The 72089-nt window shown below is 32.5% G+C and overlaps 3 protein-coding genes and 1 long non-coding RNA gene across 9 annotated transcripts; 2 read left to right on the top strand and 2 right to left on the bottom strand.

Moving 5' to 3' along the window:
* Positions 1-32633: 32633 nt before the first annotated feature.
* On the bottom strand, positions 32634-39028 carry LOC102619911 (AUGMIN subunit 7). Its single transcript, XM_006484676.4, has 9 exons — positions 38746-39028; positions 38576-38661; positions 38435-38496; positions 37307-37398; positions 36999-37124; positions 35822-35912; positions 34999-35106; positions 33833-33931; positions 32634-33057 (listed from the first exon to the last, which is right to left on the bottom strand). The coding sequence occupies exons 1-9, from the start codon at positions 38877-38879 to the stop codon at positions 32860-32862; spliced, it is 996 nt and encodes a 331-aa protein (XP_006484739.1). The 5' UTR covers positions 38880-39028; the 3' UTR covers positions 32634-32859.
* A 2477-nt stretch (positions 39029-41505) lies between these two features.
* Positions 41506-42530, top strand: LOC127901901 (uncharacterized). Its single transcript, XR_008054190.1, has 2 exons — positions 41506-42005; positions 42116-42530. It is a non-coding gene; the product is annotated as an uncharacterized LOC127901901 (long non-coding RNA).
* A 2649-nt stretch (positions 42531-45179) lies between these two features.
* Positions 45180-51932, top strand: LOC102620741 (B3 domain-containing protein Os04g0386900-like). 6 transcript variants are annotated; one of them, XM_052440018.1, is made up of 4 exons: positions 48405-48560; positions 49619-49804; positions 50122-50365; positions 51483-51932. In XM_052440018.1, the coding sequence occupies exons 1-4, from the start codon at positions 48558-48560 to the stop codon at positions 51485-51487; spliced, it is 438 nt and encodes a 145-aa protein (XP_052295978.1). In that variant the 5' UTR covers positions 48405-48557; the 3' UTR covers positions 51488-51932. The 6 variants fall into 6 exon arrangements, 4 of the variants coding, with proteins under 4 accessions (XP_052295978.1, XP_052295976.1, XP_052295975.1 ...); XM_052440016.1 differs by having other exon boundaries at positions 50122-50401; XM_052440015.1 differs by lacking the exon at positions 51483-51932 and adding an exon at positions 51321-51458 and having other exon boundaries at positions 50122-50401.
* Positions 51070-55132, bottom strand: LOC102620476 (protein NUCLEAR FUSION DEFECTIVE 4-like). Its single transcript, XM_006484678.4, has 3 exons — positions 54584-55132; positions 52142-53034; positions 51070-51749 (listed from the first exon to the last, which is right to left on the bottom strand). Exons 1-3 carry the CDS (start codon positions 54890-54892, stop codon positions 51275-51277), a joined length of 1677 nt encoding a protein of 558 aa, XP_006484741.2. The 5' UTR covers positions 54893-55132; the 3' UTR covers positions 51070-51274.
* Between the last annotated feature and the right edge of the window lie 16957 nt (positions 55133-72089).

The following is a 72089-nucleotide window of genomic DNA, read 5'->3' as shown; positions in this document are numbered from 1 at the left end:
ACTATATAATATTAAAGCGTTTGGTAAACACCAACTATTTTATTTTGAAAGTTAAATTATTTGATTTTTATTTGTTTAATAAAAAATATATTATATCCTTACTGATTTTGTTAAAATTATTATTTAAAAATTATAATTACTATATACTACTAATTTTTATTTCATAATTATAATTTTTTTAACGATATCACTTAAAAGTTACAATATTTTAATACTAAATAAGATTTAAATGCCGTGATTTTAAGCCTGAAAGGTCTGGGAGCTGTAGAACTCTATGGAAACCTTGTCCGAGTTTCATTTGAAAACTAACCTGAGCCTTGCCATAAACCTCTTCGGATTTGCATGAAATTTCTGAAAAAAATACAAAATTAGTACCAAGGAATGAAGGAAACTAATCGTTTACGTTGAGATTTGAGAGATTATAAAAAGAACAGCTCGACCTGCAACCCGATCCATGTGCCCGTAAAGTCAGAATGACAATTTTTAGTAGTTTAGGAATTTTATAATAATTAAGGAAGCCATCATACAATCAATATAAGTTGTCACTTTTCAAAAGCACAGTCATACACGCTCATATTCGGGGGTCACAACTTACAAAATGCCGATAATAAATTATTTATTATTATTCGTTTTGCAAAGCCGATAAGTTTTTTTAATACAAAGAATGGGCTAATAGACTTTACCCAACCAAGTTGTCGAGGAGTAATCTTATCTGACTTCTTTAAATTATCTTATCCACCTATATTTTTTTATTTATTTTCTTAGCTTTTAAAATTAGGGTTATTTTTAACCAGTACCCAAATGTTTCAACATTTTTTATCGTACACCCACTTATTTTGACAACTATCACCACGCACCCAAAACGTTAAAATTCTATGTTAGTTTAACGATCAAAAGGGTAAAACAGGAAATGTAAGTATGTAAGAACTAAAATAATAAAAATTATATTCATTTCCTTCTCCGTTTTCCTTTCCTTTTTAATTTTTTCTTCTCCATTTCAAATGTAAAACAAAAACAATGCAAGGGTAATTTGCTGTTGCTGAAATCCGATGACCGGCAACAAGGGTTGTTCGCCTTTGTTCTCCTCTGCCGTCTTAAGTTTCACAAGCTGCAGCATGGTCGCGGCAAGCGCAAGCAATTTGGCGGCGAAAATAGGTGGCGCACAAGAGTCGTGAGATGCTGGTAGCGGCAAGACGGCGACAATGCTGCTGGTGGTGTCACGATGGTGGGGATGGCGGTTGCAAAAATCATAGCCCTTGATGGTGTCCCGATTGTAGAGATGGTGGTTGGTGGCTGCAATGCAAAACTAATAAAACCTAAAATTTTAGGGCATCTTTATTTTAGGGTATTTTAGTCTTTTCAATATATAATAGCTTATGCCGTTTTACTTAACGGCAAAAAGTAACGAAATGGGTGTGCAGTAATACTTATCAAAACAATTGGGTGCATGGTAAAATATGTTGAAACATTTGGGTACTAGTTAAAAATAACCCTTAAAATTATTCTCTCTTCCCCACCCACCCCCTCTAACATAACATAAACAATAAGTTCATCAACCACCACACTGCTTAATTTCTTCACCATTAATTCATTCTCTCCACATTTTCAATACTGGATTTTATTAAATGTGTATGAATAAGTGGTGGTTTTTATTATTATTAATGTTATTGATTGTGCTTTATATGATAATCTAAGATTTTGTTTAATTTTAATTTAGAATTTGATTCAAAATTAATATTTGATTCAAATTTTGAACCAATTTATAAGAGAGAGAGTGTGTCATGCACCACTTGATTCAAAGCAACAGCCAACTGTTTGCTTCATTATTTCAACTACATGAGTCAGTGGCCATATATATATTTGAAGGAATTGAAAGCAGCTCTTATTTTGTGCAACCATTTTTGAAGTGAGGCAAAGAAGAAAAATGGAATAGAAAAAGAGAAGAGAAAAGAGAAGACACCAAAAATAAATAAATAAAATAAAAGAGGAAAGTCGAGAGTAAGGAAAAAGAGAAAAAGAAAGGAGAAAGAAGAAAAATGGAATAGAAAAAGAGAAGAGAAAAGAGAAGACACCAAAAATAAATAAATAAAATAAAAGAGGAAAGTCGAGAGTAAGGAAAAAGAGAAAAAGAAAGGAGAAAAAGGAAATAAGAAGAAAAAAAAGGAAAACAAGAGTGAAAAGTGGAATTGAGGAAATATAACTGGATAGTTATATTTACATTAAGTGAGTCCGTGGTTAATAGATTTATCGAATTTAAGTGGATATGATTTAACTTACATTATACGTATAAATTTTTATATCAGTTTGAACAATTAATTTTTGGATTCTGTATTTTAGGAGGAACTTGAGAATCCAAGAACCCACAAGAGCCCCAATGATTCCCATAGTGTAACAGAATCTGTAAGTGGATATCATTATTACTATTATGTATTCCGTGAAGCATTTATATTTGATAATATGATTTAATATCATGTTATGATTACATGTACGCATATTATATGTTTGATTGAGTTATGAGATGTGATTTCTAGTCACCATATATGTACCCTTTCCCATAGGCTTTGCGCATGCGTATTGAGAGTTAGGTTAGTCCACTCATGCGAGATAGTTTAATTACACCGAGTATTGAGAGGCTTTGCCACGCTCTACTCGCGTGATGATGATCCCGACGAGTATTGAGAGTTATTTTCCCCTAGGTACTATTTGGTGCAATTTTGTCATGTATGTATGTATGTATGTATAAATTCCATGTTTGCTAGTGTGTGATATTCAGTGTGGAGTTATGTCACGTGATTATATATAAGCACTAGTTCACTACTTTATTATTATTATTATTATATAATTGCATCCACTCACTAAGCCCCAAACTCACTATTTTCCTATTTACCCCTTTTCTCTTAAGATTCCGCAAGATTTCATGCAGATCGGTTCTAAACAATTAAGGTTGGGCCAAGAGACGCATTGCTTAATGTCTTGCATTTTGAGCACGTTTCTGTTGCTTATGCTTTTATATATATATAATTTTAGTGTGAGTATGTATAATGAGACATGAATTGTGCAAGTTTTGAATGTATATTTTCGGATGAGACACATAAGTTTTTATGTGCTTATATCACAGACCATTTTTATATATATTTTCATGAATTAAATTTGTGCCATGAGTTTTAGTTGTTAGTTTGCATGATTCACCTTGGATTTGACATATAAGTCGAGGCGGGTCGTGTCACAGAGAGAGAAAGAGTCATGACCCCACCCAGACTTGACAACATATTGTCTGCTTTGGACCTTAACAAGGCTTACATGATTTTATTTCTAGGGGGTTCATACACCCTAAAACGCGTCTTGCTAATTAAGGTGTGAATCACCCATTATAAACTCATCATCTCTCCCTTACTTTACCAATGTAGGATTTGCCTAAGGTGTTACATACACCCTACTTAAGGATTTAGTGTCCTCGCTGAGATTTTCCCCACCATCGCTCAAGAGGATACATGGAGCCGTTTTGATACCATTTGTAATGACAACCCCGTCCTGGCAATATATTATCCGCTTTAGGCCTTAACAAGGCCAGTATAGTTTTGTTTATAGGGTGTCCATACACCTCAAAAACTCGTCTTGCCAATTAAGGTGTAGACTATTGGGGAAAAATCAGGTTTTTAAATTTTTATAAAACCTTTTAAGATCGCTCTCATATAATATATAAGAATTTGTATTCTAGAAATTATAACTTGAAAATTCGATTTGGCTTTTTCCGTTGAAGTGATTTAGGCTCCTAGATCACGATCCGTCACCACCACTCCTGTTAGATCACGATCTGTCACCACCACGCTTGTTAGATCACGAACTGTCACCAATGATCTTCCAGGTTATGACTCAGGTTCTATCTGCACTTGATGTGTGGGTGCCTTTATCACTACCAAAGCAACTAGCACGAGAAAATTTTTCTCGCAACAATAAAGAGAAAAATCTTTTTCTCTGATCTGTATAAAGTGACTTTTTTTTCTTTAGAGAAAATAAACTTTTTATATCTCCCTTTAGTGAAAATCCTAGGCTCCAAATAATGAAAATAAAAACTTACGTTACTTGATTTTTCTATAAGGGACCCACCATGTAAAATAACATAAGGCCCCTTACACATAAGCTAATTAAATGGAGCCTCCCACTAAATGATATAATTAGGCTTTTGACCCAAATAGCTAGTTATCTTGCTTATTAATCCAGTAGTGGTGCAGTCAATTAAATGAGCTAAGTCGGGGATCATTTGGGAATATACAATAGTAGCTATAACAATTAAGCCTGTAATTAAACTAGCCTAATTATTTAATTCCAAATCTACTCCACTAAAAGATTGGAATTGACCTCCATAATTGTATGCTCGAATAATAATTCGTCCCAAGCCACATTGATTTCTTTACTGCACAATCCTTTGTACCACATCATTAATTAAATCGATATCTCAATTGTCCAATCAATTTAATTAGATCTTGTTCCTTGATACTTACTGGTTTTCTCTAATGATCATTTTCAACATACTAAATATGTTGACACACTCTGGCCAGAGAATTCTATGATCAAGTGCCGAAAACCCATCAAGAGATGTGTTGTACAAATTCTATATTGTTAATCCATAACTCCAATACTCATAACTGCTCCCACCAAAATACCGGGTAATCTTGACCACAAGTATGTGTCGTGCCCATTGGTAACTCAAATGGAATAACAATTACAATCATGAAATCATAATTAACTCAAGATTAAGATTACAGTAAAATCAATGCCTATGAGATTTAATAAGTCTGACAGTTATTACAAAGTTAATTAAATCTCATATGTGATCTTGTTCAATGTAGTCGCACTACATCAATAAATTCATACATGATTAAGACAAATCATTCAATGAATTTATTACAGTCTATACCTAAATAAAGTGCCCAACTTTATTTATCAACTGTGAACTAAATTTATTTAATCATAAGATAACTTGTATTTATGTCTTCTATGAATCCACATGGTGATCACATAAATACATATAATATGATTAAATGGACTTTAATACAAATATTAATGCAATTAAGATATTTGAATAAAATACCTCATTTATTTTATTAATCAGAAAAATTATTTATTACAATTAAATAAATACATATGCTTTTAAAGAGCATATTTTCCCAACATAGACCACCCTTTATAAATCCAGCATCTCTCTCATACATTGCCGATGTAGGATTCACCTAGGGTATTATATAGAGAGAGAGTGATGAAAAGTTAATCTATTGAGAAATTGAAAGAAAACAAAAATATTTATTTTTAATTATTTTTTTTATTTTTCAATAACAACAATTTCAAAATAAATAATACTAATTAAAACGTGGTGGTTGATGAGATAAATTAAGGGGTTAAAACAACACTCAATTCCTAAATATTAGGCATAACACAAATCTGACAGCAAGCACCAAAGCAAAGCATCAGGTGTAATGAAGCTAGTGATTGGAATGAGAAAATCCATAGACATTTTAAGTTCCTAAAATTTTTTTCCGTTATATTTTAAGTTGTATTAAAAATAAAAACTCACCTAATTAAAACAGCTTACGATCTTGCTCCTAGTGTCTTTCTCCATCAAATTTTTTACATCTATAAATTTTACAGTAAAAAAATAGTTAATTAAAAGAGTAAAAATTTGATCTAAAGTAAGTTTTATTCACTTATCTACAACTCATTTTTGTAGAAAGAAATAATTTATTTTGAAGTTTTGATAGATTATTAACTTTATGGGCATGCTAGGGAAAGAGAATCGCCCATTAGGGTTTATTGACAAAGAAAAGCAAAGCACTCGTTTTGTTCTTCCTTAGCCCTTGCTAAGTGCTTCTCCTGTACCAAAACAAAAAAAAAAAAAACAAAGAAAAGCAGGAGATAAATGTTAAATCAAGAAAAAGTTGAAAAGGATTTAAGTGGGAGAGAGAGTCGCTCATGAGATTTATTAAAGATAAACAACAATAAAGGCTATTTTAAGAACTAAACAAGATATAAATGGAAAACTGGTTTGAGAAGGATAATAGAGGGGTGCTAGTGCTACTAGGAATGGCAAGATAAGCCAGACCCGCACGAACTCGGATGAGCCGGACCGGGTTAAACCCACACCGGTTGTATATTTTATCCGGATCCAGTTTTAGTTTTCTTAAGCCCGAATTTATCCAGGTCCGGTTTCGGGTTCACCTGAACTCAGATTTCCTGAACCCGGACTCAGATTTTTTTGTTTTAAATATTATTTAATTAATTTTTAAAATTGTTATTTATAAGTATAAAAGAAAAAAAATGAGAAATAAAACAAACCTTACATTTCCTACAGTCGCCGCTTCCTCATGTTCATTCCCCAAAATTCAGCAAATGAATTCAAAATCAACATCGCCCCGATTCATCATCATCCATCAATCATCATCAACAGAACATCACTGCCCGGCTCATCATCATCCATCAATCATCAGCATCACAACATCGCGACGGTGGCCGCACTTCTCTGCAAGTTTCAATTTCTACCTTATGTGTTAAATTTAGATTTATTCTGAGATGTGGGCTCAAGGAATCACGTGGCTTTCTGTGGAATCATGTGATTTCTATGGAATAGTGTGGCTTTCTTTGTTTATTTAATTTTCCCATCTTCTTCATCCTCCACTATCTTCACAAGATCCCATGAGTTCTATTTGTTTCTACAACTACCAAAGAGTCGAAATTGGCATGCTTGAAATTATTTTTTTTATTTTGGGCATATATACGGGTTTAAAATCCGCAATCTAGAAACCTGAATTTTTCTAGGTTCAACCTGGACCAGACTTAGAGCTAAAAAATCTGGGTTTATATACGGGTCTGGTAATTAAAATTGTCATCCGGGTCCGGAACCGGAAAGACTAAACTCGGACTCGAACCTGGCTTTTGCCATCCCTAGGTGCTACCGTGCTAATTGCATCACTCTCTTAAATATTTGGCTTGAAAGAACCAGCTGTAGAGCTATTATATGGGTCGTAACTTTGTAGCCCATGTAGCTTGCAGCCAAACTGTAATTAATAGTATTTTTAACTCCCTTTCAGTATAATCCAATATACTAATAAATTTTTTCTTCCATTGAAATTATATTAAAAACAAACACAAGTAGAGCCACTCGGCCTTTGGCAGAGCTAGATTATCTTCATCGGCAAAGTACCCACTTATTTAAGCCAATAAGCTAGATTATGTTCATACCCATTTTTCATATATATTTTTACGACTACAATATCTTCTAACAAGTGTGTGTGTGTGTGTGTGTGTATAGGAACGCCAAATGGAGATTACGTTAAAAATTATTTGAGAAATACTATAAGACACATTTCAAAACTCATAAAAATATAATAAGAGATCCATGCCACACAAGAATATAATAAAAGAGCTCAATGTGCATAAAGAAGAATAGGATATATAGAAGAGCACTAAACTTCTTCCGGATATCTAAAAGTGGAAAAAGCTTCAAATGTCTTAAATTCAAAAAAATGGGATGGAGATATTCCTACATAAATCACAAGAGAAAAGTTGTTAGACTAAGTTTATAGGCTTGGGAAACCTTCAACTCATAACGTCACTTTGGTGTATGAGTATCAAAGCCTTAAATTTGCTAAACTTATTGGCATGGAAGGGAGTTTTCCAGTTTTACAAAGTTCTTTGAGAGTTCTTTCTAGACCAAAATATTAAACAGTTGATTTCACAAGTCTGAATCCATCTCCATACATTTGATCTTCACGTACTTCTCTGTTGTGCATTTCAAACTCTTTCAACATATGGGCTATCACTTCACACATGCCTTCTTCGACTTTTCGTTCTTCGACTCTACAGCTTAAACTTGTTGGTGATCCAATGCATTAGAGTGCAATAACTTGAAAAAGTATAAAAAATTAGCGAAATCTGATAAGACACAACATATTTTACATGAGTTATACTATTGGCACCCCTTCATTAATATCATGTAATTACATTTGCAGACGAATACAAATTGAATTATTTTTTTCCTCACTCTCTTCAATGTATATTATTTGCACTGGGATGATTTCTCTCTCTCTCTCTCTTCAATTTATACAACTGATTCGCACAAACTTAAAATATTAATTTTTTTTGCTTTTCTTCCTTTTTTTATATTGATTATTTTTATTTTTGGAAAGTTAGTGTTTTTTTGTTTCATGGAGAGAGGCTGAAGAGAAGAATACACATATAAAAACTACTTTAGTTTTATGGAGGAAAAGTTTTAAGAGAAAAATATGTCAAATGAGGTAGGCTGCTCTTTCTAGAAGAGCAAGAATTTCACACCCCTTTTTGACATTTGCTAAGGGCGGCACCAACCATATTGAAAAAAAATAGTGTCGTCCATAATTGAAAGAAAAAAATCATAAATAATAGCCAATATTTGGCTATAAAAAGGAGCTCCTCATTTCATTTCATCCATCCCAATTTTAGAGTTCTCTAATTCATTTGAAAAAAAGAATTGAGAGTTGAGAGTGTTAAGAGTTTTAAACTCTTATTTTAGTGATTTAAGAGACTAGGTGTATTGGGATTCTAGGTAGTGAGGTAAAATATTATAATATTTGTAATCCTCATTTTACTAGTGAAATATTTTTTTTCTATCTTCGCCTGTGAACTTAGGCTAAAAGCCGAACCAAGTAATTTCCTGGTGTCCTCTTTTATGTTTGTTTTTTATTTTCTTCCAATTTCAATTTAGTTGTAGCCCTGCTTCACCCATCAATTTCCTAACAGTGGTATCAGAGCTATTGGTTGTATTTTTAGAGTTGGATATTGTTCACGTATACGATACTATTCACGTATGCGGTATTATTTACGCATAAAGCATTGTTCATGTATACATTACTGTTCACGAGAAACGGTGGGAGCGATCCAAGAATTTTGTGGTCCAAAATAGGGAATAGTGGTGTGAGTGGAGTAACTGTGTGGTTTTGTACATATCTATGAAAGTTCTGTCACAAAGGTGATAAGAGCCTAAGGAATCTGGGTTTTAAGTGGGACCGTTGTGACCCCCCCCCATTCTTTCCTGGAAACTATCCTGGTGTGCATATTCATACATACTCACAACTATTCGAGGTGATACACTAGTTTGTGCACAGTATTTATCAACAAAATGGCGACAAAGTATGAAATTAAGAAGTTTAACGGAAATAATTTTTCGTTGTGGAAAATGAAGATGAAAGTTGTATTGAGGAAAAATAATTGCTTAATAGATGGAGAAAAGTCCATGGAGATAACAAATGATAAGTGGAACGAGATAGACGGCAACACCATTTCTGATCTACACTTGGCACTTGCGGATGGAGTATTATCTAATATGGCAGAGAAAAAGACAGCAAATGAAATATATGATACTCTCACAAAATTGTACGAGACCAAGTCGTTGCACAATAAGATTTTCTTAAAAATGAAACTTTATACTCTTTGAATGACGGAATTTACATCGATGACCGACAACATCAACACCTTGAAAACTCGATTTTCACAACTCAAAATGTTGGGTCATAATATAGAGGAAAATGAACGTGTAGAACTTCTACTTCAAAGTCTACCAGATTCGCATTATCAACCTGATGAACAACAATCTAGTGGACAGTCTGGTTTTCGACGATGTTGCAGCCTCCTTATTAAATGAGGAGAGCATGCAGAAAAATAAGAAAGATAGATAAGCAAGTTTGCAGCAAGCAGAAGCACTATCGGTGACGAGAGAGAGATAACGAAACGTGATCCCAGTGGGAGTCACAATCATGGTAGGTCAAAATCCAGAGGTAAGAAAAAATATTAAATGCTATAACTGTGGCAAGAAAGTGCACGTCAAGAAAAGAGTATTGGAACAACTAGAAGAGAAGAGAGAGTAAAGATCATGAGTCATCAAATGCTCAATGGTATTGAGCAAATATCTCGGATGATGGCGAAATTCTCTACAGCGAGGCAACAATTATTTCAGAAGGCAGAAAACGGCTATCTGATGTCTGGCTTATAGACTCAGGAGCTACCTGACACATGACCTCTCGGAGAAAATGGTTCCACACATATGAACCTATCTTAGGAGGATCTGTATATATGGGAGATGATCATACCTTGGAGATTGTTGGTATTGGTACTATCAAAATCAAAATGTTTGATGGTACAATTCGTACAATTGAGGAGGTACGACATGTTAAAGGCCTGAAGAAAAATCTATTGTCTTTGGGACAAATGGATAGTCATGGGTACAAAACTCATGTGGAGAATGGAATTATGAAGATTGTTAAAGGCATGCTTGTATTAATGAAGGCAGAAAAGATCGGTGCTAATCTATTTATACTTAAATGAGAAACACTACAGGAGACTGATGCGTGTGTCGCATCAAATGGAGAAAAGTCAACGATGATGTGGCATCTCAAACTTAGCCACATGTCGGAACAAGGTTTGAAAATTCTCTCTGAGAGAAAATTGCTTCCAAGGCTCAAATCGGTAAACTTACCATTTTGCAAGCATTGTGTTACAAGTAAGCAATATAAATTAAAGTTCAATAGATCTATTGCTAGAAGTAAATGCATTCTAAGCTTAGTTCACTCTGATGTTTGGGAATTACTAGACATATCCATGGGAGGTGCAAAGTACATAGTGACTTTCATTGATGATTATTCCAGGAGATGTTGGGTGTATCCAATCAAGAAAAAGTCAGATGTATTTTCAGTGTTTTAACAATACAAAGCGCGGGTTGAACTTGAATTTGGGAAAAAATATCAAGTGCTTGAGGACGGATAATGGTGGAGAGTATACAAACGGCTAGTTTCTTGCTTTCTATAAGCAAGAAGGTATTCAGAGGCAGTTCACGGTAGCATACACTCCTAAAAAAAATAGAGTAGCAGAGCGGATGAACAAGACTCTTACAGAAAACATAAGAGTTATGTTGAGGACTGCTGGTCTACCCAATTCATTCTGGGTAGAAGTAGCCAACAATGTCTGTTATATAGTAAATTGGTCGTCATCCACAGCAATAGGGCTGAAGACAGCGATGGAGATGTGGACTAAAAAGCCAACTGATTACTCTTACCTATATGCATTTACATGTCTTGTGTACGTGATGTACAATGCCCAAGAAAGAACAAAATTAGATCTAAAATATAGGAAATGTATCTTCTTGGGATATGCTGATGGAGTAAAGGGGTATCGTTTGTGGGACTCCACTGCCCATAAGATCGTCATCAGCAGAGATGTTATCTTTATAGAAGATCAATTTCAAAAAAGAGATGAGGATGATATCACTATAAAAGAAAAATCAGAGATTGTACGGGTATATGTGAAAAATAATCTGGAAAAAGAAGATTCAAATTCTTCTGCAACAACACTAGAGCACGAGGAATAAGAACCAGTCGAGTCTGAGGCTCCAGAAGTTCGTCGATCAACTCGTGAGAGACGACCGCCGTCATGGCACTTGGAGTATGTCATAAAGATCAATGTTGTATATTGTCTTCTAACAGAGGATGGAGAGCCATCAACTTTCTATGAAGCTTTAAACATCCCATATGTTGCTTTTGAAAAAATATTATGCTCAAAATATTTTCTTTGTATGTAAAAGAACGAGAGAGTTACAAGCTTATATACAACTATTAAGGTCAGCCAAATCTCTTAGTGTAATGGCTAGACAGGCTGTCCTATTTATGACTACATACATTAAGGAATGAAATCATTTGTACATAAGGAATATTAATATTATCAAGTGATACTTGCTCAAAATAAAGATTGTGTCTAGAATAAGGGATTGCCGATGCCAAATCTTGTCGCTAATAATATTCGGTGAGCTGTAGCTACTGATTATATGGTTTATCATCTCCCCTCAAGCTGGTGTGCGGAAGCGGAAAAATCCCAAGCTTGTGACGAAGATTAAGAAATTGAAATTTTGAGAGAGCCTTCGTGAAGACATCGGCTATCTGCTTAAATGAAGGGACATAATGTGTAGAAAGCTGACCAGCAGTTACTTTCTCCTGAACAAAATGATAGTCCAGTTCTATATGTTTTGATCGAGCATAAAAAATTGGATTTTTTGACATGTGTAAAGCACTTTGATTATCACACAGTATCCTTGGGGGTTGAAGAAGAAATAGGCCAATGTCCATAAACAAATAAGTAAGCCAAGTGATTTCAGCTGCAGTTGACGCCATGGCACGGTATTCAGCTTCTGCACTAGAATGGGAAACAGTTGGTTGTTTCTTAGATGCCCAAGATACACAATTAGCACCAATATACACACAGTAACCGGTAATGCTTCTTCTAGTGTCCTTGCATCCAGCCCAATCTGCATCACAAAAGGCAACAATTTTTAAAGGACTTTGAGATGTATATCGAATGCCAAATTGAATGGTTCCCTTTAGATATCAAAGTATTCTCTTGACAGCTCGCATATTAGCCTCGTTGGGGGCTTGAAAGTTTTGACAAACTTTGTTAACAGCATGTACAATATCAGGCCTAGTAAAGGTCAAATATTGTAATGCTCCCACAATGCTACGATATGTTGTTAGATCGACTGGTGTAAGATCATTTGGATGTTCTTGAGGTTTTACTGCAATTGGAGTGGAGAGATGTGTGATGTCCAGCATTTTAGTCCTGCAAAGTAGATCATAAGTATACTTTGTTTGAGAGATAAATATGCCATCAAAAAGATAATTTATTTCAAGTCCTAAAAAATAATGTAAGGGGCCCAAATCTTTGATGGCAAACTCTTTGTTGAGAAGAGAGATAAGTTTCTCTAAAAGTAGCTCATTGTTTCCTACAAGGACAATATCGTCAACATAAACAAGCATAAGAGTTATAGTGTTGTGTGTGTGTAGGACAAATAACGAAGAATCTGCCTTACTGCATTTGAAGCCATTCTGAAGTAAAAATTGAGACAACCTTTCAAACCAAGCACGAGGTGCTTGCTTTAGTCCATAAAGTGATCGCTTTAATTTACATACATGGTTGGGAAATCTAGCATCTGTAAATCCTGGAGGTTGTTCCATGTATATTGTTTCTTTTAAGAAACCATGAAGAAATGCATTCTTCACATCAAGTTGTCGCATTACCCATTTTTCAGTTACAGCTAAGGATAAAATGACTCGAATGGTGGTGTGTTTAATAACCGGACTAAAGGTTTCTCCAAAGTCCAGTCCCGGTATTTGAGTATATCCTTGTGCCACCAATCGTGCTTTATGTCGATCAAGAGTTCCATTTTTCTTGAATTTATTTTTGAACACCCATTTTGATCCTACAACATTCAAGTCCTCTGGCCGAGGAACTAGAACCCAAGTCTCATTATGTTCAAGAGCTCGAATTTTGGTGAGCTGTAGCTACTGATTATCTGGTTTATCAGCTTTGTGGATGACAGTAATGCAGGAAGAAATTGAAGCTCTACACAAGAACAAAACATGGGAACTTGTATCACTACCACGTGGAAGAAAAGCCATTGGTAACAAATGGGTCTACAAGATCAAACGTGATGGCAATGGCCAAGTGGAGCGATATCATGCAAGATTGGTGGTGAAATGATATGCTCAGAAAGAATGTATTGACTTCAACGAAATATTTTCTCCAGTAGTTCGACTCACAACAGTCAAAGTAGTATTGCCAATGTGTGCTACATTTGACCTACATTTAGAGCAATTAGATGTGAAAACTGTATTTCTTCATGGAGAACTTGAAGAGGAAATTTATATGCTCCAACCAGAAGGTTTTGTAGAAACAGAAAAGGAAAACTTGGTTTGCAAGTTGAACAAATCTCTATACGGTCTCAAATAGGTGCCGAGGTTTTGGTATAAGAGATTTGATTCCTTCATCATGAGCCTTGAATACAACAGACTCAGTTCAGACCATTGTACATATTACAAGAGATTTGAAGATAATGATTTCATTATTTTGTTGTTCTACGTGGATGACATGTTAGTAGCAGGCCCCAACAAAGTTTGAGTCCAAGAATTGAAGGCATAATTGGCTAGGGAGTTTGAAATGAAGGACTTGGGACTAGCAAACAAGATTCTATATATGCAAATTCACCAAGACAGAAATATCAGGAAGATTTGGCTTTCACAGAAGAATTACTTAAAGAAAATTTTGCGGCGCTTCAACCTGCAAGATTGTAAGCCAATTTCTACTCCACTTCCTGTTAATTTCAAGTTATCCTCAAATATGTGTTCTAGCAATGAAGAAGAGTGGAATGAGATGTCTCGAGTATCGTATACATCAACAATGGGAAGTTTGATGTTCACTATGATTTGTACAAGATCAGACTTGCACAAACAATGGGAGCGGTCAGTCAATACATGGCGAATCTTGGTGGTGAACTTTGGAAAACTGTGAAGAGGATTCTGAGATATATCAGAGGAACCTCCAATATTGCATTATGTTATGGAGGATCAGAATTTACTGTCAGAGGGTTGATTGGAGAAGAGTTCAAAGTTTTTTCCTGAGGCCTAGAAATGAGCAGTATTCAAAATTATTACATAAGAAGCTCGAGCTTATTAACAAGAGATAGAATTGCAACTTCTATGTGGCATGATTACACACGCAATGTATGATGTCTATCATGTAATTTTTTATAATTATTTTGTTTAAATTATATGTGTTGTAATATATATCTCTTAATTATAGTGTAAAAATAATGACAATGTAAGACTTTTTTTTTATTAATGCTAATACTAAAGCTTTATCTTCATGTAATTTTTTATTTTATTTTGTTTAAATTATTTATGGTATGTTTGTATATGTATTAGTTAAACAATTATTTTCTAACAATAAATATGGCTTAAACAATTAGTAAAAATTGTTTTTGAAAATAGTATTACCGAATGCATATTCTATGTTTTTATCATTTTTAATTGCATCTATCGAACGCATATTATTGTTTTCAGTTTCAAAATATAGGATATAGAAAATGATACCAAAAGCATACTTAAATTCGAAATACAGCAACTGCAAAACATCATTTTCATTCTCATTTTTGTTTTAGAAAAATACAATTTCAAGAACAATATCGAACGAGCCCTAAGAGTTTTAAACTCTTATTTTAGTGATTTGAGAGATTGGGTTGTCTTGGGGTTCTGAGTAGTGAGCCAAAATATTACAATACTTGTTAATCCTCATTTTACTGTAAAATATTTTCCCTCTGTCTTCGCCTGTGGACGTAGACTAAAAGCCGAACCACGTAATTTCCTGATGTCCTCTTTTGTGTTTGTTTTTTATTTTCTTTCAATTTCATTTTAACAGTGGCCCTACTTCACCCATCAATTTCCTAACAAAATAGAGATATCAAGAGTGAAAAGGAAAAATTTAAGAGTAAGAAATTTTTTTAAAATTAAAAGATTTATAATAAAAAGGGTCGTTATTTTTAAAAAATATATATATATATATATATATATATATTGGTTTTAAGTAGAATATAATTTAAAAAAAAAAGAATTTAAAGAAGATCTTGGAGGATGCCAATAGTCCAACTCATTTGACATCTATTATATAAAAAAAAATTATATTTGACTGCCAACAAAACACAACTAAAATAAAATGACAGCACTATAGTATGACTAATGCTATCTTATGTGCTGTGGTGGTACTATAACATAAGCAATGTCCTAGTGGTGTCGTGATATAACTCAAATATCAGTGCTCATTATATAAATATTCACCTTGAAATCGAAACCATGCATGCATCATCTCATGTGCCAAGAGTGCTCCTGTAGTCAACCTGTTTTTAAATAAGAGGCTCCTCTTAATTATTTTTTTAATTTTTAAATCATATTAATTAACCTACCAAACTTGATGATGGTGAAAATGATCAGGACGACGTCTCTCGTTTAAATAAAGTAATCATTTATTCCCTCAGGTTAAAAATTAAAGGGTAAATGCGGAAAGAAACGCTATCAAAGCTAAATAAAAAAGGAACACGCTTCATAACATTCAACAGTAATACATTTTCATATAAATTATAGTTATGATGTAATACTTTCATTGCCCAAGAGAAAGGGAAAAGGAAACAATAATTACAAAAATGACATCAATGGATTAATTTCCATTTGTATCAGAAGAATGGATGCCTTGGATATCCAAACAAAAGTATGATTGCTGAAACTCTACGCTTAAATAGTCGTTTGGTCTTTTTCATCACCTCAATGCTCTCTCCATTTTGTAAGCACTTTTTAATTACCTATTATCATTGAAGAATAATGAATCAATCTTTGATGCCATTATTGAAAAAAAAAAAAAAAAGAACATAACCCATGAAGTGAAAGTTATGATCCGGATTCTTACTCTGATCTTTGTTCCAAAGGCATGATAATATAGTCAAACCACAAACAATATTTTCTTCTGCTGGCTCTACTGGGGTATTACTCTGCTCATATAAGCAATTAATTATGGTCTAGTAGTACAAATAATGCCCTCATAATTAACTAAAATTAGTTTAATGTCTCAGAACAAGTCTTACTTTAATATTGAAAGCGTTATTCGTCATCTCTTCTTCATCCACCAAAGAAATAGGTATGTGTTTGTCGACCTTAAGCTTCAATTGTTTAAAAAATTTACGTACATCATGAATAACTTGTTTTAAGCGCTTCTTGTCCATGACTGCAGTTGAAAAACAGTCTTCACAAACTTGTTGATTAATAAATCTTGCACCTTGTTCCTGCATATATATAACAAGTGGCCAAGAACTTTCTTTTTACAATGCAAAAATATTTACACACACACATATATACGAGTCCTTTCTAATAAGGATATTTTCATTCTGTTAAAGTGAGGATGTCACTAAAATATAAACATATTAGTATATTGAAATCTGTGTTTTTTCATCTGTTAGTGTATGCATTCTCACTTTGTTAAGGTGAGGATGTTTCCGCTAGAAAAAAAAAATTATATATATATAGGATCGAAGGATGGATGTGCTTTCAGAAGGAAATAGGATCGAAGGATGGATGTGCTTTCAAATTAATTCTTTATGGATTGCTTTGATTAAAAAGAAATTGAATTGCGGTTGATTCGTTTTATACAGAGGGCTTTACTGAATAATGTTTAGATTCTTTAAATGGAATTGCTTTGCTTTGGATGGAACACGGCTAGTCAAAATTTTGAACTTGATATGGTACGTAGCGTTGTTATCTGAGAGATGGTTCCGGCTTAGTTATTTTAAAGCCGATTTTTAATAACCCTTTGGACCAGTAGCCCGCACTCTCAAGTATTCCAGCTGATATACCAAATCATTTTTACTTTACCGGATAATAATTAAGTTCTTTAAACGCGGTTGTCAGATTTTAAACAATTTACCAATTCTTTATTAAATTCTTTAGCAAGCCTAGCAACACATACATCTAAAGGCTTGGGTACAAACACAGTACCAGATCTGGTTTCCGGAAATGGTGCTCTGAAGGAATGGAGGGAGAAGAGAAGATTTTACAACTGAGGATCGAGATCTGGTCTCTTTGCCTCAGAGGAACGTACAATTTATATGGCAGATCTGATATAGATCAGTCTGCAGAGCATGCATAAAAAGCTTTAAAAAACTGAAATTTAAATGCTTTAAATGTAAATTGCGGAAATTTAAATGTTACATAAAATTAAATTGCAGAAATTTAAATTGCGGAAAGTAAATTGCTTTAAATAAAATTACAAATGCTTTAATGAAATGCTTACATCGGTTGGTTTTCTTTGTAGAGAAGAAAGGGAAATAATGGGAAATTAATCTGAAGACAGGAGAAATTCCTTTTTGTCTTCGGATTCCAGATTCCTATTCCCGGAGAGAGAGAGAGAGAGAGAAAATTTTAGAGAGAAGGGAGAGAAGAAGAGAGAGAAGTTTTAAACTTAGAAATGAAAAACCTCAGGAGTCTGAGTCTTCCTCTCGGTTTTTATACAAAGATCTTTAAACTGTTCACTGTAGCGGGATTTTAAGTGCACAATAAACTCTGGAAATCTGCACTGTTCACTGTAGCGGAGCTTTAAGTGCACAGTAACAATTGGATCGTATCTTTGAATAGTCGATTCTTTGTACAAAAATTGAAATACGATACGGGTGAAGAGACATGTGCGCTCTCACTTGTGTCCAGAGGACCACCCGAATATACAGAAATTTTTTTTTTAAGTAAATAACTAAATAGTTATTTACAATGCTTTAAAGGAGAAAAAATTCCAAAACAATCATCTTCATTTTCGTCTCCAAGAGAAATGAATGGCTCTTCATCTTCATCTTCATCTTTGTCTTCAGAGGTGTCAGCCACTGATGACTTTGACCGGGAGGCGAGGAGCTGTTCCATGGCTTTGAAGTATTCTTCTTCTGTTTTGGCACCTGCCAATAGTGATTGGGCTTTGGACTTTTGGGTCAAAAAGGTTTGTTGGGCTTTGGAATGTGTTATGGTGGGTTGAAGAAGGCCTTTGGCAGAGAGCCAATCTCGGACCAAATTTTCAGTCAATTTTGATTGTTCGTCAAATTTGGACCACCATTTTACTTTAAAAGTTCTTTGGAGGATAAGTTGGGAATCTTGGGTATGAAGTCTAAGGTTCCACATCCATACCCATGGAAGGAAGAAATTTGTACAGAAACAGAGAAAGGGGGGAAACCTTTTCTCGGAATCAGAAGGAGTATAGTGGGCTTTGAAGAAGTTTAAACAATGGGTGGCATTCGGGGTTAAAATTTGTGGTATTGGGCCAAAAGTATTCCACCAATGATGGAACCAGTTTGGAAGGCTTTGGACGGTTATTTTTGGGTTAAAGAAAAATAACCAAGAATGGGATTTTTTGGGATTTTGGATAAAAAAGGTGTTATACCAGGCTTGTTGGTAATCCCAGTAGGAATAAGTCCGACAATGAGGTAAACGAGTTTGAAAATTTAAAGGGAAAGTTTTAAAATTATGGAGTAGGTCAACCCATTAGTTTGGGCTCAAAACTTTTAAAATAGTAGCCGTGGAATAGGCTGGTTCTGAATGAGATTCACTGAGAAAGAAATGTTTGAACTTAACTGAATCAGTGATTTCTAAAATGCTTTGATAGTAGGACTTGGGTTTTGTTAAATCCCATAGTTTAAAAAACCAGCCCTTAGGGAAAAACTTTGAAATTGCTTGGAAAGGATCAGCATAGTAAAATCCATCTTCTAAAGAAAGAATATTTTAAAAATGGGTTTTATCAAACCAATCGGAGGTTTTCTTTGAAGGTGATGGTTGGGAAAGCATAATTTGGGAAGAAGAGCTTTCACCAGAGACAATCACATTTTGAAAAGAGGGTTTTGAGATTTCTTTGGAGATAGGGTTTTCTTTTTCTTCTTTTGAGAAAATCTGGATTTGGGAAAGGTTTTGTAAGGCGAGCATAAGCTCAGGGGACTTTGTAATGGAACTCATCCATTGTTTTACTTGGTCATCAGATGAAGTGGTTTTGTAATGGGCACCATGTTCTTCAACCATTTCTATCAAAGATTTAATAGGCATGGCTGAGGAAAGTAATTTATCTTTAGAAGGGGTAGCTTGGGGTTCTTTAGAGGTTGCTCTAGATTCAGAATCTTTAAGAACGGCTTTACTTTTGTCTTTCTTCTTTGGCGGCATTATCTGTTTTGAAGAAATTCCCGAGTTAGAAAATCAGGAATAAAATTTGTATCACCTTTAATATATTCAATATCAAAATCAAAAACACTTAAAATAGCTTGCCATCGTACAAAAATCTGTTTTGATGCAATATTTTGAACATCTTTTTCCAAAACATGTTTTGCAGCTTTGCAATCAATTCTAAGTAGAAATTTTTGATTTAATAAATCACTTTGAAATTTTGTAATGCATAAAACAATGGAAAGGATTTCTTTTTTGATAGTAGAATAATTTTTCTAGCAATCATTCCAATGTGCAGAAATATATTGTACTATCTGTTCTTTATCATTTTCTTTTTGCTTTAATATGCCTCCATAACCTAAATCAGATGCATCAGTTTCAACAATTTTAGGTAATGTAGGATTAGCAAGATATAAACATAGGATGCTTTTCACAGAATTCTTTATAAGCTTTACAACCTTGGTATGTTCATCTGTCCAAGGAACAGGTTTTTTCTTTAATCTATCATGCAAGGGTTTAGACATCCTATTAATGTTAGGACAGAAATCAAGAACATAATTTAAACTTCCAAGAAATCTTTGTAATTGGGTTTTGTCAAGAATTTTATCAGGAAATTTATCAGCAAACAAAAGAGATCTCTCGATTGGAGTGATTGTTCCTTTAGAAATATGATGACCAAGGAATCTGACTTTTGTTTGAAATAAAGAAACTTTAGAACTGGAAATTGCCAATCCAGCCTTTCTGGTGGCAAGATAAAAAGTCTTTAAATGTTTGAAATGTTGATTGATAGAATTTGAAAATATCAATACATCGTCAATGTAAACAATGCAAAAATCAGAATAAGGATTATAAATATCATTCATAATTCTTTGAAATTCTGAGGGTGCATTCTTTAAACCAAAGGGCATAACAGTCCACTCATACTGTCCAAATCGAACAGTAAAAGCAGTTTTGTAACGGTCATTAGGATGAATTTGAATTTGCCAAAAACCAGATTTCATGTCGAATTTTGAAAAAATAAGAGCAGAACATAGTTTTTGGAGTAAATCCTTTTTATTAGGTATTGGATACCTAATCCATTTTAGAGCGTTATTAAGAGGTTTGTAGTTTATAACTAATCTAGGAGTGCCTCTTTCAATTTCAGAATTTTTATTAACATAAAAAGCGGCACAAGACCATGGGGACCTTGACTTAACAATGAGTCCTTTTGACTCTAAATCTTTGATTTCATTTTTGCAATGTTGTTCCAATTCCATGTTCATCTGGATTGGACGTGCTTTAGTGGGGATTTGTCTTTCATTAAAAGAAGTTTCATAAGGTAGATCTACCATGTGTTGTTTTCTGTCCCAAAAAGCAGAAGGTAGATTAGCACAAATTTCTTTTTCAATGAGAGTTTTGAAATCAGAAATCTTTCTTTTAATGAAATCACTTTGTAATTGGCTTTCAATTCTTTGTAAGTTTAAATCCTTTTGTAAAAACATTAGATCACACTGTTTTGATTTAAGTAGGTTATTTATTCTATTTTGATAAACAGAACAGGCTTTAACAATATTCAAATTCCTTGTTTTAGGTTTTTCAATAAAAGGGAAAACAAGTTTCTTGTTTTTTGCTTTGAAGGATATACTATCATAATTGACAGTATATGGAGTTATAAGATTTATAAAAGGAGTTCCCAAAATGATGGCATGATGAATATCATTTGTGAGGACAAAAGAAGTTTTAAAATCAAAACCATTATTATGGATTGAGGCTTCAACCTTGGAACTGACATTCAGTTTTGAATTATTAGTGGCAGAAAGTCTTTCTTTTATTTTTTCATGAAATCTTTTGGGGACGATGTCTTCTCTAATGCAATTTAAATCGGCGCCAGTATCAAAAAGGGCAATGGCGTCCATTGCAAAATCATCAGAAAAGATTAAAGTGACTTTAACCAAATACTTTCTTGTGGTGATTTGCTTTAAAACAAATAGAAAATCATTGGGTACTGACTCAATGTTTTCTACTTTAATATCATCACCATCATCAAGATTAGATTCATTGTCTGAATTATCCTGCAATTGTTTTTGTAAAAGAAGTTGGATAGTATCAGAATCACTTTTTTGTTTTTCTTTTAAATCTCTGATTTCACATTTGATTTCTTTTATCTCTTTCTGAAGATCTTGGATATTAGGAACCGTCTTCTTTGTTTTCTTTTTATCCAAAATTTGAGTAAGATCATAAGAATTCTTTTTAACAATTGGGACTTTAGAAGTCTCGGCTTTATTAAAATCCAAAGTTTTCAAAAGTTTATCAAGATATTCTTTTTGAAGATTTGGATCAGAAATATGCTTTACAAGTTCAAGAAAAGTTTCTTGGTCTTTAGTCAAAACATTGATTTTCTTTAAATATGAATCAGATTCAGATTCACTACTGCTAGATACAGAGTCATCTGAGTCAAAAAGCTCATCAACTTGATATGGATCACTGTCTTCCGACATGGAAGATTCGGAATCAGAAGATTCGACAAGAAGGGGGGCTAATTTGGAAAGGATCTCTTCATCGAGGTCAAGTTCATGAAGCTTTTTGTTCATCCTGCAATAATTTACAGTATGACCTTTCATGCCACATTTATGACATATAGCTTCTTTGTAATTGAAAGGGGTCTTTGGTTTGGCTCTAAACTCTTTTCTTTTAGAGAATTTGAGTTTCTTATAAGGCCTCGAAGGTTTCTTATAAGGAAGTTCTCTAAAATTACGGAAGGGTTTCCTAAAATTTTTTGATTTGTAATGTCTTCTGCGGGGTTTAGTAGAACACTCGCCATTACAATCTTTGGAGATAGAAGTTTTAAAGGAGTCATAATTGAATTGTTTACAGAAACCGCCTAATTCTTGTTTAGACTTCTTAAGCTCCCACTTAAGTCGTTTCTGTAATTTCAAATCTTGACAAATCTTTAATCCTTCTTTATTGACAAAACTGACGAGTTCACCATAGGTGAGCTCATCATAAGGAATACGGTTATCATAAAGGGCTTTAATGGAATTTCTTACCTTTTCACCTAGAAGAGTAGGTAATCCAGCGAGAAATTTTTCTTTCCAAGTTATATGATTTGCATCATCCCTTAGAAATAGTCTGGTAAAAAATAAGGTTTTGTAACTTTGAAATTCACTAAGTTTCCTACATCTTAAATTATGTAGTAACTCAGCGTTTTTATCACGAAGGTGTGAAGGGTCACCAATGAAATAGAGGGAAATGGTTAAAATTATAGTAGCAACAGCATCCTGAATTGGATTGTTGAACTCATCAAAAATAGGGACTTCATTTTCATCGACTTGAATGGAATTTAGAATGTCTAATTGTTGCTGATTAGTGAGAAGATGATCCCACCAACCTTTTAATTGACTAGTAAAACCGGCAATGAGGATTTCTGATATAGCACGATCAGAAGTTCCTGCTTGGGTTTTATAGGCATTGGCTGCCATTGTCATTTGTTGCAACAATCCGAGGATATTGTATTCGGACATGCCGTCAATATTCCACTCATAGACTGAAGATGCATTATATCGGGATTGATTTAATGCACTTGGTCTATTATCTATTGCTAGATCCGGTGGAGTCTTGACAGTGGGAAGGGCTAATTCCCAATGAATTTTGTTGGCTTTAGAAGTAGAAGGTTCTTCTTTGAAGGCTTCTATATCAGAAGAGGTTATAGACATTTGGTCTTGTTCTAATACTCCAATCTTGCTAGATTGAGGAGTATCAGGGGCTATCTGAACTTTGCTAGATGAGGAAGAAGCAGCTTCTATCCTATCTAATTGTTCTCTAATGGCTTTAGCAAAATCTGATTTTGACTCTTGAACAAGCTTTTGGCTAGTTTTCGAAACCTGGAAGGGTTTGAAAATAGGTTCCTTAAGCTTTTTGTCAGAATCTGATTTTGTTGGAATAGGAGAAATTGATGGAACAGTAATAGTTGACTTCTGGATTTGATTTTCTATCCTAGTCAACTGCTTTCCGATTGTATTTAAGTTAGTATTACAGAAATTATTCTGTTGGATAATACTACTTAAATTTGCCTCTGAATCATTTGGTTTTGGAATTTTGTAAGGTGAAGCTCGAATTTGGACAGGAGGTTCACCGTGATCAACGGTTACACTCCGAAGAGGTGGGTGTTCAGACTCTATAGTTCTATCGCTATCAAGAAGTTTCCATTCAGGAACTTTCTTCCTAATAGTAATAGGGTTTGACTCTTTAAAATGATAAGAGATGTTGTTATCAGAAGAATACATCTCAAACCAATCAAAAAATAATATATGAATTTTATGAAAATTCACAAATTCATAGTAAGTTTGTTGGATTTCTTTTCTTTGGTTTAAAAAGTGTTTGAAAAACCAAAGTCTTTTTTCTTTGTTTAAATCAGAATAAAAATCATTATGCAGAGAAGTTTTATCTAATTCAAATTCTTTTTCAATGACATTAATGACATTTTCTGTAACAGCAGAAAACGTAGGGGAAGTTGGAGGAGAAGGTTCCTTCTCTTCCTGACTTTGTACATGTTGATTACTAGTGTAGATCGGATGAGGAACACTAGTGGTGTAATCAACTGATCGAATGGAGGTACTAGGTATATCTGAAGTAGAAAACCTAGGTTGACTTTTTATGGACTGAAAAGGGAGATTTATAACAGAGGGTATTTTTGTAAATTTCCTTTCTAATGAAGGAATGCTTGAGCACGACGCTTTATCAGAAAATCTGGATGAGATAGATCTCCTTAATGATAGTTTGACTTTACCATCGGAATACTGAGTCACATTTTGCAACTCTGTATTGGGCTCAAGTTGTTTCGGAATCGCTGGTGGAGCGGCTCCTTCAAGGATCCATTCCCCTGGAAGATTGACATCCTTCCATTGGATTGGTTTAGAAATGACCGTGTTTGCTTTGGACAAATCAGTCTGCAAGAGAAGGGTCTCATCTCTTTTCGACTGGTATTTATGCTGTGTGCTAAATGCAGAAATCATGGCTTTGTAAGAAATTTTAAAAATTAATGCAACTGGGATGGATCCCTTAATCATATGATAATTATGGGTTTTGATTTGTAAAATCATGCTCTTTAAAATATTTTTGTCTTTAAGAGAAATTGTTATATTTGGATAACAATCAAAAGATATGGGACCTTTACATAGACTAGATTCGATACTACTTAGTAAAGAATCATCAAAAGAGATGAATCGCCCATCTCTAAGGACAGCAAGGATAAAAGTATCCAAGCCTTCTTTGGTCAAAGGTTTTATTCCTACTTGGATTAAACCAATGTGAATATATTTGAAATTCTTTTCTTTTAATTTCTTTAAAGATTTTTCTGAAAACAAATAAATTGTTTCAAAAGGCTCTGAAAGAGTTATATCACGTTCTTCAGTCTTTATAATATAATCATGCTTTAAAAGATTAAGCATTTTTGTTTTGTAAATCTTTTCTTTGGAAATTTTTGGAAGTTCCCAACAATCAATTGCTTTATCAAAGTTCTCAATAATGAATTCTTCTGAACTCACAACATGCTTTGACTCACTAGTCTTCCCGGAAGAAGAGCTAGAAAAGGACGATGTTCTACAGATCGGAGGATCCATGGTCAAGACCTTATGGTCTATTTTTGGTTTGGTCAATATGGCTACAGGTATGGATTATCCTTCTGGTATCAGAGCCTAGGGGAGGAAAGTATTTTATTGTTTAGAGTTTCGTGTTTAAAATCTTGTGTTTTATTTTGAAGTTTTGTTTTGTGGTGAATTTTTACTGGTTGTAAGTCCCGTTTTAGGATAAGGATTCCGCTGAGGGCTGTAAATTCATACCTGTAGCCATATTGACCAAACCAAAAATAGACCATAAGGTCTTGACCATGGATCCTCCGATCTGTAGAACATCGTCCTATTCTTGCCTTTAATATTTCATTATGAGTAATGATACAGCCACAAACTCTTGTACAAACTTATTTTGTACAAACTGACGTGGCATTAATTCATTGGTTGAATGAAAATATAAATTAATAAAAACAAATCATGTGGGCCAAGTGATATTTAATTTAACCAATCTTATCATGCCACATCAGTTTGTACAAAATAAGTTTGTACAAGAGTTTGTAGCTGTATCATTACTCTTTCATTATAGATATCAAAATTTGCAGGTGCTGACATTTTAAAACATTTAAGATTTCTTTAGTTACACTGTTGTAAAGGCGTTTATTTTACCACGTGTAAAAGTCTAGAGAAGAACTATATACATACATACATATATATATATATATATATATATATATATATATATATATATATATATACTTTTTCTTTCTCTTTTTTCGAAGGATTTGCTTCTTGTATACTAGGATACATATACAGAAGCTATTGTAACTAGTCAAGGGAAGAGCAAAACCGTGCTAAGGAAGAAAATATGAATCTGCAGCAATCAAAGAAACAATTAGGGTTTGGTGACTTATCTTCTTCTTAATTAATAGAATTAGAAAAAAAAATAATGTTTCATTGAATGATCATTAATTTTGTTTAGTGTCAGACTAAAAAAAAAAAATTCCTTACTCTAGAAAAAAGAAACATATAGTTCTAATTTAAGGATTAATTTCTAAAGACAAAAACTAAGAGGATGTACTAATTAAAAGAGTTATATATAAATATATATAATATTTAGTTAATTTATAGATAAATCAAACATTAAGCAACCTCTACTCCGTCTATTTCAACACAAAAGTTTTGAGCAAGAGGAGAAAAATAAAAAAGAAGCAAACCTTAAACCTCCAACAAGTAGTACAATAAGGAGTGCCATTGTCATAATGTGAGGGACAAGCTGGTTGATTCCAACACTCTACGAAGCAAACGTCATTCTGCAAGAAAAGATTCCATTTAATTGATTTCGATAAAATTATAACAAACTATTTTACTAATCAATAAAATTTATTCCATAAAAATATGAATAACAGTTTATATTAATAGTTAGAAAACATATTTTGATTAATGTACTTTTGGTTGTAGAGCCAAAATGTGTTTATATTCATAAAACCTGAGGAATTAATCGAAGACGTGCAAAATAAATAAATAAGAATAATATAAAAAAATAAAGTTATAATAAAAAGTACTCACCGCTCCACCGCAAACAGCACAATTCAAGTCACATCCACGAGCTCTAATCATTCTGATGATGGTAATTAGTAATTATATATCTCGTGCTTAAAGCTAGAGAGTGGGCCTTACGATTTCTTCACAATTGTGAAATATCTAAGAAATTGTACGAATGCAAAAATAATTTTTTTTAAATATTAGTGTATAATTAAGATTTAACTACTCTTATTTTTTTATTTATTAAGTACCAATTATTTAAGTGAAGTTTGTCTAAGAGAAGTCATAAGAGAGAGTCTTGGTCCATTAATCTATTATCCCCTCGCAAGGGCAAACTTAGAAATACAATATTGTTCATATTAATTTCATGTGACACATTTAACATCAGTTTATAACAATTTTAATTATTTAACACGTTATTAATGAGTTAATAAGTTAATTATTAATCAATACATCGGTCATTGATTTAAAATGGTATGCTAAGTACTAAATTGGCAGCATGAGCTTCATCACAAGCATCGTAAGCAGTAAGTTCAAGACCACATTCGGAACTTTGGAAGTTATAAGCATATTATCAAACGAAGCTAAAGGGCTTCCTAGTTTCAAATTCTTTTAGTAGCTTTGCTGTAAGTTTGTCATTCGACTCTACTTTATTCTTATTTCTTTGTTTCAGTTGCATGTCTCTTATAATTAGGAGTAAGTCTCATTACAACCCTCCTTGATTTGGTGCTTTTACCGCGTCTTGCTTCGGTGAAGGTTTACCCTAGAAAAAAGTTCAAGACTATTACTTCTCGTGATTTACAAATGTATTCACTGGACGATTTGTATTGAATAATATGCGGGGTATTTATAAATGTACATGGTGTATCGTGCAAGGCAAGTAAATTGTGTCCCTTAATTATAGAAATGCTTGCATATGGAAGGACTCAATCGCTTTGATGTCGAATCGACGAGTTGTGTCTATACTTTGTTTAGGTTGTTTGTCAGAGTTTTAAAAAAGAGGCTAGGGTTTTGAGGGAGAAAATGTAGTGAGAATATATGGAAGAAACCACAAGATTTAATTAAACTTTAAATCTCCAAAATAAATATTAAAACAGCACAACAGCTTATGCATATGTAGAAACATGTAAGAAGAATATTTAAACTATATCTTTGAGTAATTATTTCTTTGGATAGCAATGATGTTTCCGAGCATCAAGGCCTTAAATTAGCTAAACTAGAGGATATTGAAGGGAGTTTTCCAGTTTTTTAAAAGTTCTTCGAGAGTAGATACTGGGCCAAAATTTTCAACAGTTGATTTGACAACTCTGACCCATCTCCAACAATATCCTTTTCCCCTGTTTCTTTCTTGTACATATGAAAGTTGAAACTCTTTTAATTTCTTTTTGAACATGTCTCGCGTGTGTTTACTTATTAGAATATAAGTGAAATGTATAGAATCCTCCGACTCTAGTATTTATATACTTATTTAAGGGTCAGAGTAGAAATCTCAGCTAGTTCATGTGTCTCACCCATTTTTAAAATGAGGAATAAGATTTATATTCCTATGAGAGAAAGTAGAATGAGAATCCACTCATATCTCTTCTTTTTTTTATCTTTCTCTTTAAATATAACATAATTATATTTTTTAAAATAAAATAATGCTACATTTATTTAAAAATAATAATATCATAATTTTTAAATAATATTATATTTATTAAAAATAATAATTTATATTGATTTTAAGTTAAAATTACTTAAAAATAATATTATTATATTCCCAAAGAATTAATAATATTATCATATAATATCTTATTTAATTTTAATAGTATTATATTTATTTAACATTAATAATTAATAATAATAAATAGGTTATTATAAGAGAATATTAATTTTGTACTATATTATTAATAATAATGTATCATTTATGTTGCTCTTATCAATAATTTTTAATTTACATAATTAAATTAATAAAAAATTGTGATTTACATAACAAAGAATATTGATAATAATAATAATTAATTTATATGATTAAAATTAATAATACAATAAATAGTTTATTGTATAAATATATTTTTATTCACTTTATAATTAAATCTACAATTCTTTAAATAAGAGTAAAACTATAATTTAAAATAATTTACTCTGATTTCAAGACAAAATAAATACATAAATGAAATTCTGATTCTTATTCCACACTATCATTCTAGTGCAAGTAAACAACTTACTTCTACTCCCAATCCACATTTCTGATCTCAAGATTTCTATTTCTCAGGATCCTCAATCCATTTTTAAAAGTAAAGTCTACCTAAAATCAATCTCTTTTAACCACATATGGGCTATCACTTCACGCATGCCTTCTTCAAACTATATGTTCTACTCTTACACCTGTCAGTGATTCAATGTAGTAGAATGTAATAACTTGAACAAGTTTTTTTTTTTAAAAAAAAGTATAAATTTCATATTACTCCTTCGTGAATTGAATATTTTAAAATTACCATCCTTATTTTTAGAAATCTCAAATTACTATTATTTTTATTTAAAAATAAAAAAATAATTGGATTGACTCATTCTTTTTATTTTCTTAACAAAAATAGATCGTATTTGAAGTTTTTAAAAATAAGGAAAGTTATTTAACAATAGTTAATTCACTAGGACAATCCAAGATTACCCTTAAAAGAATTAGTGAAGTATGATAAACACAAGATATGTTACATCTAATGTATAAACCTTGTAAGCGGATCATGCATGCATCATCTCCTGTGCCAAGTATGCTCCTGTAGCCTACCGTTTTTAAATTAGACAGCTCTCTTAATTTTTTTTTTCTTTCTAAACCATATTAATTAACCTAATCAGCTGATAGGAAAATGATTAAAAAATTAAAGGGTAAATGCGAAAAGAATAGGTATAAGATTCAACAGCACTCAATTTTTTGTGTTGCTTTTTTAACACTAGGAATAAAATGAGTACTGAAAAATTGATTAGTGATTTTTAGGAAGGACTCAGGGGAGAAGAACTTGATCTTATAAAAGAGGAAGATGGTCATTGGAGGCATTGTTGGCATTTGTCGATGGCACTCCAACATTCAAGTCAATGTATAGTAGAGAAGAGACTGGGTGTTTGTTAAACCTAAAAGAATATTCATAAAAAAGCGTTGAAAGAGTGAATAGAGGCCTCCTTTCGGACACGTAGCAAGTCGTGGAAGTAGGGGTTTTAGTAATTTTGAGGTGAAATCTAAATATCTCAGGTTCCTCCTGATCACGTTCGATATGTTGTATTCCCATAGTGGGAGATTTTACTTGGATCATATGAAAACCCTCTTACGTGCACATGGCCTTGTTGTTGGGGGGGAGGTGGGGAGGGGGGTGGTCGTCCCCCGTACAACCTTTCCAATGGCTATTTGTGGGGTTCTTTTAGTGGAGTCAAGCTGACTCAATAGAGAGATCTTCCCACTGACATTCCTAAATTTGTGGAGGTCATGTCACTGTACGGTGCTTCAGCACCAAGTATGAATCATCCTCTAATTTTTTTTAGATATAGGGTGGATCATACTCTCTCACCTTATTTTTTCCATTATGCCCCCGACCTTTCATTTTCCAGTTTAGGCTTATCATTTTAACCAAAACTCTTCAATGTACACATGTCACCCCTTTCTTTGTCGGTTCAAATTTTACCACAAACTCTTAAGTACTAACGCAGCATCACAAGCACTGTAAGCTGTAAGTTCGAGACCACATGCAGAACTTCCGAAGTCGAAGCATATTACAAAAGAAGCTATGTATTTGCTAATTAAAAATTTTGTGATCAGCTTTGCTGTAAGTTTGTTGTTCGACTTGATTTAGCTGTTCTTTGTCTTTGTTTCAGTTGTGTGTCACTTCTACGATGTAAAACTCACTATGACCCCTATTGATTTGATGCTTTTACCTGTTATTTTTTATTTTAAATAAATGGTGTTGCTTTGTCGAGGTATAGTAGAGAAGAGACTGGGTTTTTGTTAAACCTAAAAAAATATCATAAAAAAGAGTTGAAAGAGTGAATAGAGGCCTCCTTTCGGACACATAGCAAGTCGTGGAAGGAGTTTTAGTAATTTTGTGGTGAAATCTAAATATCTCAGGTTCCTCCTGATCACGTTTGATATGTTGTATTCCCATAGTGGGAGATTTTACTTGGATCATATGAAAATCCTCTTAAGTGCACATGGAATCCTCTTAGGTGCACATGGGCTTGTTGGGGGGGAGGGGGGGAGGGGGGCAGGGGGTGTGGTCGCCCCTCGTACAACCTTTCCAATGGCTATTTGTGGGGTTTGCCTACCTTACGTTTAACGTAAGGTACAACCCTCTCACACAGCTAAGAAGTAGGTCCTAATGAAACCCATTGTTTTAGAGAGGGCCGTACAGCACGTTTAACGTAAGGTAGCAGCTCCCCTATTTGTGAGGTTCTTTTAGTGGAGTCAAGCTGACTCAATAGAGAGATCTTCCCACTGGCATTCCTAAATTTGTGGAGGTCATGTCACTGTACGGTGCTTGAGCACCAAGTATGAATCATCCTCTAATTTTTTTTAGACATAGGGTGGATCATACTCTCTCACCTTATTTTTTCCATTATTAATTAACCTAATCAGCTCGTGATAGGAAATGATTTAAAAATGAAAGGGTAAATGCGAAAAGAATTGATATAAGATTCAACAGCACTCAATTTTTTGTGTTGCTTTTTTAACACTAGGAATAAAATGAGTACTGAAAAATTGATTAGTGATTTTTAGGAAGGACTCAGGGGAGAAGAACTTGATCTTATAAAAGAGGAAGATGGTCATTGGAGGCATTGTTGGCGTTTGTCGATGACACTCTGACATTCAAGTCAATGTATAGTAGAGAAGAGACTGGGTTTTTGTTAAACCTAAAAAAATATCATAAAAAAGAGTTGAAAGAGTGAATAGAGGCCTCCTTTCGGACACATAGCAAGTCGTGGAAGGAGTTTTAGTAATTTTGTGGTGAAATCTAAATATCTCAGGTTCCTCCTGATCACGTTTGATATGTTGTATTCCCATAGTGGGAGATTTTACTTGGATCATATGAAAATCCTCTTAGGTGCACATGGAATCCTCTTAGGTGCACATGGGCTTGTTGGGGGGGAGGGGGGCAGGGGGTGTGGTCGCCCCTCGTACAACCTTTCCAATGGCTATTTGTGGGGTTTGCCTACCTTACGTTTAACGTAAGGTACAACCCTCTCACACAGCTAAGAAGTAGGTCCTAATGAGACCCATTGTTTTAGAGAGGGCCGTACCGTACGTTTAACGTAAGGTAGCAGCTCCCCTATTTGTGAGGTTCTTTTAGTGGAGTCAAGCTGACTCAATAGAGAGATCTTCCCACTGGCATTCCTAAATTTGTGGAGGTCATGTCACTGTACGGTGCTTGAGCACCAAGTATGAATCATCCTCTAATTTTTTTTAGACATATGGTGGATCATACTCTCTCACCTTATTTTTTCCATTATGCCCCCGACCTTTCATTTTCCAGTTTAGGCTTATCATTTTAACCAAAACTCTTCAATGTACACATGTCACCCCTTTCTTTGTCGGTTCAAATTTTACCACAAACTCTTAAGTACTAACGCAGCATCACAAGCACTGTAAGCTGTAAGTTCGAGACCACATGCAGAACTTCCGAAGTCGAAGCATATTACAAAAGAAGCTATGTATTTGCTAATTAAAAATTTTGTGATCAGCTTTGCTGTAAGTTTGTTGTTCGACTTGATTTAGCTGTTCTTTGTCTTTGTTTCAGTTGTGTGTCACTTCTACGATGTAAAACTCACTATGACCCCTATTGATTTGATGCTTTTACCTGTTATTTTTTATTTTAAATAAATGGTGTTGCTTTGTCGAGGTTTGCCCTAAAAAGAAAAAGGTTCAAGACCGTATTAATGCATTTTTTTTATAAAAAAAAAAAGATTGCATATGAATATATTATATGATAACGAATGCCAAATACAGCGCCACTGAAAATAAAAACACTGAGATTCAAATATGAGAAAATCAACTCTAAAAACCAACATACTTTACACATAAAATTTCATACAGTAACTTAACATGCACCCCCAATCGAACAATTCCTCGGAGCAGTCAACGTTTTCAGGAATTGACAAAGATCTCTTTAAACATATATCAAGAAAAGAAAAAAATAGAAGGAATAAGTGACGGTTTTCCGCTACTTTTAGAAACTTCATCATGAAGTCACTTTTTCACCACGTTCACGAGCAATGGAAGCCGAGAGAATAGAAAGATCGCGGTTTAAAAATGTTAATGCAGATTCGCACTCAGAGATGATTCTCGTGACAGAAGACGGCTCACCGGCTACTGTTTCGGATGATCCGATAGCAAGAGCTGCATGTGAGTCCCTAAGATTTCTCAAGTTACCTAAAAACTGCATCAAAATGAATTTTCTGTTACAATTTTTACAGAATACCAGACAGTGGATTTGCTGCGACAAAAATTTTCTTTTCTTGAAAAACTAGAAGAGTAGTAAACACAAGAGGAACAACAAATCTTCAAGATGCAATATCCAACATATTATCATGAGGTATAATATTCTGGAGATTACCATAAGCTCATCTATTTTGCACAAATTAGATGATGCAGAAAGGCACGATTTCTTTCTGATGTTCTTGGATAACTCTCAATTTCTTCCAGTGTTTTTATATTTCCTCTTCTCTTTCTCCTTTTTACTTGGGGGTACAGAGGGGTTGGTTGGGAAATAGCATTGTTGTGAGAGACAAAAATCAAAACCAAAGTGCAACCCCAAGAAGTTAAAATATCTATGAAAAACCATGTAGTTCTCTGGAGAAAGTAATAACTATTCCCAGGCACAACTTCCTGTGAAACTAAGTTTTCCGTCCTAAAGAGGATAGGTACTGCACATCTGTAGTCTCGGTTATTGCTGTATCTAAACATCATATATGATAATATGAACTACTACCAAATCTCAAAGACAGATAGCCAATTACAGTGAAGAAGGGAGAAATGCCATCAGTCATATCATAAATGATAAAGCTTGCTCGAGCAGAGGTATAATAAATTGCTATCATCTGCATAGCTAGTATTTTTAATGGATCAAGTGGCTGTACTTTTAGTAAAGAACCTCCTGAATCCAGCTAAATGAGACAGTTCGAGAAAAACAAAAAGTGTAATCACTAGGATACCTTCAAAAGCATTTTATACGCCTCTAACAAGCGATTGGCAGCTGGCCCAAATCCATGAAGCTGCGGCACCTCCATCATGTGTGTCCAGGGGCGAATTTCCTGTTAAAAGAAAAAAGATTGATAAAATGCACCAAGAAACAAGTACTCAATAAAGGGTGCAAAAACTAACAGAATACAAGAAAATAGTTATTCAATATCAGTGTAACTATGAACACTCCCATCGAAGCTGCAGAAAGTTTTAAATGAGATTGGGAAAACTGTTATGATAAAAATTCTAAAATATGCACCTATATGTCAAAGTCAAATACATCATTGAAATTGTGGAGATTATCAACAATGAAATAATACAAAGGCCAACTGCATTTTACAAACTAAAAATGCATTCAGCAAATAACTCATTTTCAATATTAGATTAAGAAATTTTTGTCTGGTTAATCTTTAAAAATGCAATTTTGGAGCACGAATTCTTCAGTTTGTATTAAATCTGAAAATCAATGATTTTTTTCTTTTTCAATTTTTTTCCGCAAATGATAAAATGAATTAGAAGAGTATACGCATGTATAACAAAGAACCGGGGAAAAATCCAGGCCAACATCAGAACACTCAATTTACCACCCCGTTAGTCAGTCATTGTTGAAGATTATCTCAGTTCCCACCTGAATAATTATATGTAGTTGGTGCTAGTCCCATATGACGGCAACGGGTTTGATTTTGGTAGCAATAGAATACCTCTATTCTACTTTGGTTTCTAATTGAACAGCTGCTGAAAATAAGTCTCCAATAACTAGACACTGTTTTTCTCTATAGAATACTTGTTAACAGAACATAGATTTCGTCAAACCCAAACGATAGCACAAATCATTCCAATATCTTCTCATTCTATTTGATCAGATGCATAAGGATATTTGATTTTCTAATGTAAATTGACGAAGGATTAACAAATCTAACAGCTTCTCAAGTCTCAACTGAAAATTAAGCTTCTTCAGCAAAAGGTATTAAAGATAATAGGCACTGGAAGAGAACAAATCCATTTTCACGGCAATAAAAGCATAGTTTAAAGGTATTGGTGAGAATTCCTTCAAATTGTCATGTTCAAGTTTGAAACGAGATGCGAGGTAACAGAGTATCTCAATGGAGATCATGTAAAGCTGAGAGCAGGGCACAACCTTCGTGTAAATTGTATTGAATGTTCTTGCAGTTTCTAGAAACGATTCCAGATGCGCCCGCAGTTGAGATTCCACCTCTGCATAGTCCTCATCTGGGTTGTAAGCATGCTGACAAAACAGAAAAAAGGGGGAAAAATAAGGCAAATTGGAAAATTCATAGAGTCAGTAACAATATCGAAATTCTGGAAAGACTCACTGGCACAAGAAAGAAGAATTTAGAAATGAACTAGTGTGATTAAATGGTGAAAGTTAAAAAACAAATCTATAGGAAAACTTTCCGTAAAGGAGCTAATTATGTTGTCATTCTATAATAAGAATATATCCTCTACAGCATCCAGACACTGCATGGAAATCAGTTATAATGAGAAAAAACAGAAAAAAAAAATCAGTACATAAACCGAGAACATAAGCTAAATGTAAAAAGCATGGGATATTTGAATAATTACTCAAAATTGTACCAGGAAATATTAGAACATCTTAACCATCACTTTACAGAACTAGGAACACAATCTAGTAAAAGCCTAACCCCTCAGAACTAAGTGTCTATACAACCAACAAAGTGGAAGAAGAAGAAGAAGAAGAAAAGGCAAACTTAAGCATCGCCTAATAGCAAGGCTGAATTTCAGCAAGAAAATCCAATGATGGAAATTTCATCATGTCAATAAAGTATTTCTATTCTTATCATGCTTTAAAGCAACCACAGAAAAAGATTGTGTCAGAGACATAAAATATGAGAAGCTTATCACACTACAGTGTAGTAACAGGAAAATGAAAATGAACAGGTAAAAATTGCAGAAAATAGGTCTAAGGAAGACAGATTAACCTTAGATGCCAAATCAGTGACCTTTTGCTGAAGATTTAGGAGTATCTTTGATTGTTCAGACAGCTTTGTCTCCAGCTCAGAAACATCTGGTCTACAAATGAACTTTGAATCATGGAACAGAATGTTACTACATCTAGTGATAGAGGAAACTAAGAATTGGCAAATAATACCATATCTTGCTGTCTTTATTGAAGGAATTACCGATATTTTCCCTTTTTAAAACTAATTACTCATTTAATGAAGGTTTGAATCTTAATTGACGAGGAGCCCAAAATGAGGAAGAAGGATTTCTGTAGCCCAAATGTTGCAAATAGCTAATATTATAAGCAGCTTTGTCAATATTAAATGCTACAGCAATAACAGCAACTTTAGTAGTCGGTGAAACAGTAAAATATGATAAGAATTTCATTTCACTGCAAATATGATGTTCCTGCATATTGAGCTATCCTGTAAAAGATATCATGCCAATCCGGCAAAGGTAGGATCCCAAGAGAAAATCTGGGAACAATCCTAACCTTCAGTAGGTTTTTCATAAAGCAACGAACCTCGGTCTTCAAATCACCACTATTTTACAATGCATTTACCAGTTAAATAAAAAATAAATGTTGCCAAAAAATATCATACTCCAGACTCAAGTTAAAGTCTCTACTTTTCTTCTAAGCTTTCCATTTCTCCCACAGACTACAACTTCTAGATGGCAAAAAATTCCATACCGGCAACATTAACATGGATGTACAGATTTAATGAATTAATTTTTAAGTACACACAAATTATATCAGAATTAAGATGATCGGTCAGTTCACTGATAATTCAAAAACACCTGAATCTAATAGAAGTAGACAAAAATAAATAAATAAAAATAAAAGTAGACAAAAAAAACTCAAGATTGATATGAAATAATAACTAGATTGAAGTAATCAAATTAGTTTGCAAAGGCATGATATTTATGAAAAGGAAGTTGTATCTTTCCAAGATCAATAATTTGTATGAGAATACACAAACTTATAATGATCAGTTTTGCAATCACAAGTACAATTGGAAAATTAAAGGCAGAAATCTATCAATCATATCTGATATAGGCTTCATAAGTTCATTCAAAAAACCTTGACACGAGAAAACGCTAAAAAAATGATATCGCCAGCCAGAGATATGAACAAGGAGGTTAAAAAGTTCTTACAATGGATAAATGGACTGAATCTGAACATCAGCAGGAAACAATTTGCACTCTTCTGAAAAAATTAAAGCTTGTTTCTCTGCAATAGAATCTATTAGTTGTATATCTTTCGCAACCTGCTCATCAATGCTGGAGAAGAATGAAAACCAAATATCAGGTATGCTATTAAAAGTAAAAAGAGAAAATAAACAGAGAAAAAACTAGCAGCAACATTTTACTCACAATTGGGATCGGTGAATATGGTACGAAAACATGACTACAGCTAAAATAAGTATCAATTATGAAGCAATTAATATCAAAATGGTCCCAACCTCCATTCAGGATTATCAGCATAGATGCTCGCCTCCACAAGATCAACGATAAGACGAAGCATCTCAGTTCGATCTTCATAGCTTCCATGCCCCTGAAATGTAAAAGCAGACATAAACTAAAATTTAAGTTTTCCCCTTGAACGATATAGAAGTACAATTGCACATAATCGATGCATGTATTCAAACTTTTAATCGGCATTTCTTGGGCTCCTTGTGCAGTGAATCCTAGACTACAAAAAGTTTCACACAGAACAGATAGGATCAATAAGAAAACAACTGTTGTAACATTCCCGCAGACATAACTATTCACAAAAACTTTCATGATACAGCACCAATCAAATCAGAGCTTGGAATATGACAGAGATTCACTATCTAGATATTCAAGATCAATACATAATATACAAAGCACCGGGTTGAAGGCATGATTCTTAGTATCCTCCTCCCTTCAAATTCACTAGGTAGATGACAGTGAGATTCAAGTGGGGAATCACAAAAGGTCAATAAATAACCAATAATTACGATTCAAAAAAAAAATCAACCCGTTTCCATATTTTTCTTTTTGTAGAGGAAGACACAAACAGAAATGCAAATCATCTTTCACTTACCACCCTTTTCTCAATCAACAAATTCCAGCTTCTACATAAGCATAGTTTTCATTGTTCATGTTACACCACCTAGGAAAACTGGAAGAAGTCAAAAACAAACAGCACAAATCATCTTTCAGATTATCACTCTTTGTCTCACTCAATAAAATCCAGCTAATTGTTTATGTACACCATCTTCAAGAAATGGAAGCTCTAATCTTCAAGAAATGGAAGCTCTACCTTAACTCTCCAAACAAAAAAAGGAAAATTGTTGAAACTTTCGACAATGTGGAGAGCTAAAAAATAACTGTACTTTTCTAGTTTGCTGCTTATATTCCACTGTCATCCGCAAGAGACCACAAATTCCTTACTTTGATTAATGTTTAGAGCCCATATTGTAGAAAACAAATCAATTTAAAAAAAATAAAGACAACAATTCACAAACTAAACATGTACAAGCATTTTTTATTATCCCTAAGCAACTGTAATTCAACCACATTTATACATACAATACAAAAACAAAAAATAAACTTCAGCCACTTACTTGAATAGCTTCCGTGTCTATAGTAGTTGTAATGCCAAGGAATTTCGCAATCTCTGCTAAATCTGCCAAACAAATGCCATAATTTCGAAATTCTATCATAAATTTAATTAAAAAATAAATTAAATACGAAATTAAACTTACATTGTATACGAGCAGTCTCTTCATCACGATCCATAGCGTCACCTTGTAAATTCTGTTGAGAGAAGGGAGATTTATCTCCCAATAACCTAAAATATCAAATTCATATCATAAATAGAAGTGTGAGTAATTAGCGGAGGTCAAACAAGTAGAAGAAGTAAGTCAATTTTTACTTGAAGAAGAGCCATTCGAGGAGAGAGTAACGCTCCATGCCGGCGAAGAGCAGAGACTGAGCTGGCGCATTGGCCCTAGGGTAATTTAGCATCGCTAACTTTTTCTGTATCTCTTCCATCTGTTTGGCTGCCATTTTCGACTTGATGATCTCTGAATCTTTGAATTTTTTGAAAGTGGAAAATTGTTTGAAAAATTTCAGAGCCCAGTGAATTTGTGTTTGGCAGTCGAGATTAATGTAATCCGATTGGAGAAAGATTTATTCTTGTTTCACTGTAGACTGAACTAACTCCATATGAGATATCCTTCTGTGTAATTTTTTAAATACCACTTATTCAATTATAGTTTTTATTAATAGACATTTTATAAGTAGTTTAATTGATTAATTATTAATGTGAGTTTTTATTAAAAATTATAAAATTATTTTAATAAACAATTTTTTTTAAATTATGTTATAAAATGAATGAAACAAAATTATCTAATAATTAAAGGATATTTTAAAGACTGTAATTTTTAAATAAATTTTTTAATCTCTACTCTTAAAATTTGAGTTTTGATTAGTAGAGACAAAATAATTTATTTATTTTTAAAAGCTCTACTAAAAAAAGTTAAATAACAATAAAATATTTGAAAAGAGCTTATGAAATTAAATAAATACTTATGATTATTAGATAAACCATATCAAAAGAGATACCAAATTGTAAAAGTTATTTGTTTCATTGATTACCCTTCAATTATCACAACTTATAAAAGTATCCCGTTTTTGTTTGAAAACTACACTATAAATCCTTTTTCAAGCACTTCTTCTAATTTTTATTTTACTTTTAAAAAACTCTCATTAATTAAACTTTTAGTTTTTAAGGCAACCATTATTTGTATTTGGAATCTATAACACTACTCATGAAAATCTTAAAATTTTATCCTAAATAATATAACATGTAATATATCATTCATTAAGTGGTTACTGATTTTTCATAAATTTTAAGTAAATTAATTATATCATTTTACCAATCAATAAATAAATGTCAGATCATTTACGATAAAATCTTTGGATAAAATTTGCTCTAACACTTGTTTATTTGAAACACTCATTTAATATCTAATATCTGTACAAATGATCGAGCATTGCTAGGAGCAATAATTATAGTTTGGTTACGTAAAGAAATTTTTCCATCGAACAGCTTTGTCCATTCATGTCTTTGAGTGTGTTTGGGATTAAGGTGCTGTAACTTTTAAATTACAATTGTTATGGAAAAAAAGCTATAATTATGAAATAAAAGTTAATAATATATAGTAAATATAAATTTTAAATAATAATTTTGACAAAATTATTAAAGATATAAAAGATTTTCTATGATACAAGTGAAAAATCACATTAACATAACTTTCAAGTTATAACAGTTGATGTTTACCAAACACTTTAATACTGTAGCTTGGAAACTAAATATGTCAAACCTCAATTCCAAACGCACCCTTTATCTACTAGAAATTTTTGTGACTTCATGTCACGATGAGTCAATTAGTCAATGAGTGACACCATTTTTGCAAACAATAATGGAGAACAAAGACTCTTTGGGTGTGTTTGTCACACTATATTGTATTATGTTGTATTGCATTATTTTTATGTTGGTGTATTGTATTATGTTGTATTGCATTAGCACTGTATTATAACAATGTTGTACAATTTTTGGTGCTGCACTGTACTATATTAATTTTTAATTAGACTATATTTGGTGTTGCATTATATTGTATTAATTTTTTGTGATTAATTAAATTAAATAATTAGAAAATAATATTTATTAATACTTAAAAAATAATAAATATAGAAATCTTAAATTGTAGAAATTTAACAATTTTTTTAGTAAATGTCAAAAATTAATGATTAAATTTCTAAAATTTGTATTATAATTATAATAAAATAAAATTTATAAAATTTAATCTTATATGTAAATAATAAATTTAGATTATAATTAATATTATATTTGTTAATATAAATTAATAAATTATTATTCAATAATATTAAATTATATTTTAATTTATAATATATTTTTATTTTTATATTTTAATATATTAATAAATTTAATATAAATAATTATAAATATTTAAATTTGTATAAATTTAAATAATATTAATTTTAAAATTAATATTAATGTAAATAATATTATAATATTAATATATTTTTTATATGAATCATTAATAAATAAAATAATATTATCATATAATTTATTTTTATATTTTATTCATTATATTAGTATTTAATAATAAAATAATTTATTTTTATAATATGGTGCATTATAATGCACCATAATGAGATCTCAAATTTTGCCAAACATGTTATTTGTAATAAACTAATGTGAATAGTAATATAATACCACACAATCCCATGCACCAAACATACCATTTGGGTGCGTTTGGTACACTGTATTGTATTATATTATATTGTATTATTTTAATACAGATGTATTGTATTATGTTGTAGTGTATTAGTAATATATTATAATAATGTTGTACAATATTTGGTGCTCTACTGTACTGTATTAATTTTTTGTGATTAATTTATATTATATATTTATAAAATAATATTTATTAATACTTAGAAATATATTAAATATAGAATTTTAAAATTTTAAAACTTTTACATTAATTTCTTGTATTATAAATGTAAAAAAGAATTATAATTCTTCATAAAACATATGTAAACTAATAAATTATAAAATTTTCGATGACATAATATTTTCTTTTTCAGCATCTCCCAAATTAAATAAACTTTGAAATAACGATCGGATCAAATAATTTAATCAAATAACTTTTAAAAAATTATCACAATATACATAAATAATAAAACATACATTTAATAGGAATGAATGACAAAACAACTAATATATATTTTGCTTGTTTAATAAAATAAACGGTAAAATAAATTCTATAAAAAAATTGGTAAAATAAAATTATAAAATAATAAACACAAGTTGTGTCTATGCATTGACATGTCATCCTTATCTCTTTATCTCCCTCTTTTACAGGACAAAATCTTCAATCTTCAACCTTCAACCCTCTTTAATTTCTTCTCTGTTCTTTTCTTCCTATGTTTCTTTTTTCTCCCCTTGTTATCATTCCACAATTTTCTTTTTTTCGGTTCTTTGCATCCTTCATTTATTTATTTTGTCAATAAATCCTTTTTCCTCCCTTTAAATCCTTTTCTTTAGAAGAAGAAAAGAATAAAGAAAATAAGCAAAAAAGAATAAGTAACACTGTCACAGGGGTCTGATTTTTCTTTTTATCTTTTTTAAAAAATGGCTTTTATAATTTAAAACACTCAAGTTATGGATAAAGGCAAAAATGCTAATATGAATTTGTTGTGATATCGTACAGTGGCTGCGGACCCGCGGCATAGAGATGGTGGAGTATGGGTGCCGCGCGGGAGAACTTGACGGCATTGACAGCATCGAGTACTCAAAGTGGCTGTTGCCGTGCTAGTGTCGGTGATAAATGTTATGGCTGAGCCGGTGTTGGCGATAGATTGGGTTTTGAGAAGAGAATGGAAGCAAAGAGAAGACGTGTTCTGTGGCTTAATCGTGTTTTGAAGAAGAAAAACTATTACTCTTTTTTTTGCCCTTTCTTTAAAAGCAATCACGCGTAAACCCGATACCCCCCACGGGTTTAGTTAATGCGGCTTTAACTGTATAACAACAGTAATGTTATGCGGTATAATACGAAGTCAGTTTTTAGCCAAACATAGGGTTGTATTTTTGTTTTAATTGCTACTACTTCGTAGATTTTGAGAACATTTGAGTGATTTTATAACCGTGGCATGGCGGAAACTTCCTTAATGAATTTTTCTCCCAGTGTGTCATCTAAAGATTTTTTTATTATTTTCAACGATTTTAATAGCAACAATTGAACTATTAATGACATATTTCACCTAATGGATTTCAATAAAATTCCTGTCTCCTTTTTCCTCAATTCATCTTTTGATGATCGTGCTTAGCATTCTTGATGTTCTTAAAGCCATCCTGATCTTTAATATAGCTCTAATTGTAACTAGGAATACTTCATATCCTTTTACAATTTACTAATCACAACGAAAAGCGAGTACAATCAATAATTAAACATTACTCTTATCAATTCATGTATTGAAATAATAAATCCGAGTTCAAGGACAAGTATATCCATAGAACATAAAACAATGATCGTAGACAATGAAATTTATTATATTTAATTTCTTCCAATATTTCAGCATTATTTTTTATTTTTAACCGATGTGAAGAAGCCATTAGAAAAAAAAAAAGGTAACTTATTCATAAAAAGAATATGAATAGAATTATTTAGAAAGGAAAAAGCTTATTACATTCATTCATGCATTGTTTTATTATACAAACAACAATAAAATATTTGCGTATCATCAATTTGTGATTCACAATGTTAAAATTCATTAAATGAATATTTTATAATAATTCTCTAATGAGGACACACTTATTTTAACAAAGTAAAAATACCACCAACAAACAAAAAAATAGATTTCAATGTATTGGTGGACTAAAAAGTACAAATTTTAATACACCAACAAATGAAAAAAAATATAATTTTTAATATATTGAAATCTATACATTTTTATATCTTAGGCATTCACACTTTAACTACTATATTAAAATAGTGGACTAGAATGCTAATAATGTAATAGACCAATGAGTCTTTCACCTAGTGAAAGAATCTTTTACACTCACAATGTGTGAGAGTAAGAGATCGAGCTTCCATAAAAATATTTTGAAGGTTAGTTCTCTCAGGTAGAGACAATCGTCTCCCTCACAAGATGTGAGTGGAGTAGACAACTTTTGAATATTAGAGAAGGTAGAGACAATCTTCTCCCTCGCAAAATATAAGCAGAGTAGATAGTTCTTGAACATTAACGAGGGTTTAAAAATCTAAACAGTGCTTCAGAAGATCAATGTACGCAACGAAGGGTGAGGGGTTTTAGTTGTTCTAATTGTAAATACTAATTCTACCAATTGTAATCTCTGATGTGGAGACAATATTCTCCCTTACGAAAGGGAGTGGAGTAGACAGCCCTCAAATATTATAGAAAAATTAATGGGCAGTGTTTACAGCACTCGACACAAGGTGCTAAGGGTCCCAGCTGTATAATCCCAAATGTGATCTTTGATGTAGAGACAGTTTTATCCTTTACGAAATGTGAGTAGAATAGACAACTTTTGAATATTAGAGAAAAAGCCCTCAAATATTATAGAAAAATATGGGCAATACTTACAATCCTTAAAATGAGGGGCTAGGGGACTTATTTGTATAATATGAAATGTGAGTGAAGTAAACAGCTCTCGTATATTAGGAAAAAAAATATATGAGCAGTGCTTACAACCCTCAATAAGAGGGAATAGAGGTCCCAATTGTATAATTTAATTGTAAATATCAAATGTAATCTCTAATATGGAGATAGTCTTCTCCCTTACGAAATGTGATGTGGAGATAATTTTCTTCCTTACGACATATGAGGAAATATCTGAGCAATACTTACAACCCTTGGCACGAGGGGTTAAGGATCCCAGTTGTATAATTTAAAATGTGACTGAAGTAGACAGTCCTCGAATATTAGAGAAAAATTCGGGCAGTGCATACATCCCTTAACATGAGGGACTCAAGGTCCCATTTGTACAATCTGATTGTAAATACCAAGTATAATATCTGATGTGGATATAATATTCTACCTTACAAAATGTGAGTGGAATAGACAACCCTTAAATGATAGAAAAAAATTTGGATAGTACTTCAGAAGATCAATGTACATGACACAAGGGGTAAGGGGTTCTAATTGTATAATCTGATTGTAAATACCACTTGTAATCACTTATGTGGAGACAATCTTCTTTTTAAAAAAAATGTGAGTGCAGAAGATGATCTCTAAATATCAAAAGGAATTTAAAAATCTAGAAAATATTTTAGAAGATCAAGGTAATATTAATAATAGTCCTATACATCAGTATTAAAAAAAAAAGATAATGGTGTAATAACGCCCCTATTCCGCACTTTAATAAGGTTTGAGAACTTAAAATATATATTTATTTATTTTATAATAATGATATCTCTACTCTGTTAAAGTGAAGATGCAGTTAAAATATCAAAAAAATGTAAATTTTAGTAATGACCGCAAGATTTTAAGTTAAATTCTCGGCCCTTGAATCTCTTGTCGTTTTTATTTTTCAACACAACAGAAATGCTACCCAAAGTACTTACAGGGAAATTGCTCTACACGAAACTAAAAGCACAACAGATACTCCATGTACTTTGGAGAAGGAACTTCAGCCGGAAGATGCAATGCTACAAGCGTGGATTGATGCCACGTGTCAACTGTTAGCGACAGTATCAAAGCCAAAGTGCCAAACCAATGCTTAGAAAACTGATCGTTTGGCATATAAACTATAATTTGCCCGACAAACGCATCAGATCTAAACAAAGGTTTCCAAAATTTCAAGAAAACCAAACGTGCCTTAATAAAAAGTGTACAAAACTTCACCAACCGAAACCGAAAAGCACTGAAATCATCTCTCTGCGTCGAACTTCATATTTCATTCAAAATCAAAGCTTCTTGCTTTTTCACCTGCAGAATCTCCCTTTATTTCTCTCTTTCTCGTAAGCAAAAAGCAGTAACAAATGCTTACTTTGAATCTTATTCCATCACCCTCTCCTGTCGCTTTCTCCAAATCCAACCCCATTAATGCTAGCAATCCAAATCTACTCTCAAGAGCTCAAAACCAAAGAAACTTGAACTGCGCTTTTGCTTTTCTCAATAAACCCACTTCTCATTTTAGCAAAGTTCCAAATTTTAGCAGAATCCATGGATACCCTCTTGGATTTTATTCAAGTATCACTTCTCAGATCCAAGATTCTGGGGTTTCTTCTTCAAAGTCAAGATCTTTTCTTGCAAAAGCAGCTGCTGAATCAAACCCGGAACCTGAGGGAGAAACGACTGAAGTTTCGAAGCCCAACAAGACCCTGAAGCTTGCACTTGTGTTTGGTTTCTGGTACTTTCAAAATATTGTCTTTAATATCTATAACAAGAAGGCATTGAATGTGTTCCCATTCCCTTGGCTTTTGGCCTCATTTCAATTATTTGCTGGATCAGTTTGGATGTTGGTTTTATGGTCTTTGAAGCTGCAACCTTGTCCAAAGATTTCAAAACCTTTCATTATTGCACTTCTTGGGCCAGCGTTGTTTCACACAATAGGTCACATATCAGCTTGTGTATCATTCTCTAAGGTTGCTGTGTCTTTTACTCATGTTATCAAATCAGCTGAACCTGTTTTCGCTGTTGTTTTTTCATCGTTTCTTGGAGATATATATCCGTTGAAGGTCTGGCTGTCGATTCTTCCCATTGTTCTTGGTTGTTCTCTAGCCGCTGTCACTGAAGTTTCCTTCAATTTTGGAGGCTTATGGGGTGCTATGATTAGTAATATTGGTTTTGTTTTAAGGAACATTTATTCAAAGAAAAGTTTGGGGGATTTCAAGGAAGTTAATGGATTGAATTTGTATGGTTGGATCACTATAATCTCGTTGTTTTATCTGTTTCCTGTTGCAATTTTCGTTGAAGGGTCTCAATGGATTCAAGGTTATCACAATGCAATTGCAGCTGTTGGCAAACCCTCCACATTTTATTTCTGGGTGTTGCTATCTGGAATATTTTATCACCTATACAATCAATCATCATATCAGGCACTTGATGATATCAGTCCATTGACATTTTCAGTTGGAAATACAATGAAGAGAGTAGTGGTTATTGTGGCTTCTATTTTGGTGTTTAGGAATCCAGTTAGGCCTTTGAATGCACTTGGGTCTGCCATTGCGATATTTGGCACTTTCTTGTATTCACAGGCTACAGCTAAGAAGAAAGTTGAAGGTGAAAAGAAGAATTAAAGATCAGTTGGGCTCCATACTTTTTAGTCTTGTTTTAGTTTTTGTTTCTTTTTCCTTTTTAATTTGCTGACTTTACATCTCTGTTCAAGTTCCTCAATTCAAATTTATAAAATCTCATTTCCTTGATAACTGTTCTCTGTTTCTGCCTTAACATGTTACACTGCCACTGTCACTTGCTCTTTTTGTTTACTTCAAATGGAAGATTTTACCATATGTCCTTAATATTATACTGAAATAAATCATTATTGATTTGCTACTTTTTTTTTTAAATATGAATTTAGTATGTGTGTGTGTGTGTGTTCTACAATTTTGAGTTTTAGAACCTGGAGTTGATTGATACTTGATGTAATCTCATTTATATCTTTTATATCCATCTTCTCAGTGACTTGCCTAGACTATATGATGCAGTTGGGAATTAGGATGGCTTAATACATGTCTTGGGAATTGCATTTTTAGCTTTACAGGTGGGAAAGAGTAAAAAAGATTGAAGTGGCCTTAGATTAAGCCAAATTTGTGTTTTCCGTTGCAAATATAGTGTTGTTTGGGGACTCCTTGTCTGCGTTTTAAATACTGGATTGCTATTCTTTGTGGCTACCTAATCATCTCTACTAGAGATGTTGGGACATAGTTACTTGAAGAAGTGGAGATGCTAGAACACAGTTCATGAGTATGTTTGTGCTAATACCACACATGTTCTAAACCATGGCTTCTTATTGGTTTGTTTGTAGAAGAGCATAGAAAGTCATGCAATCATCAAGTACCGCAATTGTCTGCATGAGTGTCTGACCTGGGTGGACATAATTGTGCACAAAGAATTAATTTTTTTTGGTAGAACTGTAGAAGTGACATACTGCAAATCAAATATGGGATTATCAGTTTTTAGTTGTCATATGTGCCTTGGAGAAGGCTAAAGATAATTTGAACAGACATGATCTCAAATCCTGGAACTAAGATCTGGGTCATGTATTGTCTACACAGTCTTCAATAGAAAGTTGACACTTTCTCAACTTCACGTAAGAGCAAAAGGTTTCTGGTGTGTTTCAGTTTGATATTTTTACTCATTTAATTGTGATACTCAAACTAATCAAAGTTAGCTTCGGTCTTTTGGACAATTTAATTCTGAATTTCTGAGATTACTTCAAATTTAAAGCATGTGTGGCAGAATAGATCTGCTGCTTTCAGTTTCATGTATTATATATATCTTTCATGCATCTACTTGCTAAGTTCTCTACTTCTGTTGAAGCAAACTGTCACAAAATCTAGCATATGCTTGGCATAATTTTCAGTTTCCGTATGCTCATCTTCCCTCAGTAAATTGCTGGGTTCAAATTGATGAGAATTTGATGATGATATTGCAGTTTGTTGATCTCAAGAATGCTGACTAACCCAAGCATATATATTGTAAATATTGTTATGGTCTTTGTGTCTTGTTATCATTTGTTTATTGTTCAAAGCCAATTATTTTTTTCAAATACATCGCATGATTCTTATTATACAAAATTCGCAGTGCATATGCTTCAATGCTCTGAGGCTTACACGGTGATCCTATGATATAAATTGTGTAACCGAAAAAAAAAAGGATCAAATTAGTCAGAGACAAATATTGGTAATGCAAGTTCACAACCATCATCCATATATTTATCATAAAAAAGAAGAAGAAAAAAAACTGAATTTGGAATTTAATATTTCATTAATATTCATACCTCTTTATCAAGGCATAATAAGAAAAAAATTGTGGATTATGGGAATGGATTTTCAATTTTGGGCCAAGCAGCCCATAAACCCATTCAAATTTACGGCTCTCTTATCCATTAAATAAAAAACCCGCCAATAGCCTCTGCTTGTTCTCTCACGGGGACTGACAGGCTCACGGTTGCGTACAGAGAAAGCCATGGTATCATTTCTTTTTGCTTCTTTTAGTAATGTTATTATTGTGCTGCATGATATATTTTTGCTTAATATTTATATAAAAATATTTGGAAGCAGTGTGACTTCGGATCAAAATGCCGTGATTTTGCAACCAAAAGAGCTTAAATTTTTAAAATGAAAAATGCGAGTATTTTTGAAGTTATCACCATGTTTGGTTGAGATCTAGATTCTAATGTGAGTGGTGGGGTTCATAGCAGAACTGGGATTTATTTTTTTTTTTTTGTATTTGTTTAAATGCAATTTCAATTAGCTAGAAATGTTTTTGTATCTAGTTTTCACTTTTAGTGGCTGGCTGAAATAGGCAAAAGTGATTTTTGGGGGTGCCTTTGATAGAAGTAGTTGATACCTCATTTATCTATTCAAAAAAAAGAAAAAAAAAAGGGAGGTGTTTTCTGGATCACAAAGTGTTCAATTTATTTTTCAGTGTAGCATTTCATAAGTGTTTTGGCATAAGCGCTTTAATTGTTTTACCCTAAAAGAAAATACATTTTTTATAAGTTCTGTAATCTTACCATTAAATTTTGTTTTAGGATTTTCGATAACCATACTTAACCAGACCAATATGTATCCTGGTCACTAACAGATCAGTTGTATTATACATAATTATGTATTGTGTTGGCCACTTGTGGAATCAAAAACTAAAACTCTTGGTGCATGAAATAAGCATTAAGTGTTCTGCCAACTCTTAATTTAGTGGATCATTCTTTTTAAGTTGAGAATCAAAGGTTAATTGCTGTATAACGTTTGAGCTTTAGACTACCAGTACATAGAGCATTAAGTTGTTGTTTTCCCAGCTGGTAAGGAATGTGTAATGACTACATATATAGTTGATGCTGCCTTCATTATGATTTCTATTGCTGGTGATACAAGTATCTCATCAGGACATCTTCATGTGTGTTAATTTGTAAGTTTGTTTAATTTTTTATCAACATTTGAAATTTTATGGCCAGTTGTACATGGAACTATTCTTGCGCAACAAACTGGTTCTGGTTTACATAATGATTCAATACTGAGATCTTGCAGATTGGGGCTGTGGGAAGTTGTTCAGGCAAAGGAGTTGAAGATGCCCAGTTGAAGGATCCACAATTTCAAACTGCATCAAAGCCTACAGTAATTGAAGTGCAAGGGGATGAGTTTTGGCCATTGTCTGGGAAACCATACTTCAATGCGATTATTTCAAAATCACAATTGAAACCCATGAATCTAATGGTAAATTTAACTCTTTTGTGGTAATTCAGGACTCCAAAAATATTTTTTTAATAGCACATCATTTTACCTAATAAAACTGTTGGGCAGCAGTATTCTATTCAGAGAACTTTAGAGTGAGTAATAGGTTTGTGGCATTCATTTTTGTTTTTGATTAGCACATATTACTTTGATTTCTGTCAAATTTCTTCTTTCTGTGTGGTTCAAAGTTAGTACACTTTTCAATGCCCAATTATGTTCCATTTTTCAGAAAATGAGATCAGCTGTTTGTTATAATGCTTACGCTTATTCAACAAAATGTTTCTCTTGCTGTTTATTAGATACTTCCAGCTGAAATGCGCAGAATACTTCCTTCAAAGACGATCCCTGCTTTTCTCGTCTACAAGGGCAAGGAATGGGAGATGGTTTATCTCGGAGAAGATTTTCAAAAACGAAATAAAAGGTTTGGTTCGGAGTGGAAAACATTTGCGATTGACAATAAGCTGAAGGTTGGGGATGCATGTGTATTTGAACTCATGGAGTGCCGCAATGATTGTCTCAAGTTCAGAGTTCAAATTCTCAGAGGTGATATTCCATCTAAATTTGAGGACAACACAAATGGTGAGAATGAAGACACGACTATTATTGTTGGATGAGATCTCCTACGTAATGACTATTTACTTAGTGCATAATTAATCACTTAAAACTATTATGAGTTGAGCATGCTGAACTTCAGTGAGCTTGTTAAAAATATGAAATGTAATAACTTTATTTCAGACTTGCTTGTGGATCTGTGATATCTTATCTAATATGATTGTGCATCTGATGTGTTGAAAACAGATTTATCTATCAATTACTCAAACCAGGAAAGACTTGCATAAGTTAAGCCGATCAATTTCATAAAATTTCACTTGTCCTATGTGAAATGTGATTTGGTATCGATCATAAAGTTTATGCGATGGATTATTTCTTCATTTGTTTTTGTTTCTGTTTATGTTGTTTTCTATTATTTATAATTGAATCCGAGATTAATTTTTGAGATGTGTGCTGTTTATATGAATTGTATAGAAGTCCCTTAATATTAGGTTAAAATCATGTTGAATCTCTGGAGTTTTCGTAAAACCAATTTTTGAAGTTAATTCATCCGAATTGTTATATAACTAACAACTTCCTTGCAGTGTCCAAAATATTAATGCCATGTTATTTTGCTAAGATTCAAATTGGGACTAGGTGTTCATGAGAAAACTTAAAGGTAATCCAAGGAAAATATGTTAACATTTCTTCTACAATAGGGGATGATTTACAAATTCCTTGCTTTATTCTGTTGTCTGAGTCTATTTCCAGCCTCTCTTTTCCTAGTTATTGTCAAAATCTTTAAATTTCTATGGTCAGAGAGGAACGAGCTTCTCTATTACTTCTGGCTCATTCTATGAACTGAGAATACATCAAATTCCAATGAAAAACTGGAATTGCTTGTTTGGTTTTGTATATGACCTAAGAGCATTCTATTTGACATCGGTTCTTTTCAAAACGGTTGTAGGCAAGCCTGGTCCTCAGGAAAAGTATAAAACATGAAATTAGGCCTGATGAGGAAATGAATAACCACCACATAAATGTCTGCATATGGCACTGCCTACCGATGCATACGGTTGCTTCACTTAACAAATTTCCATGTCTTAATTTTCCTGCATGCTCATCATAGACTAGAGCGGCAAGAAGGCCATAGAGGAGAGATCCAATGGGAATGTTGGTGATGAGGATGTTGTGGTTGATGCTGGCACTCTCTGGTCCAAAGAGCTCTGATGTCACCGACACGGCAGTTGAAAAGATAAACCCAGAGCTTAATGCTATCAGAACTGTTGAAGCACTCAGTGCGATCTCGCTACCTGATGTAGTAAGTAAACAGAAAGCCATTGGTGTTGGCAAAACTGCGATTGCTAGCCACCCTGTCCTTGGAAAGTACACCTTGCTGCATTGGTAAGATTTTCAAGCCTCATTTTGTTGTCTTGGAGTTTAAAATATTTGTTTTAAAGCCGGTTGAACATTGAAATCCTTGTAGAAATCTAAAAGAATAAGGAATAAGGACTATTTTCCTCTGGAATTGCCTACGACTTTTGTGGAATATGCCTTTTTACTCTGGTAAATTCAAGTAGCATCAGATTAGAGTTCATTGTTCAAATATGAAAAAATAAAAAAATTGTTTAAGAGCTGCTTCAGATGTCTTTACTCATTGAATTCTAGTGAGGATTAAGGACCTTCATGATTGATGAACAACTATGAGAGTAAAGCCTCTGTTAACGTAAAATGCCTGTAATTATGCACCAAAATTATGTATACAATTTTCTGTAGATAGATACATACTTACGCAGGTAATCTGGAGCTGCTGAGAGCAAACGACCAAAGAACGAGCATGTGGAATAAAGTGTGACAAGAGACTTAAGCTTGGAGCGGTGTCCTAGTGATTGTGCTATCTGTCCTAAGTTATTAGTGTAAACCAGTCCCATTGTTCCTGCACAAAAATACGCTGCATAATAAAGCCAGAAATCCAGTTTTTTCACTAGCAATCCTGCTGAGTGTTCTTCACCTAGCATTGTTAGCCTATCTTTCTCCAGCGCCTTCCCAAAACATTCGAAATACCTTTCTTTGTCAATTACATGATGTGGACTGCCATTTAAGGCTTTACTTTGCTCTTTTAATTCATTATCTGTATCAGCATCATCAGTGTCAACCAAATTGAAGCTTAAGAAATCATAAAAAATGCTCATTTGGATGGCTCGATAAGCCCAGTTCTTAGCGTAGACAACTCCAGGCAAACATAGGGGTAGGAATAAGAGAATTACAGCACCCATGACGAGAATTCGTGCTGTTAATAGTGTAGAAGATACTGAGTGTAGGAGGATAAGATATAGACCAGTTAAAACAGCTAAAATATTGAGAACAAGAAAAATGAAGGAGTCATGACGAATATCATCAGCAGAGAGTTGCTGCTGAGGAGGTTGACGAAGTATTGGGATGAGTGCCAAACAGGACGTGATAAGAGGCACAACGGCATTCAAGAATAGATAGACTGTATCGTCTTCTGGGTCTATTGCTTTGGCAATGAAAGTGTAGAGAGCAGCACTTACACCATTATAACTGATGGTGAGGGACAATGCAAAAGCCCGATTAGTTGGAAAATTCCGGATGCATAAAACATAGCATACTGTGTTGAACCAGCAGATGCTACAACCTGCCATTAGGCAGAGTAGAAATACCTGCCAAGGAATTCAAGTTAGCACCATCATCAAGGTACGTTGAGTTGAAAAAAGTGAGCTAAGCAAGTAGAAGTACTAACAAAACCAAGGTTTTACCCCCTTTTCCTCTTACTTTGATATTAGTCTACGTATTGTAGATTTGTTAGTTTTAGTTATTTCTCTTGAGTCATAAGAATAGAATAAAATGAAAGATGTACAATGGATATACCAGACTGGGCATATTTTTACTATCATAGTTGATGGAGGTATACAATATGTTATGGCCACAAATGACAGATGCCTTAGTTAGTGGGTATTATAGGCTATACATAAGAAGAGAAAGAAAGGGGGGGTAAAAAAGGAAAAAACTAATCTCATTTCGATAGGATTCGAGATAATCTCTAGCTATGTGTAATGCATGTTCTTATCTGAGTGCAAATAAAACCTAGAACCTCTAAATCTACAGTTCTTTTCACAGTCATCTTTTGCTAGAAGAGCAATTATCTCCTTTTGAATGTTGTTTTTACCAGTTGCCAAGGAAACCAATTGATATCAAGTTATAGGTGAAGAGAAGGAAGTGCTTTTGCTTTAAGAATGGTTGATTCGGAGTTAGCTTGGAACTTGTAAAGTTTCAAATAAAATTTTTAAATGGGGGCTTTGGCTTTCAATCCTCATCTGTACGCCAAACTGCAGTTAGTTTGTATGATCTTATTATTGAAAAGATAATTGTGATTGGTGCTAACAGGGATCAGAAAATCAGGTCAAAGAAAATTGATAGTTGCTATCATGTCACATTCCAATCAAAATCAGCTAGTTCATGCCAAAATCATTAAAGTATCAAATATAATTTTGAATTAGTAGTTGTTAAATTAGGAGCCTAACCCATTTTTAATTTTCAATGATGACAAGCAAATCGACAAATTTGATTCTACAATTGTTCCAACTTTACCTACCAGTAGGTCCCCTACTAACTGACTGGGAGATGTATTTGTTTTACTTACCAATAACTAATTGACAATTACACTTTGCTTAGATCAATTAATCAAGATTTAGACATCTAAAAATAAAACAAAAAACAAAGCACGATTATGTTTATACATGAAAGGAGAAGGTGTTGTTTGTTTTTGAGTAAGAAACAAGTTCACTAGCTAATTTCCCAAGCAACCCCCCATCATTTTTCTCCCCTAGAAAGTAGATAACCAAATTCTTAAAAAAATAATATAACAAAATAACAAATGGAAGCAAAAACAAACTTTTTGTTTTCGTTTTGTGTTTGAAGAGAATCACCACTACCAACCTCAAAGAGAAAATGGAAAACAAAAATAAAATAAATTGTACTGCATAGAAAAGAATCACAAGATGTTCATAATTTTTTAGAAAAGAAACATAACGTGCTCATAATTTTGCTTGTTTCATGCATGCCAAAAGTACAGTAAACGCTTTCATGATTATTCTTTCATTAAACAAAAGAAAAAAGAAAAAATGGAAACAAACAAACCCATTTCACAATAATACGCGAAAAAACTAAAGAAGCAGAGAAAAAGAAAGAGAGATTGAAGGGAAGACTAACCATAAAATAAGGCAAAACGATGAGTTTTTGAATGACAAGCCATTGAAGGCCATAACCAAACAGTCCCATGAAAGTAGCAATAAACATGACAATCCACGAAGGAAAATGCATTAGGCAAACTCCACAACACCATCCAAGAGCTTTGCCCATATCTGAAGCAACTGACAAATAATTTAGCTGAACCTGAGATATCCCAAGAACAGATTTTAGTGTCGACGAATACGTAGAGAAGTCGAAATTTGTCCCTGTAAATGCTTGTATCCATGTTGTTGCTATTATTATCATCCATTTTCTTGACTGCCCTACCATTGCCAAATGCCAAATGCCAGAGCCTATAGATATTATGATATTTAATTCTCCCCAGAATAGAAAAAAACGAAGACGAAAAGATCAAAGAAAGAATGAGAAAAGAATATGAGATAGAGAGTGATCCAGGGAATTAGGAGCAATATGCTTAGATTGTTGCCTAGATTTCAGTTGTGTTTGGTGTAAGTTTTTGTTTATTTCGAGAGAGTGGAAGCGTTTATATTTGTGGGGTTTACTTTAAATGTTTTCTTTGGTTATGATAAAATATAACTACACAATTGATTGGGGAATGGAAGCTGAGATGGCACTATGCTTGCTTATTTGAACGTTAGGTAAGTAGTTCTTCTAGTTCATATATTTTTAGTAAGGGATTAGTTTTCTTAGTTTCCAAGAGGATTAGAGGAGCAATTGATAAGGTTAAGAGACTTAATTTCAATTTTATCATAAGTAATTGATAAGGTTAAGAGACTCAATTTTAATTGTCATATAAAATTTATAGGAAAATAATAGTCTCGTCAAATGAAAATCTCAATATAGTTTCGAATGATGTAAACAAGTATTTTAAGACTTTTTCTCGTTAGGGTTTGACTCGGTGAGAGCATCATTACTCAACCTAATGTAATATTTGTTGTTTATTTGAACGTTAGGTAAGTAGTTCTTCTAGTTCATATATTTTTAGTAAGAGATTAGTTTTCTTAGTTCCCAAGAGGATTAGATGAGCAATTGATAAGGTTAAGAGACTTAATTTCAATTTTATCATAAGTAATTGATAAGGTTAAGAGACTCAATTTTAATTTTATCATATAAATTTTACAGGAAAATGATAGTCTCATCAAATGAAAATCTCAATATAGCTTTGAATGATGTAAACAAGTATTTTAAGACTTTTTCTTGTTAGGGTTTGACTTGGTGAGAGCATCATTACTCAACCTAATGTAATATTTGCGACAAGAGATTTTAAATTACGTACATTTTTTGAGAAGAAAATTCAGTTGCATATTTTATTAAAATTTGAGATTATCTTGCCCTAATATTATGTAGACTGTGGTAATCTAGCAGAGTGGACTTCTTGATGTTAAAAATAAAACATTTTTTTTCAATTATTATAAAAGATAAATTTTGACATAACCAAATACGATAATTTTTAAAAACCTCCCCTAAAGTTTGAGGTTGTTGCAAGTAGATGGTCAAAATCGTTTTATTTGTAAAAAGTCCCTACCATCAAATAAATTTTTTATTAACTATTAGTTTACTTTGAAATGATAGTATTTGGTGACAATTTATAGACTGATAAAGCTATAAAAAAGTGAGATTCTTGGTGTAAAAGGTACCGCTCCATTTTTTAACATTTTTGCCCCTACCAATTCTAAAAATTTACAGTGTCATAAGTACATAAAATGACTAATTTACCCTCTCTAAATTACTAATATTTCCTTAAAATCTTAAAAAAAAGATAAAATTACAAACTTAATATATATAGTTATTTTCCATTATGACCATTGCAATCGAACAGTCATATAGCAAGCTTGGTACCTCTTTAGAAGCTTGTATAGCAATTAAAGCTCACATATAGGACTGGCGAATAGTTTGCATTTCTCATCTTAATGAATTCTGGAAGCTCAAATGGAGCAAGTACTAGCAGGAACAACAAAAGTATTACAAGGTAGAGATTTGAGGCAAATGAAAATCTAATAAAGTTCACAAACAAGAGGAGTGGATGCAAAGTTTGTGCTGCTGTGAGCATATCAAACTTTGAAGATAATCCTAACAAGTTATTCTACTGTTGCATTTTCAGTAAGTGTGCCTATTTCAGGTAGTGGTATCCATCACTAACTGATCTTAATAATATTGCATTACCTGAAGGTCTTTAAGTGGATAGAGGCCATAGAGGCAATGTAGATAGTTAACAACAAATGCATGTAATGCTTGAAGACATTTTAAAAGAGGTTGCTGAGGTTAAGAGAATGGTGAACAAGTTTGAAACTGGTAGACTAAAATCTAATGTAATGAAGTAATAATGTATGGCAATTTCATTTTTCTATTTTTATGTGCTGCTATGTTCTTCTGTGGCCTTAAGTGAATAAGTTGTGTATGTAGAGAAGGTGCAATGTAGGTCATGACTATAGCTAGAGCTTAAATATAGAACACATGCAAAGCTTTTGTGTAACTAGTGCTTAACTGTTTAACCTATACAAAACTTTTGCATATCTAAAACTTAAATGAAAACAATGCTTAATTTACTGCAAAATGCAAGTATAAATGCTTATTATATGAAATATAGCACATATCTAAGAGAAAAGCCAATGCACATGAACTAAATACGTATGTAACTAATTAACACAAGCAAATTCATTTTTGTTAAACATATTTAAAAATAAGTCAAGCTTATTATATAATATATATATTGATTGTAGATTAATGGCAACAACATTATAACTAGTATTTATCAATATGATTATCATTAAAGATAATATACATGTAAAAGCTAAATCTAGTCATATTCATTTTTTCAAATGAAACCATCAATGCCATCCCAGCATTAATATAATAGTAGCAGTATCAGTTTTGGCCACTCTGAGTAGTTTTCAGACAGGAGGCAAGAACTACATTCAGTATTTGCAAACTTCTATTAAGTTTGCAATAGTTAACCATGAAAGCTTAAGGTACTATTTGTCCACATAAAGATAATGGATTAAAATTTTACAAAAAACACAAGCCTCAAACATAGAGTCAGTCTGAGCAAAAGATGATACATCATCTCAAAAGTCAGGCCCTTCCAAAAAGTGTTGTATTATCTAATCCCTCAAAAGAATTAGTTAGTAGGATTAGGTAGCTCTGTGTATCTTTATCATTACGCCATTAATTAATCTGACATATGCTAGATTTGGTGTGGACAAATAATCTTATCTCAACTCGATCTGAATCCAAAAACATTAGGCCCAGATCAGATTATTTATCCAATACGATCGGATGACATTTTAGCCAACCTAATCAGATCGTCTAAAAAACATAAAAATAAATAAAATATAAAATGAATTAATGAAATTGAAACACACACAGTCACACACACATCATGTCTTTCTCATTTTTGTTGTCTCTCATCTTTTTCAGTGAATCACAGCCTCACCCTCACAGTCACATCTTTACGGTTTCACACACACACACACACATCGCAAAAGCAGAGCGGCAACCAGCAACACATCACTAGCCACCAACGCAGATGCAGTGCAACTTATAGATGCAAACACAACCACTGACATAGCCCACAATCACCATCGACTGCATCTGTTGGTCCACGATCATATCTGCTGCTTCACACCTCTACCATTACCAAGTTCCTCCAAGTTGTACTTTAACTCGGCAACCCAAATTTCGTCTTTTAAAGGTTTGATGGTTGTTGTGCAAATTTTAATGTACTCGCAAGCGCACGAATCTATTACAGTATAGACTAATGGTGACGAGTGTCGATCCCACGAGGAGGTGGATTTTAATTATGTGTAGAATTAATTTTGTAAATGGGTGGTTTAGATTTGTGCTGAAAGTGAATTAAATTATCCTAAAATTGAAATTAAAATGGCGAGAAGAAATTGAAGAGAAAATTACTATGATTGAAGTGCTTGGGTATCTGGATCCGTATCAACATGCACCATGAGCTAAATATTCCTTATTAATACCAATTAAATCATGAGGGGGGAATCCACTCCTCATAAACCACGTTCTAATCAATATGGTGCTAAGGGCTTATCGTGCCAAATAATAATAACCTTGTACTAGGGAGCCGGTGAAACCAGGGCGGTACTAGACAAGACTATTATTATTTGTCGACGAGAAGTCAAAACATCCACAAAAACTAGAGGGAAAAAAGAAAATAAATTTACCAAATAAAGCTCATGACACATGTTGAGACTTCACCTTCAACCCAAGCTTGAAAGAAAACTAGTCACTCATAATTGAACTAGGGGCAAAATGAGAATTTATTAAAATACGTAGAAAATACAAGATGGAGAGGAAATTACAGAAAATGGATCCCAAAAATAGATTCAGAGGTGCCAAATTAGGGGGGAGAGGTTTCCTTTTTATAGATATATCGAGTAAATCATGGCCATCGGATTAAAAACAGTTTGGACGCTCAGGATTGCGCCACGTCATCAGTCAACAGTACGCGGTTTGACTATGCGGCTTGAACAGTGACACGGTTTGCACACGGTTTGAACAGTAACACGGTTTGAACAGTAACACGGTTTGCACAGTAACGCGGTTTGGTTGAAAATAATCACATGTGTTGCATGTACCGTACGCGCGTTTTTTGGTCTACTAATATGCTGCCACGTCACCATTAACAGTGCATAAGAATTTTAGTCCAACAGGATCATGACACCTCATGAGTCAATGCCATGTCATCGGTCAATGCCACATCATCAATCCGTCTATGTGAACAGTGCCGTGAACGGTAACGTAGACAGTACCCGTACATGTGAATAGTACCGTACATGTGAATAGTACCGTACATGTGAATAGTACCGTACATGTGAATAGTACCGTACATGTGAACAGTACCATTTTTCTTTTTATGTTCCTCCTAAGGTTTTCGACCGTCCTGAGTTCAAAAGTGATGTTCGTTTTACCGTCTGATCTCTCGTTTATTGTGAAATGACTATGATACCCCTAAAATACACAAAATACTTAATTAAAATCAAACACACATAATTAAATTACAAGAAGCTTAAATACATACAAGTAAAGGTTGTTAGTAAGACTTGAAATGTAAAATGATGATTTTCTCCTTTATAAATATACATTTTCTAATACTCAATAATGGTATATAGTAATAATATATTATATAAATGTTAATAATGAAATCGTGAAAATTCATAGATGGGGGCGATGAAGAAAATGCAAGTAATATGGTTTTTGTTGAAGAAAGAGTCAAGATGCTTGTAGAAGGACAATTACTAAAATGATTATTATGGTTGAGTTGTTGCTTAGTTTTGTGGATAACAAAATATTTAGGCATTTTTACATTGTAGTTGTTTCACAATTCGTTATATCATCTCGAAGAATTATTAGTAGGAAGTTACGATTTGTTTTTAGAATAAAAGACAATATTGAAGAGTTTGATTTATAAGAATAAGCAGCGAGTGTCTCTTACAACTGATATATAAACTTCCATTGAAAACATGAGTTGCATGATGATCACAACTCATTTTATTGACAATGACTGGTGTTGAATAAGAAGATTATTAGTTTTAGTGCAATTGAAGATCATAAGGGAAAATGATTGATAAAAAGATTGAGGCCTATTTCCAGGACTAGGGAATAAAGAAGTTGTTTGCAATAACTATTGATAATGCCTCTCTAAATGATGTTGTTGTTAGTATGTGAATACACAATTGCTTGCTTGAAACATGAAAAGTATATGCACGTGCATTATTGTGCACATATTTTGAATTTGATTGTTATTTCAGGGTTAAGTTGAGTTGCATGCTAGTGTTGCCGTTATTCGAAATGCTGTGAAATATATAAGATCCTCCACCACAAGGTTGCGGACATTTAAACAATGTATTGAGCAAGTGAAATGTTTAAAGGAAACTGTCATTTTGAATTGTTCTCTAGGTGGAATTCCACCCAGCTGTTGTTGATGATTGCCTTGAAATTTCAAGCTGCATTTGATAAAATGGTATATTTATGAGGTATACTTTCTTAAGAAAAAATAATAAAATAAAGGTGGGCTCGTCTGGACTTGAGGATTGGGAAAGTGCTGAACAAATTGTGAAGTTTTTAAAGGTTTTTTAAATGATGTCACATTGTTGTTTTTTGCTTCTTTGAGTGTGACTTTTAATCTTTATTATGATATAATTGCTTGATTGAGAGTATCCTTGGGGGATTTTTATGGCTTCGAGTATGAGAACCAAGTTTGATAATTATTGAGAATTCACAAAAAAGATAAATAAAGTATTAATTGTTGCCTCCGTTCTTAATCCACGAGCTAAAATAGACTTTGCGAAATATATTTTTGAGATTATTTTTTACAACGATAGTTCAAAAATTGAAGAAATGACCAAAGTAGTAAAAAACTTATTAAATGAGCTTATAATACAAATCATAAATGTGCTCCATGTCATCGATGTGTAGTGAGAGTGTTCTTAGTAGCAGTTATAGTAGTACACATTCTTGTCCACCTATTACAACTAAGGTTAGTCTGGTGGAGGTTGCTAATGGTAAAGATGATGACACTCTCCGAATTGCTCGCCCTTGTTTTGGATATACTAAGAATGTTTGTATTCAGAATGAAGGCAAAAAAGTAGCATCTAAGGTGGAAAAATACTTATTTAACGCAGTTGAAGTTCTTAGCAATCTTAAACTCAATGTTTTACTTTTGTGAAAAGTGAATAGATCGAAATATCCAATATTAGAGAATATTGCAAGAGATGTCCTCATTGTTCTAATATTCATGGTGGTGTTTGAGCATACTTTTAGCACTGTGTGTCGTGTTATTAATGAGTGTAAGAGTTCTTTGACTCATTCTATTATTAAGGCATTGATATGTCCCAAAAATTAGTTGTAATCTAAATTTTTTGCCAATTTTGTCTGGAACCTTCAAAAAGAGATTAAGAAGTAGATATTTCATATGAAGCTGCAAGAACGTATCATTTTTCTCGTAAATTAAGTACATAATATATTTAAAATGTATTATAACTTCATAAGTAATATTGACATGTACTTAAGTTACTCAGTAATTTCAAATTTTGTTTTTTTGGCGTTGTAAAGAGTTTGTAAAATCACAAACTTCAATGACGAGTGCTAACATTAGCGTTATTGATATTTGAAAGGTTATTCTTAATAGATATTATTTTTCATGTTATACTTTTAGGTTGTAATTTAAACTATAACTACAGTTGTTATAGTTTTAAGTCTAATTCTAATACTGAAATTATTTTAGTTATGAAAGTCGGAGTTAATGGAATGGTATTGCCTAGGATTATTATTAATTTGGTGATGAATGCCATAAAATAAGTTATGATTGCCTTTTTTTATATTTAATCAAATATATATGTTTTTCTTTTGAAGAATTTGCTAAACATGTTATATGTTAATAATTTAATAGAAATTAGAAAGATTGTAAAAGCCCTTTTGCCTTTTTTTTTGTTATAAGTGATTTTTTTTGCTCAAATATGTAAGCTTTACTACTAGTCATCGAATTAGAATTCAAATAGTAGTTATGGTTTGTTTTAGATATGAAGTGGGTATATTTATTCATGTTTGTGTTTTATGTACAACTTAAAGAAAGTAAATATTATATATTATTTCTTCAATTATTCTCTAGGGGATCGATGTTCCAACCATCTAGGTTGAAGTACAAGAAGTTGAAGTTAGAATTTGTCCAAGTGCATGGATAGAGCAAAGAAGGAAGTTTATTTAGTTTATGTTTAAACTTTGTTATGTTTTGGACTTTATGTTATTTTAGGTCCATTTGCTACAGCTTCTTGAGTAGAGCTTTTATAAGTAGCTTTTGTATGTTTGGTTGTCAATTGAAAAAGCTCTTTTGAGTCACTAAACTGTTTGGTTCCACAATACTAAAAGTACTTTTGTGGAGTCAAATTACTAAAAATGATAATTAAGAAAACTTACATTTAAATCATAAATTTAGATAAACCATGATATTTCTTGTCTAATATTCTCACTTTACACAAAAATTTAAAGAAAACTTCAATTGAAATTTAAATAAACCTCATAATTCAAATATGCAATAATAAACTTTATCAATATGCACCAAAACTATCAACTAAAAAGTTTAAAATGAACTTTAAAAAAAAAAAATCCTTGCAAACAATGAAAATATTAATGATCCATGAGAAGAGTGGCAATTTGATCATGTTCTTGATCGATCTCATGTACATTAAATGGACTTGTACTATGCTCTTCAACGGTCTTTTCCATTAAGCTCTCACTTTCAATTGTAGGCATCAATTCAACATCATCATCAAATGATTGGAATTCTTTATCCTAACAAACATGTTTTCTTATAAAATTACAAAGTGTCATTGAAGCAATCACAATTGTCACTTGCTTACTAAAAAGGAAAGTTTATAAAATTATGTTCATCTTATTTACTGAAGCATATTTATAAAATTAAAATGGAAGTTTACAAAATTACTAATAAGGAAAGTTTATAAAATTACTAAAAGCATGTTTTCACTTTCTTATAAAATTATGTTCATCTTATTTATTGAAGTAATCACAATAAATAAGATGAACATCTAGGTTATGAACATATTAAATAAGTACAAATATAATAGAATGAACATCCAGCAAATAAATAAATGAAATAAAATGAATAATTCACATAATACATATACTAATTTGTGTGGACCACATGACCATGTGAATATATTTAACAATAGTAAAATAAATTAATAAAGTGAAAAAGTAGTTGAAAAATGATTGTAAAGTAAAGAGAATAAACAATTCATTTGATGAAATAAAGTATGAGAGACAAAAATAGTTGTAAAGAAAGCGTGAGAAAAACTATACTTGCTGCTGCTTGGCAAAAAAATGACGGCAAGTGGAGAAATCTTTGTTGTGTAGGGTTTTGTATGTACACTAAGGCTTTTTAGAATTAGTAAAACATTGTTAGGGTATTTTTGATATTTTATATGTTATAAAAATGCTCAAAAAGCTCTATTTGGAGAAGCCCAAATTTTGAGCTTCTCCAAGTATAAGTAAAATGGTTTTTTGTTTTTTAAATCCCAAAAGCTCTACTTCAAATGCAACAAACAATTTAATATTTTTTTTCAACAGAGATTTTGAGTTTAAAAATGCTCTTTTGGCTAGTGGATAAGCTCAACCAAATATACACTTCGTATTTTGGAAACTATTTAATTATGTTTAAACTTTATGGCTTTGTGCGTTAAAGGCTAATTTTGGACAATTGTGCTCTCAATGAAAACTATTAAATTTGGATTTTATGTTAATTTTAATTTTAATTTATTTAACTTCATAGTAATTGTCTTTTTTGTTGAAAATTGGTAAAATTAGACTATAATCCAAAAAACCTCAAAATAAGAAACAAATAGCTCAAAATTGTCACTACCTAAGTTGACCCAAATTGGCCCTAATTTGGCCTAATTTTACCCAATCGTAGTTGACCGAATTGTCCCAAACCTAATCCAAACCATATCTAATCCAAACCCAATCTGACTGAGCTTAACTTGATTTTGTGACCTAATCTGATCCAATTCGAACATGGATCTGGTTGCAGTTTTGGTTTAAGTTTAGATGAATTTTTTATTTAACCTGATCAGTTGGAAATCCAATTGAGTTTATCTAAACCCAATTCGAACTCAATTTTGCCCAATCATGTGCTAAATGCTCTATCTATTATAGCTTTATTCTTGATTGAGTTGGCCTAAATGATTAAAAGAACAAATACAAAAGGTTGACATTAGTTATAAAAGTAGTTAAGTAATGAAGTTAAGCATGAAACAAAAGCTTAAAGAATACTAAGTTGACCATTGTCAAAGACAGGGGACTGTGACATAACTACTTGAGTGGCAGTCTATTCGGACCTTAAGCTTCCTTCTCCATCTTTGCATTAAATATGAAATGTTAAGTTTTGTATGCTACAACATGAAAGAAATCATTAATAAATAGTTTAATTTGACTAACCTTTCTGCCTGATTATTTTTCATTCTAGGAGGTCCTTCTATTATGCCCCCAATGGCACATCTGGAGCACTTCATATTAAAACTTCTCTTAAATATAATAAGTTCGTTAACTTCTCTCTTTCTTTTTTTGTGGCCCCCGAACAAATTTGATCACAAGTGATGGTTGTATATTGTCACCAAGCACTAATGGTCATTTGGTCTTATCAGGTATAAACTTGAATTGATGTTGGTAGTTGTTTAAAACTACAATCGTTTTCAAGTAGTTATGCACATAATCCTTAACTTTGAACTTTTTGACATTAATATAACATATGGCATGTTTACAGGGCAATTTAGAGCTATTGCCACTCCCTATAATCACACTTCTTGTTGTCAATGTCAACAACAAGTACTTTAGATGTATTTTCTAATACTTTAAATGTGTTCTCATGCCCAATAACAGACAGTCCTCTTGCTTTCATCCTTGCCTTAATAATTTTTCTCCTCATTAATATTGGCAACTCATTATTCTATCTTTTAGTAGCTTCATACCTTGTATAAATCAATCTTATAACTTTTCTTTTTATGTCTTCTAACATTCTCATAACAAGTATTACTTTGTAGTTATTAATCTAGTTCTTAAAAGATTTAGTCATATTGTTGGTCACATATGTGCATGTAGTTAAGAGTGAGAATGTATGATTAGCTCAATATTGGTCAGCCTCAATGATTGTCTTCAATTTTCTATTTGATCATTGAACTCAATAAAGTTTAAGCTTCTATAAACCTCCAGAATATCTTTTTCAACAATAAACCAGGAAACAACTTCTTGAAATTGACATAAATATGCTTGTAGCAATACCTCTCGAATGCTAGTGGGAACACTTGATCAAGTGCATCAAAGACCCCTTTTTCTATCTAGCACTCATAAAACACAGTCGTTCTCTTTGATTACACCCAATATGCTTGTATAATTTTTCCATGAAATATATCTAAGAGTTGGTATTCTCATTTTCCACAATGCACCTTGCAAGATAATATATCCCACAATTAGTATCAATGCTTACAACAATTAATAATACTCATTTGTGAGGATCTTTGAGGCGACAACCGTCCATCCCTATAAAATTGAAAAAAAAAACCCTCATTCTACTACCATTGACAGAGATGAAAATTTTCCTAAAAATAAGATTCACATCACCACCAAGCCAATCCCTCTCCAAAGAGAGTGTAGACCCAAAACTTTTCTAACAAAAGATGCATATATCGAGAGAGTTTACTATAACTCTTTTTGTGGTCCTGTCTGACAACTTCATTGCCTTGTTTCTAACTTTGTATAACCTATCAACATGAAATTCAATACTATATTTTTTGAACATATCAACAACAATCACTTTGACACTAATACCAGAAGTTGATTGGAATGCATGCAAGTATTGTGCTGCAATCCAAACTGCACTTGCTTAACAGTTGTTAACATCTCTTCTTGCACATGTATGCTTAAGATAGTGAGTCTTCACCTGAAATAATTTGATGTCTCAATTAGGGCTTACATGAATTCTCTAAGTACATCTTGGCTTATGATACCAAATGAAATAATATCTAAGCAACCCAAGAGAGGGTGAATTGAGATTTTAAAAAATTAAGCAAAACAAACCACACAACAATTCAATCTATTGCTTTAATGAAATAAAAAAACATTAAATTTAATAAAGTACAATAATAAAACTTGATGCAATGCAAGCTAAGGAACCAAATTCGAAATAAGTAAATAAATGTACAATGAAAAATAAAGAGATAAAGTAAAGAGAGCAAACACAATGATTTTTACGTGGTTCGGCAATCCCCGCTTACGTCCACACCTCCAACCAAACCAAGCTTGAAGATTTCACTATCCAAGCCTCTAAGATTTTAAGAACACTTACAATTGACTTCACATGTGTCAATCAACCTTTACACTAAGAGATAATCCACAATCTCTTAACCCAAGTGTATTCCAACACTTACAATCACTCAAAACAAAGATTACAAATATGTTTTTCTTTAGCACAAAATATATAATTACAAATCAATGCTCAATGTGTGAATAAATAAAATAAAAACGAATTTAAAGCTCAATGAATGTTGGATTCTCATATGACAAGCTCAGTGATAGCGTTGTGAACTACTCTTGTTTGAATTTGATTGAGTTTATTTATAGTTGGAGCTGAAAAAAATTTGCTCTTGACTTTCTGCTCAAAATCGGATTGCTGTTAACTATTATCGATTAACCGTTTTGATTGGTCTAAGTGACCGCTGGGCTGAATTTCAAATAATCAGTTAACCGTTTGGCATTATCAGATCACCGTTAATTTCCAGAATCGTGCAAAATAAATTTGGATTAATTGTTCTTACTAAACGGTTCAAGGTTAGCAATTTGGAAATAATCGGTTCACCGTTTTCAGTAAACGGTTCACCGTTTTCAGTAAACGGTTCACCGTTTTCAGTAAACGGTTCACCGTTATTTTCTAGAATCATCATTTTAACAATACTTTGCATAACATACTTTTTGAAAATTATCAATTAGCCGTTTTCAATAAACGGTTAGCCGTTTGCTATAGTAATTGGTAAAGTGAAACTATTTTTTAAAATTATAATTTTATTCTAAAACTTTCTATAATTATACTATAGCCCAAATCTTCATAAAACTTTACAAATAAGTCTATTTCCAGAGTTTCAAAACTTTTTCAATTTAGACCAGTAATTGAAAATAACTAATTTCATAAAATTATTTTTTCTATTAAGTATAAAACCTTTATAATATGAAAATAATGATTTATTTAAAATAATTTGAGTTTTTAAAAGCTTAATTATTCTTAATTTTGTTTGTTATAATCAAAATCAACATTATGAATACATATATGCTAACACTAACGACCACCCTTGTCTTCTTATTCTTAATTCTCTTTGGCCTAAAGCCATTTCTAATTTCAAAAACCCTTATCACTTTCCTAAACTCATATACATCTGCGAATAACTATCTAGACTTAAGAGCCATGTTTTCCCCCATCAACAGTGAAATTAAATCCACTAGATCTTGTTTCGTATCTAGCCCAAGCATCTTCATCATTTTCATCATCAAATTTTTCTCTAGCTTCATCATTAGATTGGTAGTCATCAAGACCATGGTCACTTGCATTATCATCTGAGCCATCACTCTTATCATTACTAGGTTCTAGTATTATATTACCAAGATATTTAGCTATATTTTCTATACCATCACTTCTTGAATATGAAATATTCTTCCTCCAGCATTGCCATTACATCCTCAAGATTCATATATGAATTAGGAGCAGATAAATTGGCCAAGACTTCTTCTTTCATTAGATAATTACCATTAAGGATATATAATGTCACCCTGGCAGCTTTATGGTGATATTACTTCCCTCAGTGTAACCAGACCAATCCATGAAAATTCAAGATTCAAGTTCATATAAAGTTGATTTATAAGAGTAGTGAAACTTATAAATGTATCATTGTTGTTGGTTTGATTTTCAAATAATGTATAATGTGGTTTTGGACTAATAGAGGTATTCATAGTAAATCTTGCCCAATGATATCCATGTTCCCTCATCTTCTGGAATACATCTTGCATATTATTGTCAGTAAATAAATTTAAATACTTATTAGATGATCCAAGTAGTATCATCTTGTACTCTTTTGTAGGTGCAAATCCGATGGGTGTATCCCAACATAGGTCAATGATATCAGCCCACAACTAGCTCATGGTGTAATTATTAGGTAGGACAGAATCAATCTCAATTACTGAGCCAACAATTGCAGCTTCAACATCAAAGAAAACACTGTTATAGGTGATCATCAATATATGCATTAGAAATAATGACGACAGTTGAGTAATAAAGATAAATAATATTAAATAAAGCATGATTAATAGGCATTAAAAGTTATGCTAGAGTACCATTTGGTTAATCCACTTATTATAATTGTAAGCATATATTGATTCCAACTCCTATTTTTTCAAGTACAGAGCAGTTTTTAACAAATTTTAAATGCATTCCAAATTCAATTTAGGTTTATAGCTTTTGACATCTTTCAAAAGCATAACAAATGAAACTGAAAACTTGTATATTTCAGTGCTTACATGATCTTTATCGTTTTCACAAAATAAAAACAATTAAAATGCATAAGAATTTATTCTGCGATGTATGATAGTCAAAAAATAAAGCAACATTTTAGCACCTTTCAATATAACGTAATAAGTTTGACATTCTATTATTATACAAAAACAAATTTTAAATGGATCCACACAAGAACTATTGGGCTGTCACATGCAAAAAGAAAAAATTGAAGAAATATCAACTTCTACTATGAATTTCCATCATTACCCATTCAAAATGCATCATGACTATTTTCCATCAAACTTCCATGCATAAAGCTCCATACAACCTAAGGCGTAAATACTATAGCTTAAGGCAACATGCAACAAATGGATGCTTTTTTATTGCCCTAAAACATAAGAACTAGTGGGCTGTCACATGAAGAAATAGCAATTTTTACAACCAACCCCCATCATTACCTATTCAAAATGCATTTTGACCATTTTCTAGCAACTTCCACACATAAAGCTCCATACAATCAAAAGCTTAAACGTTATAAGTCTGTGGCTACATGCAGCAAATGATATGCATGGATCAACCAAATAATGCTTTGTTTTACTGCCATTATAGAGCCTAAACCATTAGAATTGAAATAAATAAATCAAAACTTTTTTTTCGCTCAATAACAAGCCAAATTTTTTTCTTATTTCAGTTCTAATTTACCTAAGCCATGTATACAGATCACACCATTTTTTTGAGCTACCTAGAAATTGAAAAAAAAAAAAGAGTGAGTTTGTGAAAAGCTAACCTTTGATTCACTTCAACATAAAGGTTTGTGCTTGTAGGTCACTGGTGAAACTCACTACAGTACATTGTGGACAATTAAGATGGTCATTTATAGAAATAACAAGTAAAGTAGCTTGGCATAAATAAAGTTTGAGAACAAAAGACACTAAACAGATTCAATTAACTAAGCTCTAAAATGAGCTTGAACAAGAGAGAAGATGAGCATTATTATAAAAATTAAAACTACATTTCAAATAATTTTGAAACCAAAGTTCTTTTTGCAAGTTTGGGTTTTTATTTGTGTAAAAACATAGTAGCTGAAATGACAAGCCACTATGCTCAAGCTAACAAAACTTGCAAAAGCTTTGGTATTTTGCAAAATGTCAATAATGCCCCTAACTACTCAAACGGTGACCAAACGGAGCAAAAATGTAGGGGCTTTTTACAAATAAAACAATCTTGGCCATTAACTTGCAACAATCTCAAACCTCGGGGAAGGTTCTTAAAAATCATCTTAACCAAATTACTTAAGACATCTAAAATATTTGGTCAAAAAATTATTTTAATACTTTTTCTTAAAAGTTTAATAGTGTATTTTATGCTTAATTATTTATATACAAATTTAACTCAACTAACCTTTCAATTCATCTTTTTTTAATATGAACAAATTATTTTCAAGTTTCCTTCCCTAAGGTTTGGGTCGTTTTAGTTATTTTCAAGTTTCCTCCTCTGAGGTATGGGTCGTTTTAGTTTGATTGAAATCATTTGTGTATTTCCATTGCCCTCCTTTGTCGTTAGTACAAATTTTAGTGAACCGTTTGTTGATCGAATAAAAGACCAATATACCCTTTGATTAGTTAAAATAATACTTGATTTCTAATTTTCAGATAACTGATGGTTAATTGCTTTATCTTGTTGGGGCTAAATTGTATAATTATAAGAAATTACAAGATTACCCTTACAGCAAAACATTTTGACAATGCTGAATCATAAAAATAAATTAATAAATAAGAAAGAGAATAAAATCAATCATTGCCAACCATTCAAGCATACTTTACCTATTCATCTTCATATTTAAAAACACTCTTCATTTTCAAATCAACACAAGTTACAACAACATTAATTCACATTCAAAAACCATTAAAGCACACCCCTTTTATTTTCAACTTACTCTTTTCAAACCATTTCATAATTCATATAAATATCTCAACACTGAAAATACTTGTATATCCATGGATTCCCTTTTATATTTTCAACATGTTTAATAGGTCTGTCAAAGCAAATATCTTTTATATCCTGCCATAGTTTCTTCAAACCATATTGCTCTAGAATGACTAACCTTATTTTATCACTTCTTCATCAATCACAACCTCTATATCCATGTATCTGAGGTTGAAAAATACACAAATTACATATAATTATTATATGCAATAAACAGTCTACTTATAATTTGAACAAATTAAAACTATTACTAATTAGAACTACATATAGATTGCTCAAAATTACATTCAATAATACTTAAAGCATCACCAAAAGACTTTTCAAATAAGATTTTATTACTTATTTGAAGAGTCACATTAATATTTAAAGCTCCAAAAGACACTCCAATTAAAATTCTTCAAATAAGAATTGATTCTCTCTCTTCAAATTTGTAGAGTTAATTTCTCTCTATTCAATTTATATTTTATTACTTTTCATTGAAGAAAGAGAGAAAAGTGTTTTAATTGCTATTGATTTTTTCTCTAAAAAAATAATTATTTGATTAAAATAATATTAATTTATTTGTATTTGAAGAGTCTTTTGAAAAATATCATATTTTTTTATCCTTCTATTTGCCACATAGGTAAGCAAATAGGTACTTGAAGAGTAAAATTTATAGAGGCTTTTGGAGAGGCTCTTAGTGTATATGCATTTGATTCAATCTTGAAATAACTAGATAATAAATAAAGGATAAAGGTACAACATGAAGTCTTAAGCTCTAGCTAATTTTATATTAAGCTAACAAATACACAACAACACATAAAGCATGAACAACTAACTGAATGTTATGTTGCAAATGAGTTGGCATTAAGCTGGCCTTTCAGTCAAATTAAAATGTTCATTTGTCACAGCAGTTAACATCTTCATTTGATTCATCTTTACCATTATAGCTCATACATGCTTCTTCTGCAATGTCAAATTAATAGTATTTTTGTATTTGGCAACTGCGATTTTCCAACTACATAATAAACTAGAAACCTCTCTTATTTCTCTCAACAAAAATTCCTCTTTTTTTGCATTTTGCTAAGATATTTAACCCACATTACATTTTCCTAAATACCAAACACGTTAAAAAGTATTCTAACTCTTCTGTTATCCCGAAGAACACAAATATTTCAACACCATAATCTTTCTTTAAATTCAACCTCATTAAAATTAAAAAGAAAAAAATATTTGCAATGTACTGGAAATTCAACCCGACTAATTAAATATAATTGTAACAAATTATTTAGCATCATTGTTGGCTTCTAGAAAAATAGTAAAGTCGAAAAAGAAAGACAACCCCCCCCCCCCCCCAATAACATCAACAGTGATCCTCACAAAGCTCATAAAAAACCCAGTTACGATTTTTATTTCAAATTTTAAAAAATATATATATAACAACATGCAATGAGATGTTGGTGATTACCTCAC

The sequence above is a fragment of the Citrus sinensis genome, chromosome 4, assembly GCF_022201045.2.
Source record: "Citrus sinensis cultivar Valencia sweet orange chromosome 4, DVS_A1.0, whole genome shotgun sequence".
NCBI classification, from domain to species: domain Eukaryota; kingdom Viridiplantae; phylum Streptophyta; class Magnoliopsida; order Sapindales; family Rutaceae; genus Citrus; species Citrus sinensis.
Note: the sequence above shows the minus strand (reverse complement) of the source record. Positions and strands in the feature narration are given on the sequence as shown.

Bases quoted from the DNA above. Each gene is read 5' to 3' on its own strand.
- LOC102619911 (XM_006484676.4), bottom strand. From the start codon at position 38,879: ATGGCAGCCAAACAGATGGAAGAGATACAGAAAAAGTTAGCGATGCTA. The intron at 35,913-36,998 runs GTAAGAACTTTT...GTTCATTTGTAG, and splicing joins ATTCAGTCCATTTATCCATT to ACCAGATGTTTCTGAGCTGG. The intron at 33,058-33,832 runs GTATCCTAGTGA...ATTTTGATGCAG, and splicing joins CGTATAAAATGCTTTTGAAG to TTTTTAGGTAACTTGAGAAA.
- LOC102620741 (XM_052440015.1), top strand. The intron at 49,805-50,121 runs GTAAATTTAACT...GCTGTTTATTAG, and splicing joins TGAAACCCATGAATCTAATG to ATACTTCCAGCTGAAATGCG. The intron at 50,402-51,320 runs GTGAGAATGAAG...AAACGGTTGTAG, and splicing joins ATTTGAGGACAACACAAATG to GCAAGCCTGGTCCTCAGGAA.
- LOC102620476 (XM_006484678.4), bottom strand. From the start codon at position 54,892: ATGGTAGGGCAGTCAAGAAAATGGATGATAATAATAGCAACAACATGG. The intron at 53,035-54,583 runs GTTAGTCTTCCC...ATTCCTTGGCAG, and splicing joins TCGTTTTGCCTTATTTTATG to GTATTTCTACTCTGCCTAAT. The intron at 51,750-52,141 runs GTATGTATCTAT...TTACCAATGCAG, and splicing joins GCTCCAGATTACCTGCGTAA to CAAGGTGTACTTTCCAAGGA.